The sequence below is a fragment of the Vigna umbellata genome, chromosome 10 (assembly GCF_029865625.1).
Source record: "Vigna umbellata cultivar VRB3 chromosome 10, Vumbellata_1.0, whole genome shotgun sequence".
Lineage (NCBI taxonomy): Eukaryota > Viridiplantae > Streptophyta > Magnoliopsida > Fabales > Fabaceae > Vigna > Vigna umbellata.
Window position 1 is genome coordinate 13,984,468 of NC_142174.1, and position 52,331 is coordinate 14,036,798.

At 32.7% G+C, this 52,331-nt stretch overlaps 4 protein-coding genes across 9 annotated transcripts; all 4 read right to left on the bottom strand.

Annotated features, from left to right (window-relative positions):
- Window positions 1–1,743: 1,743 nt before the first annotated feature.
- LOC124819864 (putative indole-3-acetic acid-amido synthetase GH3.1) lies at window positions 1,744–4,092 on the bottom strand. The gene is made up of 3 exons (XM_047291460.2): window positions 3,679–4,092; window positions 3,435–3,536; window positions 1,744–3,309 (listed from the first exon to the last, which is right to left on the bottom strand). Exons 1-3 carry the CDS (start codon window positions 3,987–3,989, stop codon window positions 1,932–1,934), a joined length of 1,791 nt encoding a protein of 596 aa, XP_047147416.1. The 5' UTR covers window positions 3,990–4,092; the 3' UTR covers window positions 1,744–1,931.
- An 11,735-nt stretch (window positions 4,093–15,827) lies between these two features.
- LOC148191972 (putative indole-3-acetic acid-amido synthetase GH3.1) lies at window positions 15,828–18,176 on the bottom strand. Its single transcript, XM_088101059.1, has 3 exons — window positions 17,763–18,176; window positions 17,519–17,620; window positions 15,828–17,393 (listed from the first exon to the last, which is right to left on the bottom strand). The coding sequence occupies exons 1-3, from the start codon at window positions 18,071–18,073 to the stop codon at window positions 16,016–16,018; spliced, it is 1,791 nt and encodes a 596-aa protein (XP_087957185.1). The 5' UTR covers window positions 18,074–18,176; the 3' UTR covers window positions 15,828–16,015.
- A 13,572-nt stretch (window positions 18,177–31,748) lies between these two features.
- LOC124819871 (uncharacterized) lies at window positions 31,749–32,649 on the bottom strand. Its single transcript, XM_047291476.2, has 3 exons — window positions 32,433–32,649; window positions 32,221–32,339; window positions 31,749–31,996 (listed from the first exon to the last, which is right to left on the bottom strand). The coding sequence occupies exons 1-3, from the start codon at window positions 32,585–32,587 to the stop codon at window positions 31,989–31,991; spliced, it is 282 nt and encodes a 93-aa protein (XP_047147432.1). The 5' UTR covers window positions 32,588–32,649; the 3' UTR covers window positions 31,749–31,988.
- Window positions 32,650–34,084: 1,435 nt separating this feature from the next.
- On the bottom strand, window positions 34,085–47,874 carry HOS15 (WD-40 repeat family protein). Of its 6 annotated transcripts, none has more exons than XM_088100396.1 (15): window positions 47,734–47,874; window positions 47,567–47,635; window positions 46,124–46,230; window positions 45,671–46,007; window positions 44,652–44,746; window positions 44,496–44,542; window positions 43,275–43,425; window positions 42,789–42,852; window positions 37,745–37,903; window positions 37,498–37,619; window positions 36,720–36,794; window positions 36,484–36,537; window positions 36,311–36,384; window positions 34,927–35,001; window positions 34,085–34,566 (listed from the first exon to the last, which is right to left on the bottom strand). In XM_088100396.1, the coding sequence occupies exons 2-15, from the start codon at window positions 47,625–47,627 to the stop codon at window positions 34,347–34,349; spliced, it is 1,641 nt and encodes a 546-aa protein (XP_087956522.1). In that variant the 5' UTR covers window positions 47,628–47,635; window positions 47,734–47,874; the 3' UTR covers window positions 34,085–34,346. The 6 variants fall into 6 exon arrangements, with proteins under 6 accessions (XP_087956522.1, XP_047147415.1, XP_087956524.1 ...); XM_047291459.2 differs by having other exon boundaries at window positions 46,124–46,269; XM_088100398.1 differs by having other exon boundaries at window positions 47,567–47,657; window positions 47,734–47,861.
- Between the last annotated feature and the right edge of the window lie 4,457 nt (window positions 47,875–52,331).

Below are 52,331 nucleotides of genomic sequence, written 5' to 3' on the forward strand. Positions count from 1 at the left end.
TCCGTAGGCAAATGATGGGGTTGTTAAGTCCGATTAGTTCGATCCGTTCTTTCTCAAATTAAGACAAAATTGCTTTAGTGATATTAAAAACGGTTTAAAAATATTTTTTAATTTCTAAAATTTGATTTTGGAATTTTGGGTGACTAAAATTCTAATTTTTTTTATTTAATTTGAGAAACCGAAATTATATCTACCCTAAATTTTAAAGCAATAGTCAATATGCGTAACATGTTAGTCTTCAAATATGCATTAACAATATATGTAATATAAATTTTATCTATGGTTTTGTCAATTAAAAAAATAATACATAGGCTAAGGAACTTACTAAATTATCCCGAACCATTAAAAATTTGGATTCTTTTATTTAAATTTTCATAATTCAACCCAAATGATTTATCAAACTAAGCGAACCAACCAACCCACATAAGAACCCATTTGACCATTTCACATCCATACCAAAACACAACGTAGAAACCAATCCCAACACGCAGACAATGTTGGAATATTCGATTAATACTAATACACGTTCATGTGGGTGAAAGGAAACAAGTACAAAAACATCAACTCTTGGAATAACATTATTTAATATCGTGATAAGTATAAAAAAATGCTGAAGTGTGATCTCATGCATCACATTTTCCACTATTTTGGTTGAAGCTTATTCCTCTGACTTGAATCGATGAGTCTTGTACGTACCCCTCTCCATAGTCAGAATTATTTCTTCAAATAACTTAATCTCCACTCAAGATTTTAATATTTAAATATAGTTATTCTTTTATTCCCTCCTCTTTTAGTTGCTTTAATGGGCATTCATTCAAGTACAACATTGAATCATATAACTGCCACTTTCGAAGCAATATTCACAGTAACACAAGTTGTGTAAGTCAAATACGTTAAGGACGGTCAAATATGTTAACTAACCATCGAAATGCAAAAACCAACTTTATCAGGAATTTTATATTCTTTTTTTGTTCATTTTTAAAGCACGCATATTCCGTTTCCAGTTGAAGAAATTCAAATTCTGTAGAAGGCAGAGATGGAGTGCGTTCCACCTTCCTTTGTTTACCCTTCTTCAATCAGATGAGATGTGGTAAAGATAGTCAAAGATGTTAGTTAGAAAGGATACCAAATTTAATCTAAAAGTAATTAAATATAATTGAAAATTATGGAATGTCGATTGTGACAGACAGTAAGTAATAAGGTCCTCACGCAGCCACGCACTCAACAACAGCTCGCATAAGTGCGGTATAAAGGGTCTTCTGATGCTTCCAAGAACATAATGCCTCAATAAAACATTTTTATTTATTAAAAGGTTAAAGCCGAACCAGGGTTCGCACTCGACACATTTCACAATCTACCTGCGAATTATAAACTAACCTAGTGTCGCGGACAGAATATGTAGCACGTGCACAAAAGTACATCCGCATAGTGCCTATTGAAAGAGATAACTTCAAGCTATTATACTTGGATCACTCATCACATCACAAGTTCAATTCTTACCAAATCAACCTACCCTAAACAAAAATCAACTGTTTCCATCACTCACCTTTCCACGTCTTTTCAAATCGTCAAAATACAGGGTGAAACTGAAACACATGGTTTCCACACTGGGATAAAACAAGCCTTGGTTTCTTTACACTATTAATTACACGGCTCACCCATTTGAAATTTATCTTATATTTCACAGACAAGAAAAGTTAAAAAGCGCATCACTGTTTAACAAAGCCACGGCCAAAAAGAAAAGCAGAGAAAACAACCACTTTGGAAATATCAAATCAACAAATACAGACAGTTTTGGGTTTGACAAGTGATGACAACAACAACAACCATGAACAACCCTTTTCTGTCATCCATCTTGTTCTTTCTTTTTTTTTCTTCTCCTTATTAAAGATCCTATGCATGACTACTACATGCTACGTTATACAATTGCATCAACTACGACGTTCTGGGGTCCAGTGCGGTGCAGCAGGACTAAAATGAGAAGAAAGCACCCTGGAATCGAGTAGTTCCATTATGGGAGCGAAGTTCACGCATCTGGGCACTTTGTACTGGTTAATCGATGCTCCACGGGAGATGGCGTAGTCCATCAACTCCTCAAAGGTGCCATTTTTCACCACTCGTATCTCCAACGGTCCAATGGAGTTATCCGCCACCCTCCCTTGTCGGTAGACTGAATTCAGCGACTCTTCCATCGCCAAGCAGCACTTGTTCAGCACTTCGCTCGTGGGAGAGTGAGATGAGTCCTTCATGAACAGTTCCCAATAAATCACGTAATGCCCCGGAATGGATTTGGTGTCAGCGAAGCTCGTGTACTCCACCACGCTGGTGTTGAACTCCTTCAACAGCTCCGAGGCATTCTCGATGGCCTTCTGCAGCTCCGCCTCGTCTGTTTTGTCGGAATCAATGCTCAGCAAAACGTTCTTACGCCTCACGAAGCGGAATTGCGGGTCCGAATTATGGAACCCGGTTACTTGAAGGATATCACCCACTCTGTAACGGCAAAGACCTGAATAGGTGGTGATAATGAGTTCATAGAACTTACCAAGTTCCACGTCTGCTAGATCCACCAAGCGAGGAGGCGAGTCCCTGGAGAGACTCACAGGAGAGTGATCATCATGGGGTAAGAACTCAAAGTAACCCATGTTTGGCAGTATGGTGTAGGAGACATCAGAGGGTTCGGACATGGGTTTAAGGTTAAGGCCGAAAAAGCACTCGGAGGAAGCGTACATGGTACACGGTTTGGGTAGGCCTCCACTGTAGTAATCAAGAGTTGGAATGTATTGAGCCATGGCTCCTGTGACTATGACGTCAAGGTACTTTGTGTTGGGCCAAATCCTCACGATTATACGTTCCCAGTTTTCTCCGGAGCATTCGTTTTTTATGAAAGTGGCGAGTTCGGGATCGGGTTTCAAGATCTTGGTCATGCATCCCCTGATGGAAGGGTCTGTGACCTTGGGGTTTAGGGTTCCGGTGTGGATATCATGGACCAATTGGTCCCAATTGAGCTGCAGGAATCTTATGGCCCGGAGAAGGCCAGAGGCGAAAACAGCTCCGACACGGAGAACCTCATGGCGCATGATAAGGCCACACAGCATCTGAGTGTACATGCTTTGGAAGGAATCAGGGCAAAGGATGGCGGCGTTGGGGCTGGTGAGGATGTTGTAAGGGTCAAATGGTCTTTTCCTGAATTGCTCGCTCTTGTAGTAGCTGGTCAGCACCGGACGAGCCAGTAACCCGCCGGGTGTCTTGCTCTCTGCCTTGATGAACAGAAAGTGAAGGGCCTTCCCTTTGTCCAAATCGGACACGTATCTTCAACAAACAAACAAACCAAGTTAATTAGTCAATAAATTAAAGGTAGTAGTAACAGTAATTACTATAACTGCAATGCAATGAAGAAAATACGTTATCATTAACGTTATTAACAGTTAACTTACTGGTTCATCACTGGCATCTGCAAGCTGTACAGGAACTGACGACGGTCCATGTCTTCATCGATGGTTGGCATCAACTTTCTCTCGCCAGCAGACGTTCCAGAACTGTAAAAATATTTTCATTGCACAACATGTCACTATGTATTCATCAAAAGCACGATCCACATGACACAAACCATGAATATTCTCAAATGACAGATATAAAAGGATCCTTGAATTATGAAAGAGAGAGATAACAAGCGTGTACCTTGTGAGGAACTCAGAGATGGGGTGAGCGCACAAGATGGGAGAGCGGTCACCGTTGGCAATGCGTTCTATGTCAGGCCGCAGATCCTCGTATGAGACAACAGGAACCTTGGACTTGAACGAGTCACGGTCGGTGGCACCGTTGAGTCGGAAGCGTTTGAGGTACTCCGTATCGGCGTTTTGGAAGAGAATCTGGCGAAGGACTTCCTCCTGGATAGGATCAGTGTTTTTGGTTAAGTGCTCGATGAGCTGAAGAGCATCTTGACCGTTCTGGTCACGAGGTAAGGAGAGGAAATCAGTTTGAACGGCCATGGTGAGTTTTGAGGACTAACAAAGAGGGATAGAAAGAGAAAGAGAGAGAGAAGAAGGTTTTAGGTAAGGTGATGAGGGTGAGAGACGGTGCAGGGAAAGGAGAAGGGAAGGGTATTTATAGTGGTTTGAGTGACGTCATGGTCAGGTAAGGGTTAGCCACGTAGGCAAGGCGGGTCAAATAGTTGTATGGGAGGGGCTGATGCCGGAGCAGGGGGACAAAAGACGAAACCAAAGTTTTGTTGTACACCTGGCTGGTGGACATGTGGGCCAGGGAACACGTAGGAATGAGGGGTTCATGGCCGACATGTATCGCCACGTCATCAGAAAAAGTTGGGCGAGCTTACGCGTCAGCCAAACCACGCGGCCATTTCTTTGCAGGGTTTGTTGGCCTCCGAAAGCGATGGGTGCTGCCGGCTTCAACCCTCCTCTAGCCCATTTCTTTCACTAAGAGACAGCCAAAACTCATTTGCCTCAAACTCAACACCTCTTCAACTGCATAATTATCACACTAATTTACAATTTACAGCATGGGAATCTGGATGCTGATCAAAGATTAAATCTCAATGTTTTCATTAAGACAACTCTATGTGAATTCTAATCACAGATTCTACTACTGCTCATACTTTGAATAGGGCCAAATATAGTTTTGGAGTCGATTAGGTTCATTTACAGTGTAGCAATGAGTATGGTCGCACTAAAAGGTTTAGGATTCTTTGGATAACGACGTATACAATATTAGATTGCCTTCGTTTTTTATTCATCGTCATTGTAACATATAAGTCATAAATCATACTATGGTATTTAATTAATGATTCCTCAAAGATGGCGAAGAGAACGTCATCACGTGTCATGGTATTGAAAAAGAGAAATAATCCAAACTATTCACCTAACCTCTGTTTTAACTCATCATATTAAAATATAATCTTGTCCCATGATTGAGTTATAAATAATTACATTTTTATAATTTCTATAAATTTTGTTTACTGATGTGATATTTAGCATAGCTTTCGGGTTAGAAAATGAAGTAAAATAATAATAGTAATGATAATATAGTATAGGATTAGAAATTAAATATCTAATAATAAAATTAGAAACTTTGTGTATCACTATTCATTTAAAAAAAACTCTTGAAAATAAAAATAATACACGGTATATCCAAGACAAAAAAAAGATTATAATTTTTAAATATATAGTTTTGTTTTGTTTTTTTTATATATGTATTAGCGGGTAATTGATTGGTGATGGTGTCGATATTAGGACAATGAGAATGACACGCAAGAAGTACATAGAAATACTATACTGCTGATAATCAACATTAGTCATTAAAATATCATTATAAAATTTTTATTTACTCATTGCACTAGCGTGGGATCCAAAATAGACAATCAAGAGAAACATAAAACTAACTTACTCTATTTGAGAAAACCGCTCTGGTGGAAGTGGAGAGCTCATGTCGAGGATTACTTTGACAATCTTTGATTTTCAAACAAATGAAAGAAAATGAGAACTCCAATAAAAAAAAATAAAAGAACCATAAAAAAGTAATTTATAAATAAATAATATATTTTAAAATAATAAAACTTATTCATAACAAAATTATTTATAACAAAACTACTTATAAAAAAATTATTTAATATTAAAATAGTTAGGTTTCACTATTTTCAAACCATTATCACTGGTACAATATCATTATTTTAAGTTTTACATATCTTATTTTAATTTTATTTTCTTATGGACAATCAACACAAGGTTTGTCCTCACTGCTTATATTCATTTTCGTTATTTCATTAATATAGACTATTAACATCAGGAGACATGACATAACTGATTAATGTTGGAGAAATAGAATTTTGGAAAAAAAAAACAAAAAAGAAGGACCTACTCTTTCAAATCTAACAGACTAAAAGCATAAAGATACAATGTTAATTTCGTTTATGATTCAAATTTTAATGCATATTAATTCTAAAATTAAGAAATAAATGAAATGTCTCAAATGTGACTTTAAAATACAGTTTTATATGTAAAAAGTATTAACGTTAGGTTAATTTAAAAAATTATATTTATCTATTTTTCAATTTTAATAGTAAAAAATATCAAAATTTAGAATAAAATTGAATTACAATTTTTTCTTTAAATTAAAATATTAAAGGCATATTTAATTTTAAATATTGTTATATTTTAGTTTTAATGAATGTTTTAAAATGGTAGAAAAACGTAATCATTTTAAGTAATTAAAAATTATTAATAGATATAACTATATAAAATACAAACATAAGTATCTGATGTATATAAATTATTTTTTAATCGTATGCGAAACTTGTTACATCCATTAAATTATACTATTAAAATTTTGTACTTATCTTCTACAAATGACAAGATATTTTATTTTCAAGGAAAGTTGTTTTCTCCCTCTCTTTTTCTTCTTCTACCATTTTTTCTCTTTTTCTATTTGGTATGTTATGTTAACAGTGTATTAACAAATTTATTTCTTCACATGAAGCAAATATTTCAGATGAAAACTAAACAAATTCTTTATATTTTTTATGGTATCATGCTCATAGCTGACAAAAGTGTCAACATGAAAGCTTCGTTATAATATTAGTTAACAAGTCGTGAAATCAGTGAATGATGTGATGCGTATCAGTTGATAGATATAATAGCTAATCAACTGTAGTGATAAGCTTTATTATTTTCATTTTCTTAAGAATGAAGAAAGATATTTTCTAAAGAAAGAGAATTTTCAGAAAAAGCTTCTGCAAGACCAACTTTTACTAATTTGGAATTAATTAATGTTTTTAACTTTGGGATTTCTCAATCTCAGGTTCAGTTTTATGGGAATAAATTGCAAAAGTATTTATAAATAATAATATTTTTATGATGATAATAATTTATAATTTTTATGTTAACAATTTTAATATATATAGTTTTAATTTAGATTATACAATGATAATTATATATTTATTATATTTTTATAATTATGATAATTTTTTAGTACACATATATCATATATTGTATTTATTATTTTCAAAAATAAATATATTAATATTTTTTAAATACATGTTGTATTTGATAACATATTGTACCGTAGTCACAAACTTCAATTTCATTTCCAGTGGGTTTGCTTCACCCAACAAGGTAAGTATAAGTTTTAAAACTTCCTCGTTTGCTTACAAGGCATCAAGAGGACAAGTTTCAATATGCTAATTCACTTTTATTAAACTAAAATTAAAATTACTTTTTAAAAATATATTTTGTATTATATTATTTGAAAGAGGTAAATATATAAAAATATTATAATTTAATTTATTAATATTTACAAATTAATCTCTAATTATTAATTATAATTATTAATTATAATGGAGTAATTTAAAATAATTATTTTAAATTTATTTGATTAAAAATAAATTAATTAAAAATTTTATTTATATGACTAAATACTATATATATATATATTAAATTTTAAAAATATGAAATTTGACCGTTGTTCTTTGATTAGTCAAGTTACGATTTTCAATTCTACCATCAACCAATATGTGCTACTTGTGCTACTTCATTTCTAGATAACATCCCTTTTGCATTTATCGTTTTCTTCATGCATCTCACAGCATGATAAAATACATATTTTAAAAATATTTTAGAATGTATATTCTGAACTATATTTTTTCTTAAATATATTTTATATTATACAATTTAGAATGTATTTCGTTCAAAAAAGTGTTTCCGAATATACAATACAAAAAATATTTTTTAATATGTTTTAGAATGTACATTCTGAAACATATGCTCAGATTAAAAAATATTTTTCAACGTATATATTTTGAAATGTAAATTTTTTAAATTTATTCTAAATTATACAATTCAGGAAATATTTTCAGATTTAAAACTACATTTCAGAATGCACGGTCTAGATTCATTTAAAAATATTGAAATGTAACGATAACTGGTATATTTTATTATAATTTTAACAAGAGATAATATGAGATTTATAAATTTAAGGGAACAGGAAGAAAGATTTTATTATGGGCCTAAGTCGGGTTGACCCATTTTAAGATTTTAAAGATGAAAGGTTTAAATAGAGAAAATAGGTGATAAAAGGCAATCAGTGTGGGAAAAATACTTCAAGAGTTAGGCCCAATACGAGTTTAAGATGGGCTGATAAGGTTGACATATTCTATAAGAGTGTTTCATCCTACACTTCCAAGTTCTCATTCTGCACCTCCAAAAATTTCATTTTTAACCTTCTGACATCTCATCATTATCCTACACCTTTAACTTTATAGAAAATTTTATTTTTAATTTTAATAAATATATTTTTATTTTCTTCTTTTTCTTTGTTAAAAAGACTTTATATCACCTTAATAATAACTAAATTTAAAATTCAAATATTATTTAATATAATTTTACATTTTAATAATTATTAAAATATGATTTATGTTATAATAATAATTATATTAAAAATAAAAAATAAAAATAATAACAAAAAAGTAAATTATATTAAATAAAATATTTAATATATTCAAATATATTAAATTATATTAAAATATTAAATTAAATTAAATAATAAACAAAATTTTAAAACAGTTATTTATCAAATAAAAAATAAAATTATATTAAATAAAATATTTAAATATATTAAATTATATTAAAATATTAAATTAAATTAAATAATTATTAAAATTTATATATAAAATAAAATTTTAAAAACAATTCTTTATCGGGTATCGGTTATAACTCATCGGATATCGATATCCGATTAACAAATTTTTCAAAATTTTGTTTCTTTAAAATTTTAATAATTACTAAATTTAATTTAATATTTTAATATAATTTAATATATTTAAATATATTAAATATGATTTTAAGTATTATTTTTATTTTTGTTTTTATTTTTATTTTAGTTATTATTTTTTAATTTTCTTAATAGAACTATTTTAAAAATATAAATTATATTTTATTAATTATTAAAGTATAAAAATATAATAAGTACATATTATAATTTTTATTTAAGTTTAATATTTATTAAATTTTAAATAAAAAACAAAGTATTAACATATTTTATAGATTTTAATATATAAATAAGCTTTTTAAAATTTTCATTTTTATTTAAAATTTAATAATTATTTAATTTATTTTAATATTTTATTATAATTTAATATATTTGAATATATTAAATCAAATTTATTTTTATTATTATTTATTATTATTATTTTTATTATTTTATTTTTATGTTTTTAATATAACTATTATTATAATATAAATTATATTTTAATAATTATTAAAGTACAAAATTATTTTAAATAATATTTAAATTTTAAAATAAATTAAATTAAATTATTATTAAGGTAGTGAAGATTATTTTTAATAAAAAAGAAAAAAAATGGAAAAATATTTATTAAAGTTAAAAATAGAGTTTTGAAAAAGTTGGAGGTGCAGGATGATGATGAGATGTTAGAAGATTAAAAGTGAAATTTTTGGAGGTACAGGATGAGATCTTGGAGTTGTAGGATCAAACAGTCATTCTATGATACAACTTGTTGATAATTTTTTACAAAAGTATAGAGTAAATTTCTTCTATTTTCAATGTTTTGTTTTTTCATTGACACAACTTATACATAGTTTTTGATAATAAATATTTTTATATTACATAATCTAAAATAAACATCTACATATTATCATCTTGATAGAGTAAATATGTGACCAACTTGACATATGTTACAATTGTTTATTTATCAGAGTTAGAGTATCGGTATTTTTGCAGGTTTCATAACTAAAATTTTGATATAATCTATAACCTGTAAGGGGTTCCTTTTCTGTGTACATATTAGTTTTTCTATTTTATTCTTTAAATAACCATTTCTAAAATTAAAATAATTATTTTATTGATTTTATCTTTTAAATATTTTTTTTTAAAATTTAATTGTTTTTTTTTTCGATTTGACTGTTTTTCTTTTAAATATAACAGTTTTTAAAATTTAAATAAATAGAAAACTTATTTATAAAATAAATAAGAACTATTAATAATCAAATTGTAAAAATTATTTGTAATTATAGTTTTATTATTTTTTATTATTATAAAAAAAAGTGACAGTAATAATATATAAAGAGATTTTCTATTGTACACATTTTTTTTACTTTATCCTTTAAATAATCGTTATTTTAAACTAAAATAGTTATATTTATATCTTTACCCTTTAAATAACTATTAGTTTTAATTTAATTATTTTTAAATTAAAATAATTATCTTAATATTTTTTACCTTTAAGTCACTATTTATTTAAATTCAGTTGTATTTTAAAAAAATTAAATTAACTATCTATAATAAAAAAAAGCGACATATATTATGTGTTTTCGGTGATTTTATATAAAGAGTGTTTTAAAGCAGAGTACTATGCTTCTAGTTTTGCTTATAATTTAGCAGTCACCATTAATATATGTACTTCCATAATTTTAACTTGTTCTTCTATATATATTTTTTTTGTATTTGAGAATATAAATTTGTAATATAATTTTCTGTATACAATTTGTAATACAATTTTATTTTCTATTTAGCTTGAACAAAAAATTTAAGTTTTATTTTATTTTAATTTATTTTTTTATATTTTTTACTTTTTTTATCTACCTTTTTCCCATATCCTTTATTAAGAGAATAATCAAACTACATATTTCAATATAGATTCAGAGAATTAAAGCTTATGACACGTGGGAATATATATATTTAAGAGTGCATTTTAAAGTTTGTCAACATAAATAAATTTCATTAACAATAAAAACAGTGATGAATTATGAAAAGCATCTCTGAATACCATACTTTTCTATAATTTTTAGTCTAAGTACTATTTTTGAAAACGCTTGGAAAATAAAATAAAATATTTCTAGACTTTATTATTGCCTTTGAAAAGTCGTCCATTTTTATATTATAAGATTAAGAGATAATTTGTAAATGCTAATAAAAACTGACAACTAGTCATATCGAAAATTACTTTACGAAAAAAGTTCTCCATATTTTTTAATAAACATGAAATTAAACTCGTGCAAAACATTGTTCTTTTAATAGAAAAAAATGAACATATATTTTCAAGCAAGAAAAAAACGAAATACAGTGTAATTTAACGATAATAAAATATACATAATATCCTCGTAAAATGAAAAATATCTTTCCAATGTTTGATAATAAACGTAACGTTTTACATTGAAGAAAAACATGTAAAATATTATATAAATGAGAACAACGGTTAGATATAAGATATTCAAATTTTAGATTTAATGTAACGTAAACTTTACCAGTAATAATTTCTTAGTTCATTGATTAGAAGTTATCGGTAATTTTCCCTTTAGTAATATAAGAGCTCTATAAAACATGTATCCTCTCATACAAAAGAAGTCTTTTTAAACCGAAAGTTTCCAATGATTCTAAAAGAGAAAGAATTCAAATTCTTCTCCTAATTTTTTATTGATATTCTTCTTCTAATGTTAGCATTAAGTAATAAGTGAACTCCATAAAACATACACTCTCACACATACACAAGAGCCTTATGAAAAAGGTTGTTTAAAATTTCACATGGATTAAATACAAAATCAGAATATAATGTATAACTAGAGAAAAATCTCATTTTACTAAATCAAGACAAATATCTTTTTATTAGTCAGTTTGATGAAATTGAATAAATTAAAATTGGTTTGAAAATTTAGAAAAGAAATTAAAAAAATTAAATTAAAGAAAGATTTGAAATTGTAATTTTATTATCAGGCTTAACCTTAGGTAAAAGAAATAGTAAATAACGATAGAATAATACATTTTTACGTTCATTTATACATGGTATAAAAATAAAGTGATAAATTTTTATATATGTAATTTTTAAAAAGTAAATAGTAAGAAAGAATAAGCTATAAAAAAATATTTTTCTTTGTAGAAAATAATAATAGTTTGTGTGTTGAATGGTACCAACACAGAGAAAGAAATGAAGTATATTGCAACACTAGAAGACAAAGCACAAGCATAAAGGTTGGCAGAAACTTTGAGGATATGTATCGTGGTTGAAGATAGAAAAGTGAGTGATGAGAAATAATAAAAAGAGCAGCATTCTTTCAATGGTTATCATGGGAGTGAAAGAAGGGACAAAGGCTCAAAGGAAAAGCAGAGTACAAAACAAAAGCACAGAAGAAGAGAGAGAGAGAGAGAGAGATGTTGAACTGTCGAAGAAGAAGAAAACAATGCACGTGATCGACCTGGAATCTAACCTAATCTTCTACTTTATCAGTACACAGCTGCACCTCCACTATTCAACCCCTTTAACCATGCAACCTACAAAACAATCTCCCCATCATTATCTTTCATGTTATTCCTCCTCAAACCCCTAAAACATCATTAATCATTATTTAATGTCCATCACACACAACACTCACGTAAATTCCACCTTCCTATGTTTCTCCAAAATTCTTTTCATTTCTCAAACACTATAATTACTTAAGTTTCGTTTACCTTATTTCGATAACATGTTAATCTTCACTTCGATACAAGTATAATTTGACAGTAGGATCGGGTATACCATCGAATTAATAATAAATATTCGTTTTTATAGATGATCTTTTAATTCTCTTATAGTTTAAATTATTTTACACATAACAATACCAATAAATATGTCGTTTTTTAAATAAAAATATAATTTTAATTAATATATCAAAGACATCTTTTTTAAAAGGAGTATTATGTTAAAAGGTAAAAATATCAATCAATTTTTTTATATATAAAAAAAATTAAGTCATTTTAGAATGGAAAGATTGATTAACTTTACAAAGTAAATTAAAATTTTCATTGGTCAGAAAATCAACAAAGTAAATTTTGTCTAATTCATTACTTAGTACTCGTGTTCATCTAATTTTTTTTATCGGCCATGTTCACAGTGAACTTCAGTTCTACAAATAATAAATTTCCTTAAAATAAAATTTTAAATGATTTTAATATTATCTTAAGAAGTGAATTTAATTCTAATTCAATCTTATAAATTGATTTGTAAAAAAAGTTTATCACTGTGAGATCTCAATACTTTATAATGTTCCATTTATTTGCATGTATGTGGCAGTGATGAAGTTCGAAATGTCATGAATTGTCATTTTTGTATTTGCTGAACTATAATGTCGTAAATGTATTTATTGGTTATCAGCACCTTGCTAATAAACCAAAACTAAACACATAATTTATGCTGCTATAATGATTTTGTTTACTTTAAAAAAAATTGAGAGCTTTTCTGGTTGTACATTCAAACCTATGATTAAAAATAAGCAGAGAATAGTGATGAGCTTCACCAGACAGGAAGACAACCAAAGGTTTTACTTTAACAGCGTCCTACCACTTTAAAACCTTATTCCGACCACCACCAACTACATCGAGGGTTGCCTATGTTTATATTCAATTAACTTAAAAAAGCAACCATTTTGTCACATTTTTTTGCCTCACTTTCGCACAACCTATATATGTTTTCCCCGATTAAGGGTGAGACAACATAGCTTAAAAAAGGGTTAGATTACTTTTTTTCATATTTAGTATATTATCTTTTTATAAAAAATATTGCTTAGTTAAAACTAACAGAATAGCATCTAACCATAGTATAAAATGCAAATTCTGTTCTAGATATATGTTAATGATTGTGTGTGAGTGTGAAACGTATTGGCAAAAGTCAAGTGTCGTCTTTCAAGAATATTTAGTGCGATGATTAAATATTTTGATTTAATTAATGATATTAAATTTGAGTTATAGATATATAATTATGTTTGAATATTCAGATAAAAAAAAATGGAAACATAACTAAAGTTATATATGTGCTCCCTCAACCTCATCCTAAAGCCACCAAGCAAAGGAAGTCTTAATTTTACCTTCAACTATAGTTTTCAAAGTCTTAATTTTGCCTTCAACTAGTTTTCAAAGTCTTAATTTGCCTTCACACTTGTCATATCAACGAGACATGCATCTCAAAGGTCTTTCCTAATATAATATTATTTCTCTTCAACTATAGTGTTCAAAGTTCAAATCATATCACATATCAAAGTAACATGGACTTTCTTTTATTTTTTCCTTCTCAACAACCCTGCTGAAAGTAATCCGTAGGCAAATGATGGGGTTGTTAAGTCCGATTAGTTCGATCCGTTCTTTCTCAAATTAAGACAAAATTGCTTTAGTGATATTAAAAACGGTTTAAAAATATTTTTTAATTTCTAAAATTTGATTTTGGAATTTTGGGTGACTAAAATTCTAATTTTTTTTATTTAATTTGAGAAACCGAAATTATATCTACCCTAAATTTTAAAGCAATAGTCAATATGCGTAACATGTTAGTCTTCAAATATGCATTAACAATATATGTAATATAAATTTTATCTATGGTTTTGTCAATTAAAAAAATAATACATAGGCTAAGGAACTTACTAAATTATCCCGAACCATTAAAAATTTGGATTCTTTTATTTAAATTTTCATAATTCAACCCAAATGATTTATCAAACTAAGCGAACCAACCAACCCACATAAGAACCCATTTGACCATTTCACATCCATACCAAAACACAACGTAGAAACCAATCCCAACACGCAGACAATGTTGGAATATTCGATTAATACTAATACACGTTCATGTGGGTGAAAGGAAACAAGTACAAAAACATCAACTCTTGGAATAACATTATTTAATATCGTGATAAGTATAAAAAAATGCTGAAGTGTGATCTCATGCATCACATTTTCCACTATTTTGGTTGAAGCTTATTCCTCTGACTTGAATCGATGAGTCTTGTACGTACCCCTCTCCATAGTCAGAATTATTTCTTCAAATAACTTAATCTCCACTCAAGATTTTAATATTTAAATATAGTTATTCTTTTATTCCCTCCTCTTTTAGTTGCTTTAATGGGCATTCATTCAAGTACAACATTGAATCATATAACTGCCACTTTCGAAGCAATATTCACAGTAACACAAGTTGTGTAAGTCAAATACGTTAAGGACGGTCAAATATGTTAACTAACCATCGAAATGCAAAAACCAACTTTATCAGGAATTTTATATTCTTTTTTTGTTCATTTTTAAAGCACGCATATTCCGTTTCCAGTTGAAGAAATTCAAATTCTGTAGAAGGCAGAGATGGAGTGCGTTCCACCTTCCTTTGTTTACCCTTCTTCAATCAGATGAGATGTGGTAAAGATAGTCAAAGATGTTAGTTAGAAAGGATACCAAATTTAATCTAAAAGTAATTAAATATAATTGAAAATTATGGAATGTCGATTGTGACAGACAGTAAGTAATAAGGTCCTCACGCAGCCACGCACTCAACAACAGCTCGCATAAGTGCGGTATAAAGGGTCTTCTGATGCTTCCAAGAACATAATGCCTCAATAAAACATTTTTATTTATTAAAAGGTTAAAGCCGAACCAGGGTTCGCACTCGACACATTTCACAATCTACCTGCGAATTATAAACTAACCTAGTGTCGCGGACAGAATATGTAGCACGTGCACAAAAGTACATCCGCATAGTGCCTATTGAAAGAGATAACTTCAAGCTATTATACTTGGATCACTCATCACATCACAAGTTCAATTCTTACCAAATCAACCTACCCTAAACAAAAATCAACTGTTTCCATCACTCACCTTTCCACGTCTTTTCAAATCGTCAAAATACAGGGTGAAACTGAAACACATGGTTTCCACACTGGGATAAAACAAGCCTTGGTTTCTTTACACTATTAATTACACGGCTCACCCATTTGAAATTTATCTTATATTTCACAGACAAGAAAAGTTAAAAAGCGCATCACTGTTTAACAAAGCCACGGCCAAAAAGAAAAGCAGAGAAAACAACCACTTTGGAAATATCAAATCAACAAATACAGACAGTTTTGGGTTTGACAAGTGATGACAACAACAACAACCATGAACAACCCTTTTCTGTCATCCATCTTGTTCTTTCTTTTTTTTTCTTCTCCTTATTAAAGATCCTATGCATGACTACTACATGCTACGTTATACAATTGCATCAACTACGACGTTCTGGGGTCCAGTGCGGTGCAGCAGGACTAAAATGAGAAGAAAGCACCCTGGAATCGAGTAGTTCCATTATGGGAGCGAAGTTCACGCATCTGGGCACTTTGTACTGGTTAATCGATGCTCCACGGGAGATGGCGTAGTCCATCAACTCCTCAAAGGTGCCATTTTTCACCACTCGTATCTCCAACGGTCCAATGGAGTTATCCGCCACCCTCCCTTGTCGGTAGACTGAATTCAGCGACTCTTCCATCGCCAAGCAGCACTTGTTCAGCACTTCGCTCGTGGGAGAGTGAGATGAGTCCTTCATGAACAGTTCCCAATAAATCACGTAATGCCCCGGAATGGATTTGGTGTCAGCGAAGCTCGTGTACTCCACCACGCTGGTGTTGAACTCCTTCAACAGCTCCGAGGCATTCTCGATGGCCTTCTGCAGCTCCGCCTCGTCTGTTTTGTCGGAATCAATGCTCAGCAAAACGTTCTTACGCCTCACGAAGCGGAATTGCGGGTCCGAATTATGGAACCCGGTTACTTGAAGGATATCACCCACTCTGTAACGGCAAAGACCTGAATAGGTGGTGATAATGAGTTCATAGAACTTACCAAGTTCCACGTCTGCTAGATCCACCAAGCGAGGAGGCGAGTCCCTGGAGAGACTCACAGGAGAGTGATCATCATGGGGTAAGAACTCAAAGTAACCCATGTTTGGCAGTATGGTGTAGGAGACATCAGAGGGTTCGGACATGGGTTTAAGGTTAAGGCCGAAAAAGCACTCGGAGGAAGCGTACATGGTACACGGTTTGGGTAGGCCTCCACTGTAGTAATCAAGAGTTGGAATGTATTGAGCCATGGCTCCTGTGACTATGACGTCAAGGTACTTTGTGTTGGGCCAAATCCTCACGATTATACGTTCCCAGTTTTCTCCGGAGCATTCGTTTTTTATGAAAGTGGCGAGTTCGGGATCGGGTTTCAAGATCTTGGTCATGCATCCCCTGATGGAAGGGTCTGTGACCTTGGGGTTTAGGGTTCCGGTGTGGATATCATGGACCAATTGGTCCCAATTGAGCTGCAGGAATCTTATGGCCCGGAGAAGGCCAGAGGCGAAAACAGCTCCGACACGGAGAACCTCATGGCGCATGATAAGGCCACACAGCATCTGAGTGTACATGCTTTGGAAGGAATCAGGGCAAAGGATGGCGGCGTTGGGGCTGGTGAGGATGTTGTAAGGGTCAAATGGTCTTTTCCTGAATTGCTCGCTCTTGTAGTAGCTGGTCAGCACCGGACGAGCCAGTAACCCGCCGGGTGTCTTGCTCTCTGCCTTGATGAACAGAAAGTGAAGGGCCTTCCCTTTGTCCAAATCGGACACGTATCTTCAACAAACAAACAAACCAAGTTAATTAGTCAATAAATTAAAGGTAGTAGTAACAGTAATTACTATAACTGCAATGCAATGAAGAAAATACGTTATCATTAACGTTATTAACAGTTAACTTACTGGTTCATCACTGGCATCTGCAAGCTGTACAGGAACTGACGACGGTCCATGTCTTCATCGATGGTTGGCATCAACTTTCTCTCGCCAGCAGACGTTCCAGAACTGTAAAAATATTTTCATTGCACAACATGTCACTATGTATTCATCAAAAGCACGATCCACATGACACAAACCATGAATATTCTCAAATGACAGATATAAAAGGATCCTTGAATTATGAAAGAGAGAGATAACAAGCGTGTACCTTGTGAGGAACTCAGAGATGGGGTGAGCGCACAAGATGGGAGAGCGGTCACCGTTGGCAATGCGTTCTATGTCAGGCCGCAGATCCTCGTATGAGACAACAGGAACCTTGGACTTGAACGAGTCACGGTCGGTGGCACCGTTGAGTCGGAAGCGTTTGAGGTACTCCGTATCGGCGTTTTGGAAGAGAATCTGGCGAAGGACTTCCTCCTGGATAGGATCAGTGTTTTTGGTTAAGTGCTCGATGAGCTGAAGAGCATCTTGACCGTTCTGGTCACGAGGTAAGGAGAGGAAATCAGTTTGAACGGCCATGGTGAGTTTTGAGGACTAACAAAGAGGGATAGAAAGAGAAAGAGAGAGAGAAGAAGGTTTTAGGTAAGGTGATGAGGGTGAGAGACGGTGCAGGGAAAGGAGAAGGGAAGGGTATTTATAGTGGTTTGAGTGACGTCATGGTCAGGTAAGGGTTAGCCACGTAGGCAAGGCGGGTCAAATAGTTGTATGGGAGGGGCTGATGCCGGAGCAGGGGGACAAAAGACGAAACCAAAGTTTTGTTGTACACCTGGCTGGTGGACATGTGGGCCAGGGAACACGTAGGAATGAGGGGTTCATGGCCGACATGTATCGCCACGTCATCAGAAAAAGTTGGGCGAGCTTACGCGTCAGCCAAACCACGCGGCCATTTCTTTGCAGGGTTTGTTGGCCTCCGAAAGCGATGGGTGCTGCCGGCTTCAACCCTCCTCTAGCCCATTTCTTTCACTAAGAGACAGCCAAAACTCATTTGCCTCAAACTCAACACCTCTTCAACTGCATAATTATCACACTAATTTACAATTTACAGCATGGGAATCTGGATGCTGATCAAAGATTAAATCTCAATGTTTTCATTAAGACAACTCTATGTGAATTCTAATCACAGATTCTACTACTGCTCATACTTTGAATAGGGCCAAATATAGTTTTGGAGTCGATTAGGTTCATTTACAGTGTAGCAATGAGTATGGTCGCACTAAAAGGTTTAGGATTCTTTGGATAACGACGTATACAATATTAGATTGCCTTCGTTTTTTATTCATCGTCATTGTAACATATAAGTCATAAATCATACTATGGTATTTAATTAATGATTCCTCAAAGATGGCGAAGAGAACGTCATCACGTGTCATGGTATTGAAAAAGAGAAATAATCCAAACTATTCACCTAACCTCTGTTTTAACTCATCATATTAAAATATAATCTTGTCCCATGATTGAGTTATAAATAATTACATTTTTATAATTTCTATAAATTTTGTTTACTGATGTGATATTTAGCATAGCTTTCGGGTTAGAAAATGAAGTAAAATAATAATAGTAATGATAATATAGTATAGGATTAGAAATTAAATATCTAATAATAAAATTAGAAACTTTGTGTATCACTATTCATTTAAAAAAAACTCTTGAAAATAAAAATAATACACGGTATATCCAAGACAAAAAAAAGATTATAATTTTTAAATATATAGTTTTGTTTTGTTTTTTTTATATATGTATTAGCGGGTAATTGATTGGTGATGGTGTCGATATTAGGACAATGAGAATGACACGCAAGAAGTACATAGAAATACTATACTGCTGATAATCAACATTAGTCATTAAAATATCATTATAAAATTTTTATTTACTCATTGCACTAGCGTGGGATCCATAATTTTATTATGCAATTTAATGAGTCGTGTAAGTAAGGTAAAATCTGCAAAAAATGAGGCACAAATTGACTTTAAATTATTTACTTCTCATCAATTATCCATTTTAAAATCGTGATTCCAATTTTAAAAATATTTTCAAATGCCTTAACTTTGATCTTGCAATTGAATACAAATTTCCAATCCCAATTCATTGCTAACAAACAATTGGTAACCGAAAGATGACCTGATAATCAATTAATGGTTAAGCGTTACAAATAATCTCTAAAAATAAATAAGGAACAGTTTTTATAATTATTTTTATAATTTTACATTTATTATTTTTGTTTTGTCTAGTAATAAATAGTGTTTTCAACAATAATAAATGATATATATTAGTGTAGTGTGTCACTTAGTTGAGTTTTCAGTTTTTCCTTATTTTCTAAAAAACAGTTTTCGTTATATTGAAAGATGAGTTGGGTCAAACACAAAATTTCAGAACATCTTTTAAAACTAATCTGCTTAATTATATAAAGAAAGGAAATGTTGTCATTTCTATTGTACATATGAATAACTTTCATTTTCCAATGTTTCTGATTTCTTATCTTTCCTCTCAAAATTTCTCTCTTACACCAAACTTTGCTTTTTGGGTTCTCTTCTCTTTTCTTCTCTCCGAACACACTTTACTTTTTTCTGATAAGCTTTTTCTGACAAGAAAAAATATTTTTGAACCAGATAATTCTTACAACGTTTTAACATATTACACAATTGATTCCTTATTTATTTATTATTATCCTAAAATATTGTGAAAATAAAATCTATATTAAGTACTTATCTTATAACTGTTAGATTCTGTGAGTCTGTAACACTCTGGCAAACGTATGAATTAAAGTTTTGTGGAACTCACTTATATAATGTAATTAATAATCACTGAGCGAATTGACAATGATATTCAGTGCAATTATTAGTAATCCTCAGATGTTTTTGTCAGTGTAATTGAAGCTTTCAATTTAACAAAAGTTGTTGAATCAATATCTGAAAAATAAACACTTGAACCCATAGTATAGTTCATATATATGAGTAATATTTTTTACGAATAAACTTAAAATACTATTTTGTTTAGTAGTAAAAATATAATAATTAACGTATGAAAAGTAACATAAAATCAAAAAGTGAAAAATAAATAAAAGTAATTGTAATTTATAGTGAATTTTTGGGATATATGTCCTAAAAGCGGGGGAGGGGAGATAAATATGTCACTTTGGACTTTTGGTTTTACTTTATGTGAAGATTATAGTTTTTATGAGTTATAACTTTGTATTATACGAAACTGGCTAACCTTTAATTACGCAGAAAAAGGTGGAACATTTGCTTTTGCAGAAGAAGATAGAATCGCTTACAAATTGCTGAACCTGATGTGGAAATGACTCTATGGATTCTGGGAATGGACCACATGACTAGCGGTAAATGCAGCATAGCAGAATTCTGATTTTTGTCACATATTATGTGTAGATGCTGTCTTTCTGGGCTAAAAGCATACATTATCTTAGGAAGAAAATCTTAATGTCAGAGCTACCTAATCACTCCAAGGACCACATATTCAGCATTTTAAGATTATATTTTCGGTCTAGGATCCAATGCAGAAAATAGTAATAGTAATAATCCATCTTTCAAGAAAATTTACTAAGAGAAAGAATCAACATTAATAACATAATTTCAACAATAAAAAGATATTTTTTATACAATAATTTAAACTCATTCTTACTAACAGGTAACAGTGTGAGTAGTTAATAAACCCCATGTACACGCAATAGTATTTTATATTTAATGTATATATTTTATTATGCATGTAATGTAAACAGGTAAAAATTTAGTCAGAAACTATTCTTTATTCATAAATAAATACAAAATTTAATATTAATTTTGTGTAGGTCTTGAATAAGAGACTTTTTCACATAATAACTAAAAGGCCATAATACAAATAATGTTTAAAATATAACTATATCATTATTTAAAAAAACAATTATTTTTGACTGTTTTTTGAATGTTTGTAAGAAATTCTTACCACAGAATCATTTTAAGAAATTTGCATAATTTGAAGGAAATGTTTTCTTTTTTGGGGGTTTTACCTTTTATGCAGAGATCACTGGTCTTTTCAAACTATGTTATGTTCAAGATGATAAGGATTACCAGTACGTTTATTCCAAACATGGCTAATTTCTCATGCCTTTAAGAGTGAACGATGCCCTACATTTTCTGATAAAATAATATCTCCTAGTGCGTGTCACAATGATTAGGCATTAAGAGGAAGAAAAGTTCTACGACATTGACCACACAAATACTTTGCATTCGTACATGTTTGAATGTTTGCACACAGAATAAGAAATAACAGTTAAATTACATCTCCTAACCCTAACTTATCTCTCACCAAAAGTCACCACAACTTCAAGTCTGTGGGAAACTTCGCGGAAAGAGTTTCAAGAATAACAACGAATGCACTGCTGCATTTTCAAACGTTGATTTCCAAAATTTCTTAAAACATCACTTAGCATAACGTAATCATTCTCAGTGTCATAGACAACAGATTACGTGCAATGGTCCGCAGTCACAATAGGAGAAATTTTGAGTTGCAAGGTGCAGCAACTCATGTCACAAAAAATTAAAAATCAGCCACCAAAAAAACTCAACTGATATATAATAAATAATTAACTAATTAATTAATTAATCCCAGCAAGTATCCACCCGGGGAAACATCATGTCCAACAATGACATAACAGTAATCTGGCTTAACTTCCTCTTGTGCAACAAAAGAAACATGGTTCAATATATAAAAAAAAGGGTCAAACCCAAATGGCTCTATAATATTGTTAACTGCATTTTTTTCTAGCAACATTGCGTGGTACTATAGAGTGTGGTGCCGTCAAGAAACCTAGTTTGAAAATGGTTTGTAAAATACATTACTTGGACCTGTTCTTCCACACGACCATTTCCGTATCCTCGTTGTGTCTACGATGATGAGTTGTTAGGTTCCTCGATGCTTCATTCACACACTTTCAACTGTTGCAGACTCGCAGTCCGGTCTCGAGACTTTGGAAGCGAATCTGATGTGGCTAATGTCGTGACAGTATTGCTCATGCAATAAAAAAAGCCGAAAAAAATGCAAATAGAGCGTTCAGCTTGCAAGTGCGTGGAAGAAATGCGCATGAGTGGTATTAAATATGCGATACGGGTATTAAACGAATCATGTAATTGACTTTAAGACGATAAATGTTGTAATATCATATTAAAAAATAAATTTGAAATATAATTTAATATTAGAAAATTATTAACAGTGTAATATAATAATATCGATATATTTGGTAGAGTAGAGATTGTGGGTTTGAGGCAAGGTGAAGGAAGTAAGTATGTTAAAAGTGACAGTGGGTGTGGTCCTGCGTTAAAGTGGTGAAAGTGGAAACCAGGAACACGTTTTTATGTCGGTCATGACAACTAATGTATGTTTTGCCAAAGATGTGAATCTCTACGAGGCTTACATGTAGGTTAAAAGAGTAGGGTTTGAAATGGTGAAGCAAGGACTTGGCAGAAATAGAGTCAAGAGGACAGATTTCACGCGTGATGATGGCGGACCTATTTTTCTTTTTAGGTAAGAATTGACAGAAAAGATACTGAGTTGCTTATGCGTTGCCAACTTTTCTATGTTAACCTTATAGGAATTGGCTTTTCACTACTTTCTTCTACTCATTCAAAGAACGTTGTTCAGATTTCTAGTTAAGTCTAGTGTTTATGTATTCATCTTCTTATCTTGAAAGTTTTCCTTGATACATGTGTCCATAGTACTAATCAGTATAATAGAATATTTCAAAAATTAAAATATTACGCTATTTAATTTCAAGATAAATAAACAAGCTTGTATTGAGGACAATGTTTTTCAAGATAGAGAGCAGACTGTGTGGTTTTTATACTTTACAGAATGATAAATAGATTATTATGAATTCTGATAATATATAAATAGAAGGTAAATTAGGGTCTTTGCAGTGAGAAAAAAAACGTGGGGAGTACGTTGTTTGACCTGGTGACATTCATAGAATTTCATTAATCACTTTTCTCAGTATTTATAAGTTTAAAAATAGACTTTTTTTTTAATTAGAATTTGACCAAATTACATTTCAAAAGTTAATAAATGTGTTTTATCTATGAATGTGTTCAATTTTTAATGTAAATATCTGATATGTGTTTAATCGAGCGATGACTCACTCTTAATGTTAAAAAACTCATCGATTATTCATCTTTAAACATTAATTTTTTAATCAACAGATGACTGATCGATCATACGTGTTATATAAAAAAAATAGAAAAGCGATAAACATGTGGTAGTAATTTGTGTGTCGAAATATACTTATAATATTTCTCTTATATTTGTTATACGCTAAATGTCAAATAATTAATACTAATTGTATTATAGGATGCCTAAGCTCACCAATGGTCGACTGGTAACCCGGGCGACCATTAAGAAAACAAATAACACATTGTACCGAGATATATTACGATCGTAGTATAGCGAGCGTATGTGGGTCGATTGCACGAAAACGACCATCGATGGACCCACAAATCACTCTTTTATCATCAATCGTTAAGACGATCGTTTATAGCGATCGTATGTATATGTCGGTGGCACTAAACAGTTGTCGATTAACCAGCAATGTCACGACAAGCCAATAAAATACCAGAGGAAATACGTCCGGTCAAATTCAGTCAATTCGAACATATTAAATCTTAATAAACAAAAGAATAAACAGTTAATGCCACAAATCACGGGATTAACTGACCCAGTACCAAACACGACCTAACGGTTGTATTTTCCAAATGGTCAACTTCTGTAACCAACCGGATTTTAAGGTAAACGGTTTATTTTATCGTTTTAAATATGAAAAACAGAGAGGAGAAAGGTACGTTTTCTTCCTGAGAGAGATTGATGATTTTCTTCTATGATTGAACTGAAAGAGTTCTACAATTCCCTTTTTTGTGACTTGAGCGTCGGAGTGCCTTCGCAGGTACCCATCCCATGCTCCCTGAAACGTGCTGACTAGGAAAAGGACATGAAGATAAAGACATCCTAGGAGGAGAAGATGCGACTCATCAGGTTCATATTTTGGTCCCAACTTTTATACAGAAACACTAATTAAATATGTATTCCGTATTGCAGCAAACAAGAGAAAATATATAGCAGATAAAAAGAAGTGAACGTCAATGTCATTAGTTTTATTTTAAGTGAATAAGAAGTAATTAAGGTCAGTTTCAATGAGAGAATTGAAAGTATTATTGGGCGTGGTTTAATGAAATATCCATAAGAAATTCCGTGAAGAATCAAATCCATGTGGTTAGGCAAAACAACAGGTAAAACTATTAAAAAAATGGAGCACGAGAATTTTAGAGTTGTGAAAGTATAATGCATGAAACATGAGTGTTGAATTTTCTCACCTTGTCACTTCGCAAAATCATTTATGCTTTTTTTAATTGGAGCCACAATTACTTCATTCTTTCCTGAGTGCTATACACACTCCCAATCACTTTCACTATTTTTAAATCTTAAGCCATGTTTGGATATTCCTTCTTATCAAATGCCTTTGCTTCTCTTTATTTTACTCTTTATTCTCATCGCAAAACATTTTAAAGTAAAACTTGTCATTTTATTCAAATTTCAGGGTTGGAAGTTCGATATTATTAGATAAAGCTGAAAAAAACGACTTTTTAGGGAAGTAATTTGAGGTTTTGGATTGAAAATAATATTTTTATTTATTGTATAAACTTATTCAAATATTCTTATGTCTCTCGTTCGAATAAATCACAAACTAACTTGTGTTTGATTTTGGTACAACTTAGACATGCTTGAGAGAGAGGTGCTTCAACGTAAAGAAGCTTACACTTCAAACAACTTTTACAAAAACAAAAAATATTATTTTTTCGAAGTTTCGAACAAAAAATAATATCTTGATATTTTATATGAATTTGTTTACGACCGATTGATTCATAATATCATAATATTTTCCCTAAAAATCTCACATCAAATTAATTTAAATTCACGTTTTAACTACGTTTAATAAATTAAAATTAATGCCTCCCACCACTCTTAAACTATTAGTATAGATGCGTCACATGCAGCACAACACAACACACACTTAAATTAAATGAAATGGGCTTGTTGTACCCGTGACGTTTGCTAGGTTTTACTTGCCCAATAGGCTAAGTATATATCTTAAAAACTATTGTTGTGAGATAGATGAATAGGGTATAAATATGTTATCTTGTCTTAAGGTTTACTTTGAGCAGAAGTAATTTAAATATGAATTAAATTTTTTATATTAAATTAAAATTGAAGGAAAAAAATTAAATAACATAAAAAAAATTATAAACATTAAATCATAAGGATTTTTTTTTATAGAATGTAATGTCATATCTCTTACATAAGCCACCATGCTACATGATAGTAAATCTAAACGAAAGGAATATAAAACATAATAAAAGAAACAAAGAACGTACTATTAATGTAATTGTCTCTTTCGTTTATATATATTTTTATAATGCAATAGATCTAAAGGGGTTTTCAAAATCTTAGGTGATTCGGATACGAGAGCTTATCCGGAATCAGAATTTAATAGTAATTAGAAAAATCAATGATTAGAAGCCGCTAAAACTTAAAATATTTAGCATACATGTTATCCCAGTATTGTGGACTAGTACAATAAAACAAAACATTATTAATGTTATTTTGATTCCAAACCATTTTAGTATATCTCATCATGTGTTTAAACATTAACAATAAACTAAGACAACAATAAGGTATTGCTCCGTAAAGTTCCTTCTAGGGGTCCAACAGCCAGAATTGTTTTTATCAAAAACCACTTATTCTTCAACTATTGATGAATCTCATAAATTAAAACAACTTACTATCGTATATAATCAATCTAGTTATACTAAAATATTAGTTTTATGTGTTTTTTTCTTAGAGTTTTATGTGATTTAGTTCTAATACGAGGTGTTTAAATCTGATATCAATTTTCTAGACTTGTATAATATATATTGTTTGAAATTGATCAATGCTGATTTTTGTTAAATTGAACTACTCTTTATATTAGGTTGGATTCTAACATCTTTACTTCTTAGAGTATAAGATTGGAGAGGTGTATATTCTCTAGCTTGAGATTAAATTTAAATTAATTTGATTTTAATTGTGAGATACACTTTTAACAAACGCAAAACTGTAGTTTCTTACTTGACTGCGAAATATGAGGTTGATTCTTTGTCCCAAAACTCTCATTAAGGTTCAAAACACGTATAAAATAACCTATAATAAAGAAAGAACACAACAAAATCACTGTCTCGTGCTCCAAATAAATGTCACCATAATCGTGGAGATCTTTTATTTTCTGAAACACAAATGATATAAAGATTCCGAAGGTAAATTTTATATGTTTTATTATGCTTTCTAGTATTTCAGGATATTTTTATTATTATTTATTCATCTAGACAATTTGACATATATATATATATATATATATATATATATATATATATATATATATTTGTTCTTCCTTGATCCATTAAAACTATTTTAACTGTCTTCTCATGGTTTTTAGTGGTCTTTATTTGAGATTAATTCTTGTCTGATTAAACTTATATTTCCCTTTTTTTTTGTGTGTATCCTTTAATAATTCTTTGTCATTCATTAATACTATTAATTCTATTTAATGCTGATGTGATGTGTTCATCCACTGTTATTCCAAATTTTTGTTACCTAGATATATTAATGGATAATGATACTTTGACAATATTTTAATATTATTTACATGTTATTATGTAATTGGTCCAAAATTACTTCACAATCAATAATAATAATCATACCAATGACATGACACGTAGATGATGTTCAAATGTTGTAAAAAAAAAAGATGTTGTTAAAGTATCATTATCCTATATTAATTGAGACGAAAAATAAATTATTGGAGGGAAAAAAATCAAACACAAAATGGAAGACAAGGGATTTAAATATCCTTGATATTCACCCATAAAAATACGTTTTTAGTATACTTAATTAGATAAGTTACGTATTTTAAAAAGAATATTCAATATCTAGAGTTTGAACTTTTATTATTAGAAAATTAAAATGTAGATAAAAATGTGTTAGTAAACTGAAAATCATTCAATTAAAATACCAATTCATCAATTGTTTTTTAAATATCCGAATCAAACTCAATAACTTATTCTTTTAATATTTAGAGTTAACGCTTACTTCGTATTTAAAAAGATGATTTATCAATTTAGCAATACTCATGAATTTTGACTAATATGAATATGTGATTTGGGAAAAGTACCCAAAACAAACAGAAGAAGTTTGAACACGATACTCAAATTACTATATAGGTTGCAAATTTTTCCTACAATATTCTCATTTTTTGTGGATAAAAAAAGGCACAGGCTTCACTTTCTTGAACGCATATCTCCTTTATATAAGTAAACACATAACTTAACATCCTAAAAACGAACATTTTCCTACGTTTTATAGCATGGAAACATAGCTTTTGAAGTAAAATTAGCTTTAGAGTAAACAAGAAAGAAATATATTTATTACTAACGTTTAATGGGTAAAAAGTACATTTTTCTAAAAAAAAAATACAAAAACAGTTTTGTGAATAGATTAATTGCTTTAAAGAATAGGTAAATAAATGTGTATTTACCATTGAAAAGTGGGAAAACTACTTCTTGACTGTACACTAAAGAGGCACTTCAAAATCAATAAAAAATGTTAGAGTGATGAATTCGGGAAATAGTGATTAGAAGTTTAATTGATTGATGCCCACAAGTAAAAAAGTTGTACAATAATCAATTGTGTTTGATTTCCATTTTGGAAAGTTCGTGAATTGAGGGAAAACATTATCGTTGAAAACTTTTCGAATCAAACCATGTTTTAAGATTCGAAAAGAACAGAAATTCTATATTATTCAACAATTGGTTCAAACTTCCAACTTCAAATCAAAGATTCAAACCTGTCGGCGAACCTAACAATTCATGAGGACTAATAATAATCAAACATGTACAAGCAACAATGACCACTTCTGAATCGGATAAAACTTACTATTCTATTCCTCAATTACATTTGTACTTTATTTTTAAATTTTGCATCTTGCATTACATATTATTAAGATAACTTTAAATGCATTAACAGCGAAAACAAATATATATAAATATAAGTTTTTTCCTGAAACAATGATGAAGAATCTACTGATTGAGTAGAGTATACATTTGTTTTTTAAACATCGTAATAAGAAAATAAACATATTATTATTAGTAAGGTAATTAGTTTATATGAAGAATTGTAAGAATCAATATTTTTTAAGATAATCTGAAATGATTTGTAACGATATATAGTGTTAATAAGTTTAAAAAGAAGATGATATTTTGGTAATTTTAGAAAATATTTTAATTATTTAAAATTATAAAATTTTAGATCTAAGAAGTAAACATTTGAAACTCAATCTATATACTCATTTGTTTCTTATCATATTCTTCACCTCTCTTTATCTCGACTCTATTCCTATCTTCTTTCCCCAACAGCTCCTTTCTCTATCTATTAAAATTGTGTGTAATCAGTATATTCCTTCATAATTAATTATATTTCAATTTTTAAATATATATACATACACACACACTACAAAAATGCAATTTAATAGGATAAAATATGTATAAAATTAAAAAAAGAAATAAAGTTCTAGCATTTCAAATTTCTAAAATTTTAAAAATTATCATCGAGTTGAAACATGAAGTAATTCAATTTTTAAAGAAATGAAAATGTTGTGATAAAATGTTGCTTAGATGATAAAAAACATAACCAATTACACTTCCAGTATTTCCTAAAAATACATTCCTTTAGAATTGAAAACTTCCAAACAAATTAAAGACCTTAAATTAGAATTAAAAAATTAGTTTTGTAATTATATTCCTGGATCGCTACCTTGTACATTGGTTTATCAGTATAGGCACTAGAATATTAGGACTGGTGAAAAGTGTAACCAGCATTTTGCATTTCAATTTGTTAACTTGACCTTTTGTGGCATTCGTTAAATGATTCAGTTATTATAATGTATGTACCAAAATTCTATAAATCTGTTTGGATAAGTAAACAAAGAGAACCAGTACAACATATTTCTTTGTTTAAAAATCCTTACATATATGTGTGTTCCTCGTTGCTGCGGTACATGCAGCGAAAAGCTGTGCAGACTTTTGTCTCTCGTTGCGGTGCAGGCAGTGAACAGCTGTGCAGTTCAATTTTTTTAACAGCTCTAACATGCATGCTAGTGTGTAAGAAAAAAAAGAGTACCGTGAGTCCAACACTAGTAATTTATATGGCACGCTTAGATTAAGCTAAATCAAACATAGTACACAATACAGAACCCAGTTTGTTTCTATATTATTCAAATTAACGCCACTCGCGAGTCTTGATGACTCAAAGGACTTTAATAAAAGACAAGACCAAATTGACAAAACGTCACCAAACAAAGGGAGCACCGGTAACCAAAAACCAAAATTGTCAGTGACTTTGTATCTAAACATCAATAATTCAATTTTCTGTACTACACTTATCTAATACTAACAGTGAGAATCGTCAAAACGGATAACCTAAATCGAATCAGCCCGACTCATTATGAATTAATCATTTAATAAGTTAACTTAACCTGATTTATTTATTAACGAGCTTAAAAAAATTTAAACCCGACCCGACCCATCACAGTGGGTTAAACATGTTGGCTTACTCATTTAATTATAAGTTTTTTTTAAATAAAAATTATAAATTTTTTTAATTCAAATTTACAAACATCACAATTCCAAAAACAATTAAAAATTATCATACAATCCAAGTGTAATACAAAAATATGTACAAATAACGAACAAATAAATTTTTATTATTAATAATTTTTATATCACTTATCCGTTATAATATTATAGTCTTTAATAGATAAATATATAATATATTTTTCTCTTGAAACATCTTCTCCTTTGTCACCATCTATAATATAATAAAAAAATATTAACTAATAATATTGAAACACAAAATAATAAATAATTAAATTAAATTATATAAATTGGTGAGTTAACCCAGCTCATCACGGATTCAACCCCATGAATTGAATTCTAAGTAAGCCGGATTAAAAACTAATCCCATAAAAAGTTATATTTTTTCAGACCCAACCCAACTCAAACCTGTCGTGAGTCAAGTTGATTCACGGGTTACAATCCATTTTGACCACACTAATAATGTTAATCGGTCATCCAAAACCATTATTTCAATTTTCTGTACTATACTTATCCAATACTGGTAATCTGTCATCCAAAACCAATTCTTCAATACTTATCCAATACTGCGGTTATCCGACCAAAGCCAATACTTCAATTAGCTGACTATACTTATCCAATATCCAAAACCAAAACTCTTTTATTTTACCAATAATTATCTATGAAGTATATAGACCTATGACAAAATTGTAAAAATCCCTCTTTACATAGAGTAAAATCCTATATAGCTGATACTATGGAATAGTCAAGCATTCATCTATCTATAATATAAAACATAAAAGCATTGACCTCTGGTAAACCAAAAATGAAAATTACCCTTTTGATAACAATTATTTATAATTTTTAAAAGAAATGTCAAAAAATTGTGTTCTGCATTTGAATATGCAGAATTGTGGTAATATACTTATTCTTTTATGAATTTCTGTACATATCTATATTATGTATCTTAAGAGTCATATAGCTCCAGTTAATGTGTATCATCATATGTACATCTATAGATAGTATTCAAGTATAGCTAACTATGTACTCATTCAGAAAAAGCAACGAAACCACCCAAACTAGGTGCTGAGAAATTGTCTCAAACTAAGAGATCATTTAGATAAACCTAACCCAAAAATGACTCTTGTTAAATAATTGAGCACAAATTGAAATTAGTTAGGCCTATCACCCAATGAAGATAATAACTAGGTGTTGCACAAAATGGGGCAAAGTTGTAGTACTTAAGTATGCCTTGTATTAAACCCTGCCTGGAGAAGCCATGTAGTTATAGCAAAGGTGAAACCTCCACTGGTCATGCATGGAATCGAAAATAATACGGAAGAGAATTGCTGCGAATTCTTAGTCGCGTTCCTGATAATAATATTAAGCAGAAACACAGATATCAACAGTATACAACTTTCTAATTTTATGTAAGCCTAAAGTAAAATCGTTGCAACTACTTTATCAAGTAATGAGAAGCCAATATACCAATTAACATCTACACAAAACTTATGTTCAGTATAACTTCATTCCAAAACAATGTCGATGCCGATCAGTTTAACCTGAAAAGTTTCAATTAGAAGGATACGATGTATACTTTATTTATCTTTCGTACAAATGATAATATTTCTCAATCGAACAACCCAAACCTCCAACAAGCTTCCTCCCTCACAGCAGTAGCCACCATTTCACGTTCAGTCAAACGTATAATCACAACTGATACATTTTCCAAAGTCTGTTCAAGTGCCTGTTGGAAACAAAGACATTTAAATAAATACAATATTGATTTTTTGTTCTCGTAGGCATTTAAAATTAGATTTTATTCCTAATAATTTCAGATGTATATTTTTAGTAAACTTTTTTTCGGAAATCAACAAGTAACCGCAGTGTAGAATATACAGGGAAATTAAAAGCACAGAGAGAAGCATGAAACATTAATATAAGAAATCCGACTTCAGAGGGAAATAGTACCCTGGGACAATTCGCAGCAAGCGCGCGATTCGACGGAGATGTGAGAAGTCAGACGAGCGGCGGCATCAGTGCTGTGCAGAGGCATCAGCGATTGGGTGCACCCGAGAATTCCAATTGTTCTGCAGAGAAAAAGCTATTGTTTAGAAGAAAAAAAATCGAATAATTACAAAAAAAAAGGGGGTCATAAGGAAAATAACCACAAGTTACCTTACCTGGGGAGTGTAAAGAGAGGGCGGCGAGGGTGAAGAAGGTGGGAGCGAAGTGAAGGGGAAGACGAACGTTGGAGGCGAGTCACGGAGCAACGACTTGGTGTGGTTCTTGCGACGGAGAGTAACGACCTCGACAGAGAGCCACCGCGCCACGCCATTTCTTTGATTTTGCTCTGTGAGGAAATGGGAGCTGAGATTAGGGGTTTAGGCAGGGCGTAAGGAACAAAGTAACCCTAGTGTGGTTGTTGCCAGAGCACCAAGCCCAAATTGGACTGGACTGTGGCCCAGAAAGATGGTTATTATTTCATGTACCTCTTCAGATTTCTTCCAGCACCCTATCACTTCTGAAAATTATTTTTCTAAATACAATAAACAATTTCGGATTTTTTTTTTGAAAAGTAATCTTCCTCTTCTACTGCGCTTTTGTTTTTGGGGAAAGATTCATTATGAAGCGGATGAGAAATTTGATGCGATAGGAAGTAATAGCCAACAAGATTGATCAATTGCCCCTTGAAATCGCTGGCAAGTTGAGGGGTTTCGTACTAATAGGAACAGCTGTTTTTTTTTCCTGCAATTTTTTTTTCATCCCATAAAATCTAAACTCTAAATTATTTTTAGTTACAATTATTTCTGCATCTCTTCCTTATTCACTATGCTTGAAAATTATGTTTAGAAAAATATGTTTCGGAATATATATTTCAAAACACATTTATAAAATATATTTTAAATTATATATTCCAATTATATGATTATGACATTATAAAAACTAATAAAAATAACTTTCTTATTTTTCGCGTATAGACATTTTTTATAACGAATATAAATTTTAGTAATATATTTAATTAGATTTATTGTAATCATTAATTTTTAAACTGTATTTTTTATCATCATAAAAAAAATAAACACATTCGTATAAACTTGTTTATGATAAAATACCAAACTTACTTTGTAAAAAACATTAAATTTTTGTAACTAATATATACAGACCCGTCACAGCCAATTTATCAATGTGGTATAATTTTACTTGAAAATTAATGAAATCAACAACTTTTTAAAATCATTACTTACGTGGGAAAGTTATACTACCATGGTATAACTTCATTGTAAAAAAGTTGTATTATTTTAATAGGATTTCTGACTTTCTAAATTAAAGTTGACTTTGTTCAACGCAACTGTGAGTTTGTTCAACTAGTTTTCATTGTGTTAGAAGCACTTCAAAAGTGTATTTCATTTTAACTATTATTCCCAAAAGAAATGTTGAAGTGTGAGAAATAAAAAGAGTGAGAATAAGGGGTCCCAGCATAAACCCTCTGGTTGAACTAAAGAGGGTACAAAATAGGCTCCAATGTAAATTAATCACATTGTTAATAAGCCTTCTCTTAATTTTTTTTTCCTTACATAAAATTCATGAAATTCTATTAACAAGTCTAATTCATCATGTTACACAACCTTAATTAGTAAGACCATAAGACCTGTATAAATGTGGTACAGTTTATTGGTGACTCTCGTCTATTCTGGAATTCGTTTCTGCCAAAGTTTTGTAAATTTATGTTTGATAAATTTTACCACGAAATTTGTCAAATAATTTGAGGAAAAACGAAAGTCAAACTCCTTTATCGTGTCAAACGTATACTTCCAGGTGCAACTCAAATATCTGTAGTATGGTTTTAACTTTGAATTGCACACGAAACACGATGATAAAACACGATGTCTCCAACTCAATCTATACATTTTTTTCTTACTGAAGATCTGTGGAAAAATACAGTTACAGGATCTCAGAACCATAAGCTATGTCTACAAATATGGTTAAGGCGGGAAACCTATCCACCAAAAATAGGCGTAGTACACTTCCATAGATCTCTTCAAAAGGAGAGAAAAAAAGTTAACTAGGCAAATTAACTTGGTGCTTCGCAGGATCTACATTCTGAAATCCAAAACGCATACTGTATTATTGGCAAAACATGCAGCGATCTTGTCACCCTCCTTATTCCAACACACCTCGAAAATGCCTCCATCACCAGTGTAGGTTTTAACGATCTTGCCTTCCTTCAAGGACCATATGAGTATCGATTTGTCAGGAGACCCACTGGCTAAATACTCACCATCGGGACTGAATGCAATAGAGTATACACGATCTCTGTAGAAACAAATAAATAAAGTTGGAATCAAAGGGATTGGTAATATTCAAAGAGGCTGGGAGGAGGACTTTAATGGAAGAGGTAATATTCTCTGCACTAAATTTGAAATTTTTTTACCAATAGAATCTATTTTGCAGGACCACGGATGTAGAATTATCACCAGATAAACAAGAAGTTTGGATTGTAAGAAAATTCAATTGAGCTCGGTGGAAACTAAAATGGAAGCTGCAAGCTTCAAGCTTCAAGTTTATGAGTCCGCATATCAAATTGATCACTTTCAAACAAAAGGAAATAGGCTGGAAGGAGGAATTTAATGGTTTATCCCATACATAAATAAAGCAAAGCTAAAGAAACTATACCTGTGTCCATTCAAGCTGTAGACAAGTTTCCCAAGTTCCACATCCCAAAGCTTTACCGTTGAATCAAATGATGCACTGCACATAAAGATGACTAGGTCGTCATAAAGAAACAAACTTTTCGTCTAGTATTGAGAAAAAATTTAAAAACGCAAGCAAACATGATTGCATGTATATATGCACCTGCACATTCATTGATCAACATAAGCAAACTACAAGACAACAACATTTTAGGAAAAACAAACAGCGCCAATTTATTAGAAACTTTGCCACATACAGTATGCAAAGTGGGTTTAACTCTTTAAATAGTTAAACATGTTAGAGGGACAATTACTGGGTAAGGCCCTCCAGTTCTAGGACCAAACAAAGCACCTGTATCACAGGTTGTTGTACCAATGCAACTTCGTTGGAGTTGTATGTATTGATTCTTAAAATTAAGCAATTGAAAACACCATTGGAATAAATGGGTTCTTATAGAGTTATTATAAAAGCTGTTTATATGCAACTGTAGTCTAACACTGAAGATGCTTAACTACTAAATACATTTTAAAATGAGAATTATTATGGGAGTAACGAGATGAAACGAGACATAAAAAAAAAATGTGTCATGTAGCAGATATAGGAGTAGGCAATTATGTATTTAAAAAATAATGTGTTTGTAGATGTTGAAGGAGTAGGCAGTTACGTATGGCGTATACAGAATATAACGTGTAACTTGTGTGAGTGACAGTAAATGCAACCATCATCTGTGTTAGATTACGAAGAGCATCACTGGGGCCATTGAGTTGTTGTTCAACCCTTTCAGATCTCAGCCACTGGATTGATCTCCACCAAGACCATCCCCTTGGCCATCAGATCTTGATTTAGTCCAAACTCTGATGTCTATTTTGATTTAGTGGAAGATTGTTTCAAGAATGTGACTCAAAGCATGCAGAGATTTGATAATAAACCAGAAGATTGTCTCAATTAATTACACCTCAGGCTTTAAATAGAATGCATCAAAGTAAGGAAACTAAGAAACTAACTAGAGAAAGGAAATTAGGAAACTCATTAGAAACAGAATCAAAAATATAAACTAATTATAGGAAAGTAGGAAATTAGTGATCACATGCTGCATCACAATCTTCTGCAGGAGTTTCATAAACTGGCACAGCAAATAATTTTGTGTGATCTAATACAATTTATATTCAGATAATCACAGTGTCCCGTCATCAAACAACTACGAGCATTATGTACACATCAACAGGAATCAGTAACATGATAAAGGTGGCATATATTCTATAGTAAGCACCGCACAAGGCTATTTAGAGCACCAAACATGATGTTGCTAAACAATGCACTTTAAATGCTCAAAAGAAATGAATCTAACTTCAAGCAACTAACATACCTAGCCAAAACCAAATTTTTATTAGGGTTATTTGTACCAGGACCAGTTGGGCTCCATCTGATAGTATATATCTCCTACAAAATAATTATTCAGTTGTTCCAACTATCTCCATAGTACATGAAAAATTCAAAAGGAAATATAAATACACTAAAAGAAATATAGATAAATGGTACCTTGGAATGCTCCCTAAAATCATGAAGATATTTATCGTGTTTCGTACTCCATATCTACAAAACAATAAATGGCAAACATACAGAGCACAAAGACAACAATTTCACAATTAGTTCAGCAAGAATACATGTTTACCTGATAAAAAAAATTCCATAAAAGGTTTGACTGCAAAATCCAGTACCAACAAAAGAAACTATTATGTAATGATAAATTAAACCATAACAGTGAGTGATATTACCTTTGCAGTCATATCATCGGAACAAGAGGCCAATAATGAACCAGTAGGATCCCATTTGATACAATTAACTTCACTCTGAAATAGTGAAAGGCCGTCATTAGACATCAAAAGCTTATCCAAGCACTATATTTCATTGTAATGAAATATGCCAACTTAATGAAGGGCCTATAAAGCTAGTTACACAGAATTCAACAATCAAACAGGTCATTAACTACTGACTTTGCTGTCCAAATAATTCAGGTAGAGCTGCAGACCTTTATAAGAAGAACACCTAGGTAACGTGACAACTTAGAAAATCAGGATTTGTTAGCACTAAAATATTAGAATTAGACTGGGTTCTCCCAGTCCAGCATGTCGAGCCATATTCGATAGCCCAGGTTCACCCAAAATATATTCTAGAAGCTACACGTTGCAGAAGGCCTCAAACTAGCCAGCTGGAAAAAAGGGTGTGCAGGGAATGCTTATAAGTGTGAAAATAGATCCCGTTGCATTGCACTTTCTTAGATTTATATAAGACAGTCCTTGTTTTCTATCAGGATTTATCTTCAAAACATCACCCCAAGGGTGGTTAACCAGGCGATGCCTTTTTAATGTCTTATCAATAAAGTAGGGAATGGATTCATTGTCAAAGCACTACCCGGGATCATCCATCAATCCGTACAATTTACCATACTTCACACTTTTAACCTCGCCCTCCCATAGGTGTAATATCAGTATCAGAAGTAATAGTACATAGCATAATCTGGAAAAAGAAAAAAAAAATGAGAGGTGCACGAACCTGATGCCCAACAAAAGTTTTAATTGGGAGGTTTTCACCAATCTTGCACACATGTATTTTAGTGTCAGTTGAGCTTGTTGCAAATGACACATTGTTGCGCCAGTCAACATCAAGTGTCCAACCTAAAGAGCATAGAAAGCCCAAATTTTAAAACTTATCTATAAAAAACGTTAAAAATATTATTGCAAAGAGTTCTTTAATACTATAAAATTCCACCTTGTAAGGAAAGTTGTATTTAAAAGTTTACCTGAATGAAATTCAAATTGCTGTTTCCATCTCACAGCTTTCACATCCCATACAATTGCAGATTGGTCACAACTTCCCGTTAGAAGATAATCACCTTTCTTATTCCACTTCAAAGAGAATATGGGTCCCTTGTGTTTGCTTAAAGTACTCCTCAGTTCTCCTGTTAAAAAAAAAAACAGTGCATGATCAAAATTCAAAATAATAATTGTGTTAGTTTCTGTTGCAATAGATCCCAGTGGACGTTTGGCCCAACTCAAAATTAAATTCACATTTCCTCCCCAATAACATATGCAACAGCTTTCCAACAGGTAAAGCAAACAACCATAAAAATGATGATTTTACACCATAGACTGACACATTCAACTGGTGCATGTCAGCATATAAAAGTTGTGAAAGTATAATATTCTTTATTGTTCTGTAGGGATATGTGTAGGACTGAGAGATGTACATTTACGATGTGTCCTTGCTGTCCTTCAATGCTTGGATCTTTTGCTTCGCTTCCTTTACTTCGGAATGGGGGTGAGCACCTACAAAAGGTACTCTGACGCTCAAGTTAGGCGTTTGTTAAAAGAGCTTCTACTCACAATGGAATATTCAGTATTTAGTGAAGAGTGTCTACCTTTGTGGTTTATCCCTATATTTATAGGCTACTTGATGAATCAAATAATACCAACTTACCTTTTTCCGGATTTGTCGTTCATAAACCGTTATAAATTATCAATCTCCTGATATTTTGTTATTATTTTGTTAATAGACAGGTTATTGGCCCAATTAAATTATTAGCCCACTAACCAAAGTTCAAGCGTTGGCCCTGTTATGACCTAACACCAATAACTTAGACGCTGGCCCAATTACGGTCCATTGTAAACAAAACGACTTACTTTAGTCACCACAGCGTATGGACCGATCGGTGCATGCCATATACCATACATATGCCCCCCAAGTCTGAGTTAACCATTCAGCTTAAAAGAAAGATTAATTATAGGACTTATGATAGGCGCTCGGGTTAGGACTCGTTATTGTACACCGTTAGATGAGGACCCCCGACACCTTTAGATAATGATTTGGATTTCCCGCCTTTGAGGCAGTTGCAGAGTCTCGCAAGAAAGACCGTAGGATTTTAATCCTACGGCTCATATTGCTTTTAGTCGTGTCAGTTACCCCTCATAAATATCAGAAGACATTTGAAATCATTTTGGTTACTCAACCGTCATTTCTTTCGCAAACACAGCAATCCTCTCAAATCCTCAGCAATACTTTCTTCATCCAACCCTCTCCACTTGAACGCTTCAGGTAATCATGAACTCCACTATAATTTTAAGCTTGTCATCTGAACCTATGGGAGGAAAAGGCAAGGTGATGGCAGCTAGGCGCCGATCGGTCCATACGCTGTGGTGAAAATGTCTTTGTTTATGGCAATGTCACGACTAAAGGTCCTCAGGAAGAGGAAGATTCATCTTCATCATTGCACAGCGTCAGTGGATACGAATGGGCTTCTCACGACGTAAGCGAGTTTCGTAGCTTATTTTCCAACAAAACAGTATTGCGAGATTGGGTAGAGAATAACTGCATAATCAAAACCCTAGAATGTAGCCCTTTTATTAAATTATCCACCTATAGGGGGAACGAGAGAGTTTTCCATAGCAAGGGTGATTCTTCCCCTGATTTTTTCTTTTTGCCTATTCTTGTATGTTTTATAATATGTACATAAGACTTCCCTTTAGCGAATTTCAAATGGGTGTACTGAAGGCTTTAAATGTCGCCCCCTCACAACTGCACCCTAACAGTTGGGGTTATATTCAAGCCTTTGCTACAATGAGCGAGGTTCTTGCCATAAGGCCGACCCCAGCTATATTTCTATATTACCGATCACTAAGAAGGGGTTGCTGAGAACTGCCTAGTGAACAAGAGTGACAGTCCATCGAGGACTTCCTTCACCGCTCGGTTTTTCCCGCTAGAAGTTACTGAGAACTGCCTAGTGAACGAGAGTGATAGTCCATCGGGGACTTCCTTCCTAGTGGCCGCTTCTGCAAGAGCCTCCCCTTCAACCCTTTCTCCAATCACTGTAGAGGGTGTTACTTCTATAGCCTCTTCCTTGGGAATGTCTCTTAGAGGTACGAGCTTCCCTTGATAAACATCTTTTCTTACGTCAAAGGCAACCCCATCAATGGAAATGTTCAAGAGGAGGGAAACCTGCCTCAATGCCTTCTGGAAGCCCAAGGTATGCTCATCAGCTATGGTTTTTCCCATCTCCACTTGGGCGTCCTGGGCTTGCACCTTTGTCTTCAAGGTGTCCCTTTCATTACGAGCATCTCGGTAAGCCGTGCTAAGGTGCTTACCATGATCCAACAGCTTTGCGCTGTCTTCTTTCAAAGACTGGATGGTGGCGACATGCTCATCATTGGTTTACACAAGTTCTTCATTCTTTATTTGAAGCTCACGACCAGACCTGCGAACTTCTGCCACGATGCTTTCAAGGTTAGTAAGTACAACAGCCGTGTCTGCATGCTTCTTTTTCATTTGGGAGTGAGCGTTTATCTGCTCTTCTAGCTTTAGTTTTAAGCTAGCCACTTCATCGTGAGACTTTTTAAGTGCGGTATTCAGCTTACCTCTATCTAAAGCATAGGCTAGATGTCAGTTCACTACCGTCGTTCGGCAGGCTAGTTCCAAAGAGGTGTCGGCCTACTGTTGCTCCAACATATTTTGAACTATTTTCTCCTCCTCCTCGACAAGATTGAAGTCTATTTTGTGGCCCAAACAGAAGGCAGAGCTCCAGATATACCGCCTGAAAGCGAACGGGGGGAGTTTCAGTGCTCCTGTCCCTTCTTGGCAGCATCGCCCTTGTCAGCACGCTGACCACCTTTCCTTTTTCTGGTAAAGGGTCAGTCTTCAACAACGATCATTTCCAGTGACGCTCATCTGACTTGGGAGGCCGGACGATTTTGGAGGGAGTAGCAATGATTTCTTTAGTGATCGATTCAGCACTCTTGTTTATCACGACCACACGGTTAGGTGTAGGCAGGCTACGTGCAACACTCGATGTTGGAAGGGAAGGCGCCCCTTGATCCTCCTCCTTAGTCATGATCCTAAACCAATTCCTTTTAGGATTTTTTCCTCCCATGATGCCTAGGAAATCGTACAAGATTCAGTTCAGTTATAGTCACAAAACATAGAGAGGATTCAATAAAAAGTAGCATACCGAACACCTCAGAGCTGAGGTCATTCCGCTCGAGGCAAATTTATTATCTTGCGGGAGGAAAAGGGGCAAGGCAGCTCGTCTAACACATTCAAGGATTTCAGCTCTTCAAGTGTCATGTTGGTTTGAGGCTAGGAAGTTAACTTAGTCGGATTTTGAGTCTAGTAGAGGGGAAATTTGGGTTTGTCATCTTCATGAAAGAAATACGGACGACCAAGGTCGGTAATTTCGACTTTAAAGAACTTGTCTTTAAATCCTTTAAAAGATTGGGAAAACAGCTCAAGTAGAGCGTTCCCCAACTCAGAATTTAAGGAAACCCACCCCTTCTTAGTGATCGATAATATAGAAATATAACTAGGGTCGGCCTTATGGCAAGAACCTCGCATAAACAAAGGCTTGAATATAACCCCAACTGTTAGGGTGCAATTGCGAGAGGGCGGCGTTTAAAGCCTTCGTACACCCATTTGAAATTCGCTAAAGGGAAGTCTTATGTATATATTATAAAACATACAAGAATAAGCAAAGAAAAAATCAGGAGAAGACCCTTGCTATGGAAAACTCTCTCATTCCCTCTGCAAACGGATAATTTAATAAAAGGGATACATTCTAGGGTTTTGATTATGCAGTTATTCTCTACCCAATCCCGCAATACTGTTTTGTTAGAAAATAAGCTACGAAACTCACTTACGTCGTGAGAAGCCCATTCGTATACACTGACGCTAGGCAATGATGAAGATGAATCTTCCTCTTCCTCAGGACCTTCAGTCGCGACATTGCCATAAACAAAGGCATTCTCACCATTGGGCATAGTTTATGCGACTAACGTTGTTTCTATGGTGGCTGTCGGCGCCTTGCTGCCATTGCCTTGCCCTTTTCCTCCCATAGGTTCAAATGACGAACTTAAAACTACAATGGGGTTCAAGATTACCTGAAGCGTTCAAGTGGAGAGGGTTGAATGAAGAAAGGATTGCTGACGATTTGAGAGGATTGTTGTGTTTGCAAAAGAAATGACAGTCGAGTAACCAAAATGATTTCAAATGTCTTCTCGCATTCATGAGGGGTAACTGACACGACTAAAAGCAATATGAGTCGTAGGATTAAGCTTAATCTTGCAATCTTTCTCGCTAGACTCTGCAACTGCCTCAAAGGTAGGAAATCCAAATCATTATCTGAAGGTGCTGGGGTCCTCATCCAGTGGTGTACAATGACGAGCCCTAACTCGAGCGCCTATCATAAGTCCTATAGTTAACCTTTCTTTAAAGCCGAATGGTTAACTCGGACTTGGGGGGCATATGTATGGTATATGGCATGTGCCGAGCGATCAGAAGAGTAGGCCGATCGGTCCATACGCTGTGGTGACTAAAGTAAGTCGTTTTGTCTACAATGGGCTATAATTAGGCCAGCGTCTAAGTTATTAGTGTTAGATCATAACAGGACTAGCGCTTGAACTTTGGTTAGTGGGCTAATAATTTAATTGGGCCAATAACCTGACTATTAGCAAAATAATAACAGAATGATTTAGGAGATTGATAATTTATAACGTTTTCTGAACAACAAATCCGGAAAAAGCTAAGTTGGTATTATTTGATTCATCAAGTAGCCTATAAATATATAGCTAAACCACAAAGGTAGACACTCTTCACTAAATACTGAATATTCCATTATGAGCAGAAGCTCTTTTAACAAACGCCGAACTTGAGCGTCAGAGTACCTTTTGTAGGTGGACATCGTAAAGGTACATCTCTCAGCCCTACACATATCCCTACAGAAACACTTATCATCCGAATCATTTAGTTTTGAGATTCATTAGACAAACTCTAAAAGAAAAACATTATAAGAAATGACCTACCATTGGTGGTCCAAATTCTTGCTTGTCCATCATATGAGCCAGTTGCAAGTAGTGTCCCCTCCCCCTGCACAATGGCAACTAGAGGTCAACTTTTCATGAAATAAAATATAATTATTGCTTAACATATTAAACATACAAAAATTACACTCGCATAAATAAATACCTAAGCATACCAAGAGAGACGAAAATAATCACGCTTCAAATATTTTTAGTTACAAGTTGACGAAAATAATTAAAAAGAAGATGCTAAATCTCCTATCTATTTTCTTGACTTTCACACAACAGACCCACACAAACCTCCCTTGAATGTGGAACATTTCAAACATGACCTCTTGTACAATTTCCTTGTCACAGACTTTCCCAGCTTTAGTGAGGCTGGTATAGGTTTGAAAAACATAGAGATGTACGTAAAAAATGAGTAAAAAAACAGGAGAGGGTGAATAAGTAATCATCTTTTGTTAAATTAGAATATGCAATCACACTCACATTCCAATCAAGTGTAGTGACATCATTACTCTTCTCATTTGGTTTAGCCCTAACATGCTTCAACACAAACACATTTGGAGGGTCATTCAGCAAAGCAGATTTGCATCTCCCTTCTGGTATTGACCAAATACGAGCTGTTGAATCCCCAGACCTAAGTTGAAATGATGATAGAGAAGTTAAAAGATATTGTAAGAAGCCATTCATCAGGTCCTTGTTTCTTAAACAATTTACGGTCTTCAAAGTTGTCTCAGAAAACAATAAAAGCATTCTTTAAAACATATTTTAGAAAAAAATAAATAAAGATTAGTGCCTTCCGTAAATCTTTTCACTTATCATTTTCTAAAAATATAGATAACAAGGACATGTAGAATAAGAATTCAATATCATAGAGTAAATGTCATGTCCACCTACTAACATGACATATCTTTTGAAATTTACTGTGAACAAAATTTAAGGTCCTTTGACCCTATTTCATGTTCTTTTAAAAAAAGTTTAAAGTTAGAGCAAAACAAATATGTACACAATTAAATTATTTTCAAAAGAGTTTTACATAATATAGGATGGGATCAGCTTAGCAAAATGGAATGAGATAACATTATGAAAATCAAAAAGCAATCAATTCAATAAAGGGGAAAAATGTGATTCCTTCTATTGTAAGTTTTCAATATTTCATGTTACTAAGGAAACTCAATTGCCATGATTCAACTGAAGCCACACATAACCTATGTGTAAGTGGGGATAGACAAGCAGACATAGAGTTCAAGCCTGCTTTTGCATCTAATAAACTACTGAAGCAAAGGATCAATTGGCAAGAAAAGAGGCTAGAAAAGAAAATTTGACAAAAGATGGAGATCTTCCCAAAGAAAACACCCTTTACTGTTAGTTTAATGACCGTGGAAGCAAAAAAGAAATTTAAATGCCAGTTAAGATGGGTGAATGTCTCGGATGCCATTTAAACCCAAATCATTCAAAGATACCTCTCCAAAGTTCCAGAAAATGAGGAAGATAACTTATCTGTGGATACTGCCTTATCTAACTGCTATCTATGACATAAATACTTTAGTGACACCATGAATGCAGTTGCAGATGATTCAAAGTGTCTTATCCGCAAGATACTTTTAAATGCAATTGCTATTTATGATATAACTGACTCAATGACACCTTCAAGGCAGTTGTTTATATAACACAAAATTCTAAATCAAACACAAAGAAGATACCTACCCTGATGCTATAAGAGATCCTGTAGGACTCCATGCACAGGCACACACCTAGGTGTATAGTAAACAGGCCCGTTAATAGAGTTTTACAGTAAAAACAGCAGATGAAAGCAAATGTTAAAAGTTTACAAAACATAAACATATTGATGAAATACTTCACCTCGGATGTATGACCTTCCAAAACGATCACGTCTGAACTACGGATTTCACATGGTTGCGATGTTGATACTGTACAAATGTCCATCGGATCTAGTCCTACAAAAATGAATGAAAACATTTAATTCATTTGTTGAAGAGAAAATATTAATTGGAGAGAAAATTAATTTGAATTTTTGCATATTCTAACAGAGAGCAGGCAGGTTCCACTGTTGTAAAAACATGCAACTAAATTAGAAATTTCAATGGGATATTCCCAAAGAAAAAATATAGAAAACAAATAAAAAATTAAGAATCTTCTGCTATAAATAATGAGTAAACAGAATAAGGACATACGGGTAGAAATACATGATATTAAAGAGAACATTTCTAATCCTAAATCCCACAAAACTGGCTACTAATAAACTAATAATTCAATGAAACTCATTACAACAGCAAACTAGATGCGTAATTTTTAGTGGATTTATAAAACAAATCAGATAGCCAATATTTTAAAAGTGTGACTGATACAGACCGAATAATAATAATAAAACAAGCACTGGATGGCAATAAGCTGAGAGTTACTAGCTCTTTACAATATCTATAGCTCATTATTATATCATCAGTCCTTACTCCATTCATCAACTGATCACAACAAGGAACACAGAGCATGAGGCTACCACTAGATGGGGTATAAGGAGGGAAGATGCGTGCAGCATTTCCCCTGCCCTGTGCAGAGAGGCAGCTTCCAGGATTTGAACCTGTCACCTTCAGGTCACAGAGCAGTAACATTAACATAGCACCAAGGTCCAACATCATTCATTAGCTGATCGATTAATCACAACATGCAAACAATATACTACAATTCTACAAATTTTACTAGGATTAAACCTTAAAGCTAGCAAAAAATTGTTTAAATGAGCAGAAAACGGTTAAAGATAACAGAAGAACATAGGATTATAAGGAATATTTACATTAAGGGGAGATTATTAATAAAAATAATGTAGTTACACCGCATGAAATGCTAAATACACAGGTGAGTACCTTCCAAAGCTTTATCCTGTTCATGCATTGAAGTAACCATGTGTTCTTGATCTGTGACCAGTTCTTTACTACTCTGATTGCCATGTTTCTGTTCTAGCTCTTTAAGATCTTTTACCCGATCTCTATCCTTTTCACATTCTTTATTAGCCTTTTCATGTCTTTCTTTTTCTTTTACCCATCCTCGCCCACCTTCATGCTCCTTTTCAGCATCCTTATGTCTATCCTTATGTAGTTTTTTCCTTTTTTTATTAACCATTTTCCCAAGTTCTTGCACATCTTTCGTGATAAGATCCAAAGGTTGTAAGAATGAAAAATCTTCATCCAGGTTCATATCACACTGGCAAACGAACATTGATCAGTATGCATCCTTGGGTACACAAAGCTTAAATACTATTCAAACACGTGGATGTTATGCTGGTAGTATAAACTAGAGTTAAAATAAAGAATACTAACATTATTCAAGTTGGCTTCCATCTCCAAGTACTGTAGCCCCTTCTGAACAAGTCTAATAAGAGCACCTATTGGAACAAGCGTTCCATCAATGGAGCTTTTGCTAATACCTGCTTCATTTCCAAACGAAAAAGCAGTGTGTATGAAACCTGCGGTTATGACAATAGTAACCAAAATCCAATTCAGTTTCCTTGCACATTATTCCCTTCTCATCAATATAGAAAGCTTCATTAAAATTAAAAGAAACAAATTTTTTTTGTCAAGAAAGTTTATGAAATTAATTTCAGAACTTCTCCCACCCTAATGGATGCCATAGTCCATTTTATTCCACTAACGTATGCATGACCAGGTAAAGATTTTCCCTACACACGGAGAATTTCAAACTTTCATCTTCAGTGTATTTTAAGAAAATAGAAGTTTATAACTTATGAAAATATACCTTATAAAAACTAAATGCAAGAATATTAACAAACCCCTCCACAGATACATACACATACAAAGAACAATTCTTCTAATGAGTTTTATATATCATGTTCAAGGTTGAAATAAATTTTAACTATCAAAGCAGCTGACAGTTTTCTTTGTTGCTAGAGATTCAATTACTCGTACTTAATGAATATTATTGTTATTTAAATTTTTGAATATTGTATGTTATGAGAGTAAAGGGTTTGTAGGTGCAATTTATTTTTCAATAAAATAAAATCACGAAAGTTATGAGCATTAGTCCGATGCAATTGTAAAGTTGCCCTTTGTTACCTATTGATCACAGGTTTGGATCTAGAAAAATAATGAATAGTATGTTTTTTTAAGTTTAGTTCAATATCGTTTGATACATTATATTAACGATTAAAATATCATTTGTTAATTATACCGGTTCCTCCTTCATAACTTAAATCAGTAAACCTTGCTCTTGCATGTAATTCAAGGGACTAGAGTGATATTTTGAATGCATTTTAGTAGATAACAATCGTGACTGAAAACCTAACAATGTCTGATTGCAGTGGAACTAGACTGCAATCTCAAGGTGAAATTTGGTTGCAAACGACGGTTTGGTCACCTCTAAGGAAAAGGTTTTAACCAAGCAAACTTCAGAGCTCCATTGTAGTCTCAATACCAGCGAACAATCTTTCAGAAACATAAAAAACAATGTTCACTCCTTCTGTCTTAAACCAAAACAAAATTAAAAGGTCCATTTTCGAACCACAATTGTCGCCAACCCTAACCAATTACCCACCACATTTTCAGCGCTTGGTCAAACCAACCAGTCAAAACAGTAAGAATTCCAAAACTCGAAATTCGCCCAAAATCTGTACCGCCGACATTTCACTAACCGCAAAGGAGCAAAATAAGAGCGGGCGAGCAAGCAAAACGAAAGGCATAGTAAACGAAAGAAATTCACAACAGTAGAAAGAAAAAAATACGAATGATGAAGGAAACGAAAGAAACCTGATTCGTGAAGGTATCGAAAGACGATATAGTTTAGTTCGACGGATGTGATGGTGGACATGTTGCTCCCTGAGAAAACGGTTCCGGTGACCTTCAAGAAACGGTTTCGCAAACAAGAAGGAAGCGTGTGCGGAAGCAAGAACAAGAGAAAAAGGAATAGAGGATACCGAACGGCAAAGTAAGGAGTAGCTTCTGAATTATAAATGCCAATGAGCGCTACGCACCGGCTACGTGACAGCTGCAACCACAGCGCCCGCCACTGGAACGTTACTCTCTGCACGACAATGCAGAACCTTCGGTGTCTGGGTAGTTGGTAGCTTCTTTTCTTTTTTACTTTTCCGCAATTTGTCAATGTACATATATACTCCTTTCCTCACCCTCGTTTTACTTAAAAATTAAGAAATACATCCATGATATCACGGATGTATGCAAATTTTATTATGTAAAAAATTATATTTATTTCTATGGAGTCTCAGTATTATTGAATAATTTCCTTTAAATAAATTGCAGCATCAGAGAATAATTCAACTTCAAAATAATATCAATTTTTAGAAAGAGTAATAAATAATAATTACGTAAAATTAAATAACTTTACATATAATTAAAACTTTATAAGAAGTACACTGACTATATTATACGTTAATTTACTTAATAAATTAAGAAAATCAAATATGATATATCCGTGTATTAATTGAATACAGGATGAACCAACTCAATCCACTTTTTACAAACAGGGCGAACCAACTCGTATTATTCTCTTTATACCCACAACGATCTAACATTACATAAATATGAATTGAATTCAAAAACATTTATTACTCATAAATACTAAAATAACTAACTTAAGACAATAACGTCCAAGAATCAAGAATCGATAAAGGAAAAGCACTTGAAGTGACATAGGTTTAACTTGATTGTTATTTTGTTTGAGTTAAATACCTCGTGATTATTTTTATTTTGCAAATTCAGAAAAATATAAACATTGCCAATATCATTTTGAAAAGTTAAATATATATAAAGGGCTACATTTTTCTATTTTTATCTTATACTCCTTCCAAAATTGCATATTATCTTAAAAAGATAAGTGGCAGTAAAGTATACATTGTAATAATTTGAAAAAAAAAAACCGTCAGTACCTGTCCTTTCAAAATTGTACTATTATTTATAAATCTTTTAAAAATGTATATTTTTTTTAGTTTGCATTTTATAATGTAGAATATATATATATATATATATATATATATATATATATATATATATAATTCAATGAAAATAAAATAAGTACATGGGAAATGGTGGAAATATATAATCTTTGTAATAAATGTATGTTATAGATAGAAAATAGTGTGAAAAAAAAATAATTATGCCTACTCCAGAAGAAATAAAAAAAAAGATGAAAAGGTTTTCTACATATATACAGTGCAGAAATGTTCCAATAAAGAAAAAAAAAATACTCCACTTGGACTAGAGAACCAACATGTAATCAGAAGAAATATGAATAAAGAATCAAACGTTTATCTCTTAGCAATCCTTCTATATCAATTCCTTTTATATTTTGTCATTTAGAAATAACTAAATGTGACGTGAAAAGTTAACCTCTTTCTTCTTTTATCTACAAGTAATTAGTTTCTTGTGCTGAAAATATTTGTTCCTGGGTCCAGTCACTTGAGTATGCACGTCTCTTGTTTCCCCATTCGTTCTTCGTCAAGTTCGTTCCTTCGTTGTTTAAAGTGTGTTCGTTATGTTCGTCTGGGAGGATAGCCTAAGTCAATAAGGGTCTGATCGGTTATATAAACGCTACAATAAATGTGTAATTAATGAATTTGTTTATCCCTTACCTTTGACCTATATTTATAATTTTGGTCATGGGCCTAGGATTGTCAAGACCTTAATCACGGCCCAATCCAAAGATCAACCCTCTAATCAGTGTTTTACCTTAATCACATCCGGAAACCTACCTGTCACGACCGTCCGATCTAGGTATATTAACAGGTGTTGTCCGTCCTGTGCGTTTGTCCGGGGTCATCTAGTACAATATTCGAGTTGTATTTGTGATTTTGCCTTTTGTAAATGTGATATAATTCTTACTATTTCTCGTAGAGCATTTTTATTTTTTTATTTTATAAATTGTTTGAGCAAAATTTCCTAAAACTAAATAAAGTAAGGATGTTTTCTTGGACTGATATCGATTGTTCATAATAACTGTGTAGGTATAATACATATTTTGGTCCCAATTTTGGTTTGAAATATTCGAAATGGTCCCAATTTTTTTGTTGTTGTTTAATGTAGTCCTAAATAATGTAATTTGTGTTCAATTTGGTCCTTTTTGCAAACGTCTTTTAAATCGTTAACGGCCAAATGTCAGATGTGCAATTACAGAGTGAAATGTCATGTATTAGCTTATGTGGAGTCTTTTGTGGCGTTGTGAGTTAAAAGACAGGAAGAGGTCGAGCAATGAGGGAGAAGAAGAAGGGAACCGAACGGCTGAAGGGGTGAGGCTACCGAACGGTGGAGGTGATGGAGGTGTGTACCGTGACGAATTTCTGGTTCTTGTGGTTTGCAGGTTTGGGGTTGGCGAGGATGATGGAGGTGTGTGTCGTGGTGACGCGTTGAAGAATGGAGAGTAGTAGTAGTAGCTGCGGCGATGGATGACATCGCGAATGGAGATGTGGTGGTTGCAGGTTCTCACGTTGAGTGGCGCGATTGTTACGGCGTCGACAACCTGAAATGGGCTTTGTTGCGCAACAATGGTGGCGGCCTAAGGTTTTGGAAGCGCGAGGAAGATGATGCGCGAAGATGGTGGTCTGGCGAGCTGAGACCCTAATCAGAAATACATTTTCAACAATTAGGGCTTCGATGGTGAAGAAGATGATGGAGGTACGAAGATGGTGGTTGGTCGTGACCGTGGCGGCGACGGTTAGGGTTAGGTGGTGGCTAGGGTTTCTGTGTAGGGGAAATTAGGGTTTCTCGAGGTAGGAGATGATGATGACGTGTCAAGGGTGATGTGTCATTTATTGAACATTTGGACATCTGGTCGCTAACGATTTAAACGCCGTCTACAAAAAGGACTAAATTGAACATAAATTATGTTCTTTAGGACAACATTGAATAGGAAAAAAATAAAATGGGACCATTTCGAATATTTCCAACCAAAATTAGTATTATACCTAATTGTGTATATGCTTTTTTATCTCTTGATGTGAAAATGCTTCAAAAGAAATCATATTTATTTATTCGTTTATTTCATTAAACAATTATTTATTTAATGTTTTTTATTTTAAATGTCTTAACATATTTTAGTTAACTAGAGTCAAATCTGGTAGTGACTTATAAGTTTGTGTCAACTCATAGATTTTTTTTAGTTATATTTTAGATATCACATTGGATATTACTTGTTGAAATATCTCGCTTCAATTGGACGATATACTTCCTATGAATTTTGGGCTTAGTTTGCTAAAGGGAACCCGAAAGAATAAAGAGGGGTGCAGGAAGTAGTAGAGAAGAAAATTTTGGGTTTTTCTCTAGATGAGTGTTACTCCCTCCACCATCCCATCTTCTTCCTATACCTCCCCATTTTTTTCTAAATTCCAATCTTACCCTTTTTACTTTTATCTTTACCTATTTTACTTTTTATTTTCCATTCATTTTTATCAAAGTCACTTTTTATATATAGACCAATTACTAAATAAGTGATCAAGCATAAAATTTAAGATTATGTACTGTAGTGATAATGTAACACTTATGCAACATAATGTAAAAGAAAAAAAATCAACCATAATCACGTATGAAAAATTTAATAAATAGATAGGCATAGAACTCAAACTTGAAAATTATTTAACAGGGAGATTTCACATACTCAACGAATAGAATAACCTTACAAAAATGATGTGATTACAAAATAATACAAGAAAATACGAAAAATAACATTAGGATCACCTTTATCTCTAGAGGCAGACTTTACCTTCATCGTTCCTGTAACAGAAAACAAATTTACAAGGCTAAGCACAAATATTTTAATTTGAACCACGGGCGTGTGGTAACCGACCATAAATCTCTCCATGTGTTTCATTTTGATCGACAAACGACAGAAACTTCAACTATATTTGTACAGGGTGCAAAACATTGATGCATGACTAAAAAAGGGTGCAAGAAGACAAAAACTTCAGACCGAAAGGGTTTCCTCCTGCTTGGAAATTGTTTGGGGTAACATTAGTTGACAACCTACTACCACTCAGCTGCTGATCTGATTTGAGAAGCCAAAAGCAGTTCCCTCTAAAGTAAAATTCCCAAATCCTTGAAATGCACTAAATTTCTCTTCCATCACAACCATACCATATTTTGATGGCTTGTCCACCTACACAAGTAAATGAAAAAATTATGTTGGATTCTCCAATTTCAAATGTACAATGTCTCGCATGTAAAAAATGAGATTTACTTTTTTGTCAAATCCCGTACCTTTGTCCATATGAATTGTAGTGTGAGTGGTGTAAGTGGGTAAGAATCCAAAACGGATGTCCATATCCGTTTACGGATGTCGGTATCCGTTCAAGGTCAAACGAATATCCGACTTCCGTTATGCACGAACCACCATCTGATTGAACCATCACCGCCATGAATCCAACGCACCACGAGAATAAAGAATGAAGAAAAACTAGAAATGGAGAATGATGTTAATGAAGAAAGTGAAAGTGGGTTGGAAGGGTGGGGGGTGCATACTTGAGAGAGAGAGAGAGTGAAAGTGAAAGGGAATTAGAATTTTAAAATA

What these genes read in the sequence shown, in the direction of transcription:
- LOC124819864 (XM_047291460.2), bottom strand. Translation starts at nt 3,989, where the DNA reads ATGGCCGTTCAAACTGATTTCCTCTCCTTACCTCGTGACCAGAACGGT. An exon ending in ATCTCTGAGTTCCTCACAAG is followed by an intron (nt 3,537 to 3,678) that starts GTACACGCTTGT and finishes ATATTTTTACAG; the next exon opens with TTCTGGAACGTCTGCTGGCG. An exon ending in CAGATGCCAGTGATGAACCA is followed by an intron (nt 3,310 to 3,434) that starts GTAAGTTAACTG and finishes TGTTTGTTGAAG; the next exon opens with ATACGTGTCCGATTTGGACA.
- LOC148191972 (XM_088101059.1), bottom strand. Translation starts at nt 18,073, where the DNA reads ATGGCCGTTCAAACTGATTTCCTCTCCTTACCTCGTGACCAGAACGGT. An exon ending in ATCTCTGAGTTCCTCACAAG is followed by an intron (nt 17,621 to 17,762) that starts GTACACGCTTGT and finishes ATATTTTTACAG; the next exon opens with TTCTGGAACGTCTGCTGGCG. An exon ending in CAGATGCCAGTGATGAACCA is followed by an intron (nt 17,394 to 17,518) that starts GTAAGTTAACTG and finishes TGTTTGTTGAAG; the next exon opens with ATACGTGTCCGATTTGGACA.
- LOC124819871 (XM_047291476.2), bottom strand. Translation starts at nt 32,587, where the DNA reads ATGGCGTGGCGCGGTGGCTCTCTGTCGAGGTCGTTACTCTCCGTCGCA. An exon ending in CCTCTCTTTACACTCCCCAG is followed by an intron (nt 32,340 to 32,432) that starts GTAAGGTAACTT and finishes TTTTCTCTGCAG; the next exon opens with AACAATTGGAATTCTCGGGT.
- HOS15 (XM_047291459.2), bottom strand. Translation starts at nt 47,627, where the DNA reads ATGTCCACCATCACATCCGTCGAACTAAACTATATCGTCTTTCGATAC. An exon ending in TGGAAGCCAACTTGAATAAT is followed by an intron (nt 46,008 to 46,123) that starts GTTAGTATTCTT and finishes TTCGTTTGCCAG; the next exon opens with TGTGATATGAACCTGGATGA. An exon ending in TCACTACACTTGATTGGAAT is followed by an intron (nt 42,853 to 43,274) that starts GTGAGTGTGATT and finishes GCCATTGTGCAG; the next exon opens with GGGGAGGGGACACTACTTGC.